Source organism: Gossypium raimondii, chromosome 11 (assembly GCF_025698545.1).
Source record: "Gossypium raimondii isolate GPD5lz chromosome 11, ASM2569854v1, whole genome shotgun sequence".
Lineage (NCBI taxonomy): Eukaryota > Viridiplantae > Streptophyta > Magnoliopsida > Malvales > Malvaceae > Gossypium > Gossypium raimondii.
This window is the reverse complement of record NC_068575.1, coordinates 6,406,494-6,468,955: the sequence shown is the minus strand read 5'-3', so window position 1 is coordinate 6,468,955 and position 62,462 is coordinate 6,406,494. Positions and strand designations below refer to the sequence as shown.

The 62,462-nt window shown below is 32.9% G+C and overlaps 9 protein-coding genes across 20 annotated transcripts; 3 read left to right on the top strand and 6 right to left on the bottom strand.

Annotated features, from left to right (window-relative positions):
- Positions 1 to 14,294: 14,294 nt before the first annotated feature.
- On the top strand, positions 14,295 to 15,166 carry LOC105761181 (homeobox-leucine zipper protein ATHB-8). Its single transcript, XM_052623555.1, has 4 exons — positions 14,295 to 14,300; positions 14,392 to 14,498; positions 14,588 to 14,780; positions 14,994 to 15,166. The coding sequence occupies exons 1-4, from the start codon at positions 14,295 to 14,297 to the stop codon at positions 15,150 to 15,152; spliced, it is 465 nt and encodes a 154-aa protein (XP_052479515.1). The 3' UTR covers positions 15,153 to 15,166.
- Positions 15,167 to 15,354: 188 nt separating this feature from the next.
- On the bottom strand, positions 15,355 to 16,336 carry LOC128034723 (uncharacterized). Its single transcript, XM_052623554.1, has 3 exons — positions 16,051 to 16,336; positions 15,755 to 15,967; positions 15,355 to 15,398 (listed from the first exon to the last, which is right to left on the bottom strand). Exons 1-3 carry the CDS (start codon positions 16,334 to 16,336, stop codon positions 15,355 to 15,357), a joined length of 543 nt encoding a protein of 180 aa, XP_052479514.1.
- A 682-nt stretch (positions 16,337 to 17,018) lies between these two features.
- LOC105801278 (uncharacterized) lies at positions 17,019 to 18,621 on the bottom strand. The gene is made up of 2 exons (XM_052623553.1): positions 18,612 to 18,621; positions 17,019 to 18,154 (listed from the first exon to the last, which is right to left on the bottom strand). Exons 1-2 carry the CDS (start codon positions 18,619 to 18,621, stop codon positions 17,019 to 17,021), a joined length of 1,146 nt encoding a protein of 381 aa, XP_052479513.1.
- An 8,539-nt stretch (positions 18,622 to 27,160) lies between these two features.
- LOC105761179 (transcription factor MYB97) lies at positions 27,161 to 30,052 on the top strand. The gene is made up of 2 exons (XM_012578915.2): positions 27,161 to 27,538; positions 28,657 to 30,052. The coding sequence occupies exons 1-2, from the start codon at positions 27,161 to 27,163 to the stop codon at positions 29,725 to 29,727; spliced, it is 1,449 nt and encodes a 482-aa protein (XP_012434369.1). The 3' UTR covers positions 29,728 to 30,052.
- A 4,647-nt stretch (positions 30,053 to 34,699) lies between these two features.
- LOC105801279 (G-type lectin S-receptor-like serine/threonine-protein kinase LECRK1) lies at positions 34,700 to 37,445 on the bottom strand. The gene is made up of 3 exons (XM_052623552.1): positions 37,418 to 37,445; positions 36,337 to 36,616; positions 34,700 to 36,265 (listed from the first exon to the last, which is right to left on the bottom strand). Exons 1-3 carry the CDS (start codon positions 37,443 to 37,445, stop codon positions 35,053 to 35,055), a joined length of 1,521 nt encoding a protein of 506 aa, XP_052479512.1. The 3' UTR covers positions 34,700 to 35,052.
- A 2,847-nt stretch (positions 37,446 to 40,292) lies between these two features.
- LOC105761191 (lysophospholipid acyltransferase LPEAT2) lies at positions 40,293 to 47,523 on the top strand. 11 transcript variants are annotated; one of them, XM_012578936.2, is made up of 11 exons: positions 40,293 to 40,467; positions 41,816 to 41,872; positions 43,325 to 43,504; positions 44,747 to 44,863; positions 45,255 to 45,316; positions 45,485 to 45,586; positions 46,189 to 46,284; positions 46,435 to 46,464; positions 46,621 to 46,691; positions 46,828 to 46,891; positions 47,175 to 47,523. In XM_012578936.2, exons 7-11 carry the CDS (start codon positions 46,201 to 46,203, stop codon positions 47,319 to 47,321), a joined length of 396 nt encoding a protein of 131 aa, XP_012434390.1. In that variant the 5' UTR covers positions 40,293 to 40,467; positions 41,816 to 41,872; positions 43,325 to 43,504; positions 44,747 to 44,863; positions 45,255 to 45,316; positions 45,485 to 45,586; positions 46,189 to 46,200; the 3' UTR covers positions 47,322 to 47,523. The 11 variants fall into 11 exon arrangements, 8 of the variants coding, with proteins under 8 accessions (XP_012434390.1, XP_052480150.1, XP_052480149.1 ...); XR_001123644.2 differs by having other exon boundaries at positions 45,255 to 45,586; positions 46,435 to 46,527; XM_052624190.1 differs by having other exon boundaries at positions 43,373 to 43,475; positions 45,255 to 45,586.
- A 173-nt stretch (positions 47,524 to 47,696) lies between these two features.
- On the bottom strand, positions 47,697 to 50,708 carry LOC105761182 (G-type lectin S-receptor-like serine/threonine-protein kinase RLK1). The gene is made up of 2 exons (XM_052623551.1): positions 50,620 to 50,708; positions 47,697 to 48,874 (listed from the first exon to the last, which is right to left on the bottom strand). The coding sequence occupies exons 1-2, from the start codon at positions 50,706 to 50,708 to the stop codon at positions 47,929 to 47,931; spliced, it is 1,035 nt and encodes a 344-aa protein (XP_052479511.1). The 3' UTR covers positions 47,697 to 47,928.
- Positions 50,709 to 51,367: 659 nt separating this feature from the next.
- On the bottom strand, positions 51,368 to 54,216 carry LOC128031951 (G-type lectin S-receptor-like serine/threonine-protein kinase LECRK3). Its single transcript, XM_052623344.1, has one exon. It carries the CDS (start codon positions 54,161 to 54,163, stop codon positions 51,689 to 51,691), a length of 2,475 nt encoding a protein of 824 aa, XP_052479304.1. The 5' UTR covers positions 54,164 to 54,216; the 3' UTR covers positions 51,368 to 51,688.
- Positions 54,217 to 58,382: 4,166 nt separating this feature from the next.
- LOC105761183 (G-type lectin S-receptor-like serine/threonine-protein kinase LECRK1) lies at positions 58,383 to 61,421 on the bottom strand. Of its 2 annotated transcripts, XM_052623321.1 has the most exons (2): positions 61,214 to 61,421; positions 58,383 to 60,766 (listed from the first exon to the last, which is right to left on the bottom strand). In XM_052623321.1, the coding sequence occupies exon 2, from the start codon at positions 60,762 to 60,764 to the stop codon at positions 58,689 to 58,691; it is 2,076 nt and encodes a 691-aa protein (XP_052479281.1). In that variant the 5' UTR covers positions 60,765 to 60,766; positions 61,214 to 61,421; the 3' UTR covers positions 58,383 to 58,688. The 2 variants fall into 2 exon arrangements, with proteins under 2 accessions (XP_052479281.1, XP_012434376.1); XM_012578922.2 differs by having other exon boundaries at positions 58,383 to 61,421.
- Between the last annotated feature and the right edge of the window lie 1,041 nt (positions 61,422 to 62,462).

Below are 62,462 nucleotides of genomic sequence, written 5' to 3'. Positions count from 1 at the left end.
TCAAACAAGCAAAGCAACAAGCAAAAAAGGAGAAAATAAAAACAGCAACTGAAAACAAAAAAAAGAGAAAAGAAGAGAAGAAGAAAGAAGAAGAGAAGAGGAGACGCCGGATACCGTCGCATCGGGCGGAGGAAGCGGAGACGGCGAGGAAGAGCAAGGTCGAAGGGAAGAAGGAAGAAGAAGGAAAGGAAAAAGAGAGGAAAAAAGGAAAGAAGAAAGAAAGAAGAAAGGGAAAGAAAAAAAAATTACAACAGCTGGGCCAACCCGACCCGACGACCCGGGTCCGACCCGAATAGTAGACCCGACCCGTGCTGCCAGCAGGCCACACCACCAGCAACAGCAGGCCTGCTCCAAGAAAAAAACCAAAAAAGAAACAGCAAAAAAAACAATAGGCCAGCAACTAGAAAAACAAAGCAGGCCCAAACCAAGACCAGTGCAGCCCAATCCAGCAGCAGATTCAACCCAACAAGAATCAGGCCACCCCAAGCCAGCACCAGCAGCCCAGGCCCGCGCGCCAGCCCAGCAGAGAGGAAAAAAGAAAAAAGAAAGAAAGAAGAAAAAAAAAAAGAAAAAGAGAGAAAAAGAAAAAAAAGAAAAAACAAGAAAAAAGGGGTTCAATTTTGTGTTACCCGTTCGGCGAAGCTCGTGTCTCGAGATTTTTCGGTAATTTCGTTTTTTAATTTTAATTTAATGCTCGTATTTTTTCTGTTTTAATATTATTAGTATTTTATGCATTTTTATATTTTGGCATTTATATCTTTAATTTCATTTAATTTAATTTAATTTTTATTTTATTTTATTTTATTTTAAATACTTTTAATAAATAAGGCAACGAATCGATTTAACATGAACTCGTTGATTTCATCGCTATGTTGGGTGAATATCACCGGTTCGCGTTAAAATCGATACGCCCTTTTAAAAATCGAAAATATTCAAAAAATTAGTATTTAAAAAAAATCCTCGCGTTTCGAAATTTTCGTGTCTTCAAAAAAAATTCTCGTGTTTTCAAAAATAAGGTAACGAATCGATTTGACACTAATTCGTTGGTTTCATTGCTATATTGAGTGAATATCACCGATTAGTGTTAAATGCGATACGTGCTTAATGAAAAATCAGAAAATTTTTCGTGTTTTAAAAAATTCTCGTGTTTTCAAAAAATTCCATTTTTCAAAATTTTTCGTCTTTTCTAAAAATTTCCATATTTCTAAAATTTTCGTGTTTAAAAAAATTTCGTATTTTCAAAATTTTTATTTTTATTTTTTTCAACAATTCTCGAGTTTCACAAATTCTCGTGTTTTAAAATTTTTTATGTTTTAAAAAATAAATTTCTCGTGTTTCAAAAAAATTGTCGTGTTTTAAAAATTTTCATGTTTCTAAAATGTTCGTATTTCAAAAAATCCTCGTGTTTTCAAAAATTCTTATGTTTCAAAAATCTTCGTGTTTTCAAAATTCTAGTGTTTCAAAAATTTTCATGTTTTCAAAAATTTCCCCTGTTTTCAAAAATTCTCGTATTTTGAAAATTTTCTTGTTTTCAAAAAAAAAAACTTTCGTGTTTTATAAATCTCCGTGTTTTCAAAAAATTCTCGTCTTTCAAAAATTTTCGTGTTTTCAAAAAATTGACCTTGTTTCATAAATTTCCGTGTTTCAAAAAAAATCCTCGTGTTTCATAATTTATCAAAATTTTTGTGTTTTCAAAATAAAATTTTGTGTTTTAAAAAAGTCTCATGTTTCAAAACTGTCGTGTTTTCAAAAATTCCCGTGTTAAAAAAATTTTGTGTTTTCGTGTTTTCAAAAAATTTTCGTGTTTCAAAAATCTTCGTGTTTTCAAAAATTATTATTTTGTTTCAAAGTTCTCGTGTTTAAAAACAAAAAAAAAATGTTTTCTCAAGTTTCAATCGAATCACAATTAAATATTAAATTGAACTTGTATTTTTGAAAATTAAGACAACGCCCGTTTTACGAGATACCAATTTTGGGCGTCGCGAGGGTGCTAATACCTTCCTCGCGCGTAACCGACTCCCGGACCCTAATTTTCTCTGGATTTTTACGTGGACCTAAAATTGCCTCTTTTTTAGAAAAGTTTAAAAACAAATTTTTCTTCTGAAAAGAGAATTTTGTAGGTGTCCGATCACACCTGGAAAAAAGATCGGTGGCGACTCCTTTTCAAATAAAGTCGAGATTCAATTTTCAAATTTTCAATAATCACTTCAATTAGCGCCCGTACTCAAAATTTTTAGGTCGCTACAAAAGTATTTAAGCTTGTACGGGTTCTCTTGATTTTCATTGTGCGGGTTTTGTATAAGTTTTGTTTAGGTGTTAAAACTTTAAGTGTTCTAAAATTTTCAAGTCAAATGAACTCGCCTCTAAATTGTGTTAATAAGTAATACAACTTTTTCTACTTTGATAATCACTTCTTTAGTGGTTCTTAAACTCTTCCTTTCATGGAACAAAGTTTAGATCCTCCTGAATCAAAAAGCCCTTTTAAACACTAATAAGTACGGTTATTTTATGATACTGATTCTTTTTAACGGTTGGTACTTATTGTATTTGATTCTTTTCTAATCACAATTTAGTATTTAGGTAAAACTTGACTCCTTTCCATTGTCAAGTTGTACTATTTTAAAGACAAATTTAAAAGAAAATCAAGTAAGCTAATAGTGAACTTTAATTTTTTTTCTCAGTTTTCTAGACCAAATAAAATAATGAATCTGAGACTGTAATAAATTATTATCATTATTATTGCAGCTATTATTTCATATTTAGTAACTTTCTGTTTCAATTCTTTCTGTCATAATTAAAGACTCATCCGTTACATTCGCGATATCACGGTGGCCATTTACAAAGAGATTGCAAAAACCCTTCATTAAACCCTTTTCTTTTTAAACATAAAATTCAACGAAAAATGATGATGATGGGAAGGAAAAACCAATTTATTGCACAAAATGAGTGTGGTGGGTCCTTAGGTAGCAATGGGATGAACAACTGTAGTGTTGGCATAGGAAGAGAAGGCGAGATAGTGTTGAAAAAGGGGTCGTGGACGGCAGCGGAGGATGCGGTGTTGGTGGAGTATGTGTGGAGTCATGGTAAAGGGAATTGAAATGCTGTGCAAAAGAACACAGGGTTGGCATGTTGTGGGAAGAGTTGTAGGCTTAGATGGGCTAACCATTTAAGACCAGACTTGCAGAAGAGATTTTTTCTCCTGAAGAAGTGATTATTATTGAGTTGCATGCTAAGATGGAAAATAAATGGGTTCGTATGGCAAGTCAAGTAATCATTATTGTTTTTCTAAAAATGGGTTAGCATTTTTTACATTTAATATTTAATATTTGATCTTGTTTTTTTCTATTCTTTACTCATTTTTTATTTTCTTTATTGGTGATGAACACAGGCTTCTTGTATTAAGCTAGTGATTTTGTTAATAATTTAGTACTTTGCATCCACTAGTATGATACTGACTACTTGATCTATGATACTGAATACTTGATCTAGAGAAGTTGGTAAAAGAAAAAGTATTAAAGTTTTGAGCAAGAGAAGGGAAGTTGAGGAGACACCAAAAGTCACCTGATCATGTTAAGAGGTAATCCGATAATCTTGCTTGTGTACAACATTCGATTGAACATGTATTAGAAAGGTTTATGGCGTTATTTCGATATCATGGTAATGTTATAAACGTTTTTATTTTGGAAAAGAAAAGTAAGAATGGGAAGAGGTTTGGATTCGTGAGGTTTTAAAAAATATTGGATGCTAAAAGGGCAATATCAAGGATTAATGGGTTTGTGATTATCGGAAGTGAGATTTGGGTGAAAATGGCTAGATTCAGTGGTAAAAAGAAGATCTGGGAAAAATTTTAGGCACAGACGTCTTCAAATCAAAGGAAAGAGATACACCCGAAAGGGAAGGAGAGAGAGGAAGTTGAAAGGGGAGAAATATCTAGAAAAAAATATAAACATTCAGTTAAAGTCCGATGAATTGGAAAGAAAATAGATGAACCAACTTAAAATCGTTAAAGGACACGTGGATGATGAACAACTTTGGAAACTACAACGTTGCCTGTGGGGGAGTCGACGTTTTTCTGCGATACAAAAAGTTTGAATGAAAGAATAGTAAGAATCAGCCTTGGGAAATATCAACCAGGAGAATTCAGGGAAGATTCTTCCTAACAGAAGTACTTGATGAAGAATTGATGGAAATACTGAAGCAGAACGACTTGGCAAACCTGAAAGAATTTTTAATTAATATTGGACCTTGGTCGGAGAAGAATATCGTGTCAGAAAGGGTGGCTTATATTGATACATCAGGGGTTCCCCTGCACTGTTGGAATTATGAGACATTCAAACGTGTGGCAGGGCTATGGGGAGAGTTGGTATCAATGGGAGAAAACTTGCTAAGGTAAACAATTTTAAGACAATGGAACTTTTGATTTCAATTAAGCACCGATATCAGCTAGAAGAAATAATATTGTTGGAGGTAAGGGATGGAATATTTCCGATTAGGATAAAAGAAAAAGGGTTGACGAAAGCGATAAATGATAAAACAAGGAAATAAAGGGTGCAACAGGAGAAAGAGGAAGAAGAATCATCGGAAGTCGGATTAACAGTCAGATCGAAATCGGAGCTATCTTCGGAGGGCAGACAAAACAACTAGGAAGAGAAAGTTAATGCACCTTGCATCGAGAAAGATGGAAATGGGAAAAGAAGTCAAAGAATGTCAGCGGATGCAATAAATGAAGAGAATTTTTTAAGCCATTACGGGAGTATACCAGCTGTGGGAGATGCATCAAACATCTTAATGGATCGGGCTAATGAAGATATATCTAACATAGGTCTGTCGATGGAAATGGACCAGAATAAAGGGCTGGAAACGCAAATTGAAGAGGGCATGGGAGTGGGCTTATCAGAGCAAGTAAGGAAGATTTTGGACAATAAGCAGAGCCCAAGTTCAAAATAAAAATAATAAAAATAATACAAAAGCAAAGGGATCAAAGGATCGGTAGCAAGTTTTGAAGTTGAAGAACTTCTTCAAACAACACAAAGTAGAAGAAAAAAGAAAGTGTTGAACAAGAGGATTCAGTTTATGCGTGAAATCTAGGATAGAGTCCTAACAACAAAGAAAAAATTGAAGAAGGATCGAGGGACGAGCAAGGAGAAAGGAAATGAGGTTTTTAGGAACGATGAAAGCATTGCAAATCTATCGTTGTCGGACTCGGATATTAGCAATAGAAGAAAAGTTATTCTAAAGGAAGCACAGAAGACCTGGGAAGTGGGGGAAATTTGGGTTTTAGTGTGCGAGGCGATGAGGAGGTTGTAATTGATGAAATAATGAGGCTTGAGGGGCAATAATAAAAGGCTATTGGAGGCAACTGAAGTAGTAAAATCTAGAAATCTGGTGAGTCGTTTGTTTGCTGGTTTTTGTCTGTTAATTAACTTGATAGGGACAATATGAAAATAGTCTCTTGGAATGTTAGAGGTTTAGGTTCGGAAGCCAAAATAGAGTCTGTCGAAAGGATAATTCGAATGACAAGGGCGAATGTCTGCTTCCTTTAGGAAACTAAGTTAGAGATGGTGTTCGTGGATTTAGTTAGGAAAATTTGGGGCGATGATAATTTTGAATTTAGATTTGTTGTAGCAATTGGGAGGTCGGGTGGGATGGTAATTGTGAGGGATAAGGATTACTTTAAGGCTAATAAAGAGTATCCACTTGGGACACAATTGTAAAGAGATTTAGGAAGAAATTATCGGGATGAGAATGTTGTACGCCTTCATGGGTCGCAAGGATTGTGTTGATTAATTTTGTTTTATTTACCTTGTCGAATTATTTCATTTATATATTCCAAGCTCCAGTGACAAAGTATAGATGGCAAAAGGAAGATGGCGAAGGTAAGTTGGAATCAGATATGCAAGCTTGTACGGGTTCTCTTGATTTTCATTGTGTGGATTTTGTCTAAGTTTTGTTTAGGTGTTAAAACTTTGAGTGTTCTAAAATTTTCAAGTCTAATTAACCCGCCTCTAAATTGTGTTAAGAAGTAATACAACTTTTGCTACTTTGATAATCACTTCTTTAGACGGAACAAATTTTAGATCCTCCTTAATCAAAAAGCCCTTTTAAACACTAATAAGTACCGTTATTTTATGATATTGATTCTTTTTAATAGTTGGTATGTGGGTAAAACTTGTCTTCTTTCCATTTTCAAGTTGTACTTTACTGTTTTAAAGATAGATTTAAAAGAAAATCAAGTAAGCTGACAATGAACTTTAATTTTTCTCAGTTTTTTAGACTAAATAAAATAATGAATCTGTGACTGTAATAAATTATTATCATTATTATTGCAGTTATTATTTCATATTTAGTAACTTTCTATTTCGATTCTTCCTGTCATAATTAAAGACTCACCCGTTACATTCACGATATCGCGGTGGCCATTTACAAAGAGATTGCAAAAACCCTTCATTAAACCTTTTTTTTTTTAGGTATAAATATTAGTACATAACATTCAACGAAAAATGATGATGATGAGAGGAAAAAATAACAATTTACTGCACAAAACGAGTGTGGTGGGTCCTTAGGTAGCAATGGGATGAACAACTGCGGTGTTGGCATTAGGGGTGAGCATTCGATCGAATCGAATCGAATCGAATCAAAAATTTTCGAGTTAATCGAGTTTTCGAATCTCATTTTATCATCCTAACTTTATTTGAAGTTTTCTCGAATCGAGTCGAGTGAGATGGAATTCGAATCGAATCGAATCGAATATATTTGTTCGAGTTAAATTTTAAAAAATAATTTTGGGTTCTTGTAACCATTGTCACCCATCGTAATAAAATTTGTCCACCTTAATCAAATTTTTTATTAACTTTCATCACCTCATAATTTATTTATTAATTTTTTTTATATACTGGTTAGCTTCTTTGCTTGCTTAGTTGTTTCAATTATCTTCAAATTCTTGTCACTATGTATTTTGGAATTAAAAAATATATTAAATGTAAACATATGATTTTTTAATAAAATTATTTTAAAAATAAAATGTGAAATTGATACCAATATAAAATTTTAACACGAATATTTTGTGGCATAATTAATAATTCAATTTTAATATAAATATTCAATATGACTAAACAATTCAATAATATAAATAATATAAAATGTGAAATTTAATTTAATAATATAAATAGTAGATATAAATAAAATTATTATTATTTATGTTTAGTGATTTTTTTGGATAATTTTGATTTTTTATTTGAGAGTAAAGGGTGAGAAGTAAAAGTTTAGGGGAAAAATAAAAAGTTTTGGGAATAAAAGTTTGAGGGAAAGTAAATGGGGGGAATAAAATTTTAGAGGAAAAATATTAAAAAAAAATTGAAGGGTGGAGGGTTTGGGGTAAATGAGAGGTGGGATGGGAAGGGAATAAAAGTTTTAGGGAAAAAATGAGAGGGAGTAAAAATTTTGGGAGAAAATAAAAGGTTTTGAGGGTTTTTAGGAGTAAAATTTTGAGAAAAAGTAAATGGGAGAGTAAATTTTTGGTGGGAAATAGATTTTGGGTAGATTGGGGGGTTGGGAGGGGAGGGGAGGGGAGTAAAAGTTTTGGGGAAAAAGTGGGAAGGAGTAAAAGTTTTGAGAGAAAAGTAAAAAGGTTTGGGAGTTTAGGGTAAAAATGTAAATTATTATAGTTTGATATTCGAATTATTCGAGTTATTCGAATTCGAAATCTCAACTCGATTCGAACTCGAAATTCGAAAAAAAAATTCGAGTTGATTCGAATAATTCGATTAACTCGAATAACTCGATTCGTTTAACTCGAAATTCGAATTTTTTTTCGATTTTTTCGAGTCGAATCGAGTTTTGCTCACCCCTAGTTGGCATAGGAAGAGAAGGCAAGATAGTGTTGAAAAAGGGGCCATGGACCGCGGCGGAGGATTCGGTGTTGGTGGAGTATGTGAGGAGTCGTGGTGAAGGGAATTGGAATGCTGTGCGAAAGATCACAGGGTTGGCACGTTGTGGGAAGAGCTGCAGGCTTAGATGGGCTAACCATTTAAGACTAGACTTGAAGAAGGAATCTTTTTCTCCTAAAGAAAAAAGGATTATTATTGAGTTGCATGCTAAAATAGGAAATAAATGGACTCGTATGTCTAGTCTAGTAGTCATTATTATTTTTCTAAAAATGGGTTAGCATTTTTTATATTTAATATTTCATATTTGATCTCGTTTTTGCTATTCTTTGCTCATTTTTATTTTCTTTGTTGGTGATGAACACTGGCTTCTTGTATTAAGGTAGTGATTTTGTTAATAATTTGGGCAGGATGAATGTGGCAAATCCCCCAAAATTCTTGAAAAAATTCAAAACTTTTTTGAAAGTTTTAGTTAGCCTTTAAATTTTGAAAATTTTATAATGCTTTATTATTATTATTTTTCAAAAATTTAGAAATATTTTGAATTTTTCTTTAATCTTACAAAATTTTCAAAAGCTGTAACTTGATTTTTTCATTTTTTGAAAATCCCATTCAACTCTTAAAGTTTTGAATATTTTAGTTAGGCTTCCAAAATTTTATGGCAAAAAACCGCAATTGGATTTGGAAAATTCATTTTCTTTCAAATTTGTTCATTTACTCTTTGGAACACAAGGGTGAAGAGGTGGCAACGCCATGGCCTCCCACTTTACCCACCCGACGTCCAACCCCTCTATCCCCAGCACCGCCAGCTCCACTCACATCCGCCGTCACCTATGCTCTTCACTCTCTCCACATCCCTCACAGACCACCACCTGAAAACTTCCTTTACAATCCTCATTCAGCCTTAACAACGCTGCCTCCTCTCCCTAGCCCTTCCGCTTCAACACCACCCCATATCTCCCCACTTCACTCTCCCATTAACCCACCTTCTTTCCCAACTCTCCCTCCCTTCGATTATCCCAACATCACCACCGACGACGACTTCTTCCATAGCAACAAGCGGTTCAAGCATGACGGACTTCAGAGCAACAATTACAATAACAATCATCTTGATGCTACCAACTCGAGCTTTACGTGGCCAATGCAGCAATATTCGAATCGAATGACACTCGACCTTCCTTCATCGTCGAGGACAGCATTTAACCATCATCCTCATCAGGATTCTGGGTGTTTTTACCCGTTGAAAACGGAGCTCCGTTCGAAGCAAATCAAGGACGATGGGTTGTTGGAGAATATGCCGCAGGAAGCTCAGGCGCTGGCCGCCAATCACCGTGGTGGCAACAAAGAAATGCCGAAAGAGATGATGAACGCTGCACAAAATGAAGAAGAAGACTATTCGAGGCTAATCAACATTGATGGTCCTTTTTCCTTGGGCATGGTGATCCCCGAATGGCTCAACGACAGTGGCGAAAGCTCCGAGCGGCAACCCTCGGTTATAACAGATAATGAAAATCATTTAGCCCTTGATATGCATCAGATAGCTTCACTGTACCCTGCTGATATTTCGCCCAACCATGCTGCCAGGTCTTCCAGCGTCCGATCTTGGGACAACTTTCCGGTACTACAACAATAAACTTTCCGGTATTTTTTATATTGGTGTTTTAGATTGTAAGTTGTTCTCTTTATAAATATCATAAATTAATAATAAAATTAGGAAAGATGGTTATAGCATATGATGTTTGGTATAATTGCAATACATTGTGTTGAGTTCAGAGTATGCATTTTCTTTTATAATATTCTTGTATGCATCAGGTCAATATGCTTTGATTTTATTTTATTATTTTGTTTTCCTTTAACAAAACTCTTCCTTTCATGGCATAGAATAGAGTTTATACCTCCTCAATCAAAAACCCTTTTAACATTAATAAGTATTGTCATCTTATGATTTTAATTCTTTGGAATAGTTGGTATTTACCTTTTATTAGGGTAAAACGTGTCTCTTTTATTATCAAGTTGTACTTTACTATTTTAAAGATAAATTTAAAAGAAAAAAAGTAATCTGACATTTTCTATCTGTCTTTCAGGCCAAATAAAATAATTAATGTGTGACTTTCATAAATTACTATCATTATTATTGCATTTTTATTTCATATTTGTTAACTTTTTTTGTTTCGATTCTTTCTATCATAATTAAAGACGTATCTGTTACATTCGCAATATCGCAGTGACCATTCACAAAAAACTTTCAAAAACTCTTCATTAAACCCTTTTCTTTTGACGTATAGATGTTAGTACATAACATTCAAAGGGAAATGATGATGATGGGAAGGAACAACCAATTTACTGCACAAAATGAGCGCGGCAGGTTTTTAGGTAGCAATTGGATGAACAACTGTGGTGTTGGCATCGAAAGAGAAGGCGAGGGCCGTGGAATGTATGTTGTATGTCTGGTTGTAGAAAACTTAATGTACAATTATAACACAATAATTTTAAGATATACCAAAAAAATGTTGTAATGAACATAATATAACACTTAATTTAATCATGCATGACATGTTTAATATTTGTCAAAATTTTGATATGTATAACAATTTATGTTGCGAATAGTTTTGGTAGGTGTTATAGGACTTTGAGTGTTCATTTTCACCAAAAGTATGTAAGCTTGAATGGGTTCTCTAGATTTCCATTGTGTGTGGCTTTTGGCTAAGTTTTGTTAAGGTGTTAGAACTTTGAATGTTCTAAAATCTTTGAAAATTCTCATTAATCTTACCAAAATAAACTTATCTTTCCAAATCAAATTAAACCGACTATTAAGGTCTAACATTGAATTTCACATCTAAAAGTAATACACAATTTTCTACTTTGTTGATGTCTTCTTGTTTTAGACCTTCCTTATAAATAAAAAAAACCCTTTTAAACAGTAATAAATATTGTTATTTTATGATTTTATTCTTTTAATAGTTGGTACTTATTGTATTTGATTTGTTTCTAATTGCAATTCAGTATTTGGGGAAAACCTGTCCTCATTTCATTGTAAGTAATCTGATAGTGAACTTTAATTTTTCTCTCTGTCTTCTAGACCAAATAAAATAATTAATCTGCGGCTGTCATAAATGATTATCATTATTATTGCATTTATTATTTTATATTTAGTAACTTTTTGTTTCGATTCTTTTTGTCATAATTAAAGTCACATCCATTGTATTCGCAATATCGCGACGACCATTTACAAAGACCTTGCAAAAACCCTGTTCTTTTTAGGTATAGATATTAGCACATAACGTTTAAAGGAAAATGATGATGATGGGAGGGAACAACCAATTTACTACACAGAACGAGGGTGGTGGGTCCTTAGGTAGCAATGGGATGAATAATGGCGGTGTTGGCATTGGAAGAGAAGGTGAGATAGTGTTGGAAAAGGGGTCGTGGACGGTGGGGGAGTATGCAATGTTGGCGGAGTATGTGAGGAGTCATGGTGAAGGGAACTTGAATGTTGTGCAAAAGAACACGGGGTTGACACATTGCGGGAAGAGTTGTAGGCTTAGATGGACCAACCATTTATTGTTTGTTAAAGATTCACTCTTTCAAATGTTAGTTTTTAAAATAGATTCATAAATTTTGTTTTAAATGTCCCTGGGATGCTGTAGACTTGTAGAATTTTCCATCAAAGTTTTATTTTCCTTGAGAATATTATTGATTAAGATAAATTATGGTAAACTTTGATAACCAATTCATACTTCTTTTAGTGCATAGGTAATGGTGTTTAAGGAAAATGATAATGAAGCATGGTGGCTTGAGGTGTTTGACGAGACCGAGAGTGAGGATTAGCTTTGATTTATGCTAATTTCTGGCCTCCGTTTCTTATTTTTGCAGGTACAATTTTATAGATTGAGGATGGTGGCAAGGGTGCTAGTTTATACGAGCAAACTACTAGGGTACTGTGTTGGCACCCTTTGCGTGGCTAAGGATAGCAACTTGCCCCCAACACAGTTAAGGAATCCTAAAATTTAGTAAAATGGACCATTTTGTAACATTTAAAAAACTATAGGTCACTGTTTGTAATTTCTTTTGTATTTTTGTACTTTTTAAAAAAATTATTCGTAGAAAATATATGAAATAGTTGTTTTGATATATACAAAGTTAAAACTCAATAGGCCGAAGCACAAAATTCATTAAAAATAAAAAAATTATCCGAATAAAAAAGAAGTACAAATAGACCCAAATCAAATTTAGCTAACTCCAATTAAGTCGAAGTTAAGTCCAATTAGAATTTATTATGCACATTCAAAAATTCAACTTGAATAAGCATTAATCAAAATTAACTCAAAATTATTTCTTAAATGAGAATTAAAACTGTGTCAATTTAGATTCATACAAAATATTAATTTAAATTGGATAAAATTTAGTGTCTACATTGTCATAAAAAAAGTTATTGTAACAATTTTTTCGTCACAATTTTACTTTTAGAGTCAAAATATGTGTCACAATAGAAAGAACTATTATGATAATTTAATTGTCATAGTTGCTTATGTTATTAATGTCGAAAATCTAGTCACAAACAAATTAAATAATTGTGACCATTTATTTCTTTATTTTACAATTGCTTATAGTTTTGGTGCCGGCAATTTGTTCAAAAAAGATTGAATACTTATTATCATTTATTTTTGTCACAATTACTAATAAATTTAGTGCGGACAATTTGGTTAAAAAATTAAAACCTATGCTTATTTATTTTTTGGGTAATCTACAAAAATAGTCATTTTGTTTGCCTTAAGTTACATTTTAGTCACTTATGTTTGAAATGTTACGTTTTAGTCACTTATGTTATTATTTTGTTACGAAGTGATCACTCTACCGTTAAGTTCCGTATTCTCTCTAACGGCAATCCTGTGTGGTAGTCCAACTAGATTTTAAGTGCCAACTTGGATTAATTCTAAATGGGATGAAAATAGATTTTAACCAAAATTAGAGATATTGGGTGTAATTTAACCAAAATTAGAGAGGCTCTGTTTTCTTTGTTTCCTTCATTCATTCATTCCCTCCCTTTCTGTTTTTAGCAGTCAAAAATTTCAAAGGAAAAATTAACATCATTTGGTATTGATCTAACCTTCAAAAAAAGAAAAATAGAAAATGCCTTCAACACCCAAAAAGCGTCCAAAATCCAAGCATAATTCATATTCAAAAAATTCTTCACTGAACTCCATACTCGAACCACCCCAAAGCTTATTCCCTTCAAAAGGCGAGTTCTTGCGTCTCATTAACGTACTTGCAATCGCATCCGCTGTAGCTCTCTCCTGTAATTACTTCCTTACCTTCTTTACCTCCACCTCTAAACCCTTTTGTGATAGTAACTTAGACCCCATCGATTCATTCTCAGGTATAATTCTTTTATCCCTCCTTCTTTTCTGGGTGTTTCTTTGTTTTTGTTTAACTTTTCTTTCTGGGCATCTTTTATTATGATTTTGAATTCATTCTGTTTGTTTAATTTGAGTTTTGTTTGTAGTTTTAGCTATGGGAGCTTTTTATCCGGTTTATTGGTTGATATGAATTTGTGGGTAACTTGAGATTTTCAAGTTTTTTTGCTCATAACGTGTCAATCAATGTTTGGGTATCTCATGATATTCAATTTCATATAATATCACATGTACAATACAGGATATTATGTATCCTAGAAACTGTACATTACTGATGTCTATTGTTCTAAATATGTATATGTTTCAGGTTCGAGAAAATGATATTTGGAATGATTTAGACAGACACAACTTGATGCAAAATGTTGGTTCAGATATACCACATATGTGTATATGAAAAGAAGGGCAATGGAGACAAGAACAAATCTACATGGGTATGCTTATCAACGTCTATTTTTATGTTTCGGTATTTCAAGATATTTAATTTACATTTCTCTTGTTTTCTTTTTACAGGTTACAGGAATTCAAGTGTCCAGTTGCTCTGGCAGAGCATTACAAAACTTTGACCTGTCGTTTTCGTGAATTGGTCTCCCAGCAGTCTATTTTTATCATGCCTATTTGTGCCGGGGTAGTCCCTTCTAAGAGCTATTATTTGAATGCTTTAGTTATAGTATCAAAATTTTGAAAGTTGTTAAAGATATTTAGCTTTATAGCTTATAGGGTGTGCAGTATTGTTCTTGAAAGTCCGTCAAAGAATGTATATTTCGGCTAGAGCAGAGGAGCTTTACAATCAGGTGCACAAATTTTTTTATGTACAGTTATAGTCAATTAACGGTTTATTTTCTGTACATGCTGCATGTCAGACTATTTTGAAATTGTTTGTGAAGATGTATTTTATTTTGCGTCGGTAGACATCCCATAAAATGCAGCCAGAAACATGTAGAGCTATACTTTGAATCTATACTTTGCTTGCTCAACTTTGCTTGCTCAGAAGACAACAATGGCGGTAAGACTATTCCTTGCATCTATTCTTTGAATGTAGAGCTAGGAGCTAAACCAAGACACTAAATGTCTCATGGTATAACCTTGGCGTTAAGCGAGCTTTGCATCATTTGAGGCGATTTCTCGGAAATATCTCGGTAGAATGTTACTTGTTTGGGGAGAAGACTGCAGCTCTGCGTGCACTTAGTCACAAATTGAGCAAGTATGTTCATTCTTCTTTTCAGTAATTCACCATCTATGTCAGTGTAGGTAGATTCTTGACCGATGGCAGTAACATATTCTATTCTCCAGGGGATTTAATGAGGCTGTTAATGGGTTTACTGATGAAGGATGGTCGATGCTGCAAAATGACGACGTTGATGATGTTACCCTTCTTGTGAACTCGTCTCTTGGAAAGATGATGGACATAAATTTTTCTTATAGTAATGGATTTCCTTCAATGGGAAATGCGGTTCTATGTGCCAAAGCATCCATGTTATTGCAGGTCAGTTTCTAGATGTGTTACAAGCATATGAATTACATCAGAAGATTTACAAATACTAAACAATGAAAAACTATTTTTTCTTCCCAATGTTGTGACGATGGCCTCGATATTAAATTTGTGGTATAATGAACCATCATATAGCTTTCTCAGCTTTTATTCGTGTGTCAAACAAAATTTTATTTTTATAAACCGATGCTTCTATTCTTTTTATAGAATGTGCCGCCAGCAATACTTCTCAGATTCTTACAGAAACATCGATCAGAGTGGGCAGATAGTGGTATTGATGCTTACTCTGCTGCTATTAAAGCTGAACCGTGTAGCTTGCCAGTGCCTCGAGGGGGAAGTTTTGGGGGTCAAGTCATTTTTCCATAAAATGTATCCTAGGTCGTGTCTCTAATGATTTGCTGCTTTGGAATGTGATTTTGATACAAAAGTCTTTCCATGACTTAAGTTGTTATACACTTGCATACTAATATACTTTTTATCAAATGATTATTATTTTAATAATAATGCCCCTGCAACTATCTTGTAAATGCCAAATACACGCACAAATTCAGGTTCTATGTTTCAACAATTAAAACTCCACATGGTTGCGAGGGCAAGTAAACGGATGCTTACCTGCAATCCAGTAACTAAAACAACAGGCTTCAAAGTAATTGTCTAATAGGTGAATATATAATATGTCCAATAGCCATTTCTCAAGTAATTGTTCAATAGTTTAACATTTCAAAAAAAAAATTGTTTCAAACCCTCAATTAAGATAAAATGTATTGTTAACATGATTCAACAACCCTTCTAAAAGGATATATTCTTTGTTCACAAAATAGATTTCCTTTTGAAAGGTAATTTGGCCCTAAAATTTGCTCTCAGGTTTGAGCTTTGTTGGGTTAAGGGTGGTTGGCTTGATGTGTTATCCATTGAAGTGGCTTGGTTCAAATTTTGCAGGCTCGTTGATTGGCTTGCCATTTGGTTACCCCCAACAATCCCTTTGCAAGTCCTTGTATTATGGCCTAGTTTGCCACTTTTGCTGCAATTAGCTTTCTGTCCTGTCTTGCTTAATTTTGATCCACTCTTTATTACTTCATCTATTTCCTTCCTCCTTGTTTGTTTGGGTCTTTCTGGGGGCCTTCTAATTATGGGAGGAAGAATGGGTTCCATGTCCCTTACATGTTCCCATTGCATAGGACCTATACACAAAAATTTAAAGATGTTAAACACATTTTATAAATAAGTAATATTTCATAAAGTTTTAGGTTTTTAGGGCTATTACCTTTTACAGGGTTAATCAAGTGGCTGTAAATATTCAACTGGGTAGTGACAGTATAACATGTATTTACATAAGTTTCAGGGCTCACAGCAAGTAATTGCATGCAAGAAACAACATGCTTACATGGGATTCCTGACAAATCCCATTTTCTACATGAACAGGAGTAGTTGAGGAGGTCAACCACATACTTGTTGCCTAATCCACAGTCTACCTCGTACTTCTCATTTCCAGCATATATCAGCCATATACTATAAACAAAGTAACATTTTAAAGTTAAAAATTTTTCCATCCAAGCAAAAAAATTCAAGCTAAGTAAAAAAGAGTTAGCAAAACTTACTTATTGGACTGACTAACAATTTCAGACAACTTCTTCTGTATCCTTGGACATAAAGGTCTAGGATACTTCTCAGTAGCCTCTCTCATAGAAACCAAACTAGTCATGACTTTTCTTCTAATTATTTCTAACATCGTTAGGATAGGTTTATCTCTAGCTTCTAAAATGATCTGCAAGGAGAGTAAGTCTTTAAATAACTCAAACAACAATTATACAACATGAAGTGATAAATAGTCAGATTTAAAAAATAATTTTTAACCTTGTTGAAACATTCACTGTTGTTGTTCAGTAGTAGATCAGATTTGCATCTGGTTGAGAAGTGGGCTCTTGACCAAGTTCTTGGATCCTTGTCACGCAGCCAAGCCTCAGCAGATTCTGACAGTGACCTCATTTCAAACATTGTTTCTTCAAATTGTCTTGGAAAAGTTGCTTTAGCAGCTTTCCAGTAAGTAAGGCGCATAACTTGGCCTCTAAATCCTTCTATATTTTTAAAATTATTGTAAAGATGTCTGGCACAATTTCTTGCTTTAGCATTAGGGAACAACAAAGAAATCGCTTCTATTAAGCCCTGTAAAACAATTAAAACAACATGCTAAGCAATCATTTTTATATAAACAATTTAGCATATACCATGACTTTATAGTACCTTTTGTTTGTCAAACATGAAACATATATTGTAGGAGTTGTCGATCTCTAAATCTCTCTGTAACAACTCGAGGAACCAAAACCATGATTGTTTGTTTTCACTCTCAACTACAGCAAAAGCCACTGGATATATACAATCATTGGCATTAACCCCAACAGCAGCAAGCAAATGTCCACCATAATATCCCTTCAGCCAACACCCATCTAACCCTAAAATTCTCCTACAACCAGTTAACCAACCTGATTTGCATGCTTCAAGGCATACATAAAGCCTCTGAAATAGCCTACAGTCTAATTTACAGATGGTTGTTGTACCAGGGTTGCTTCTCCTTAACTCAAGTAAATAATCATATATATTGGCATATTGAGCTTTGTGATTCCCTTGAACTAGTTCTAGAGCCCTAATCTTAGCCCTCATACATTTAGTCCGAGACACTATTGTTCCAAAATCCACCCTAATATCATTTTGTAAGGATGTTAAGGAATAATTGGGATCAACTTGAAATTTGTGTAAATAATGTCTAGCCATCCACTTTGAAGTAATATTCTTATTTTTCATTACCTTGCTACACTTATGGTGGTTGACTAAGGTCTTAATTTGCCAACTCCCATCCATTGGATCCTTGGGATTTAACTTGGATGCCCATAACGTCCATGGACAACTAGGTGCACAGACTGCTTTCACCCTAAGCTTGTCATTCCTAGTTAGTTTGGTTACTACCCTATTTATCCTCCCATACTGTTTAACTGCATCTTTTAAAATGTCTCTACTAGGGAAAACCAAACCCTTTATCAATATAGGGTTCCTCATATCAGTTTGAGGATTGAATAGAGGGTACTTTTTATTCCCATATTTATCATAATCCATGTCATTATTCAAATCATGATCACTGCTACTATCAAAATCATCTTCTAAACTCCAAAAACTTGAATCTAGTAAGTGGTCTAACTCCTTCTGTATCATTTCACCTACTAGTTCAACCTCTGGTTCATCTACCCTATCACCATCAGACTCAAAAGAATCAGAATAAGAAGTACCTGACTCATAAGCTTTATATGAACTATCATCTAAGTCAGACGCTTCTCCTTCAAAATCTCCCCCTAAAGTATTTTGTTCAACTTCAAACCCTAAACCAAAAAAGAAAAATAAAACATTATATTAGTATCAACAAATTGCACAATTCAAACCTGAAAAAAATTATCTCAAATTCAGTTCAATTTCAAACAACATCAGTAATGAATTTATGAACATTTTAGGACATTCGGACAGCAGTCAATATTCAAATTTGGACAACATTAAAATACATAATCTAAAACATGAAAACAGTAATCATTATTCACATATTGACACCTGAGTTAAAATGAAAAATTGAACATATACATTTGCATCAAACTACACCTGAGTTAAAATTAAAGTATATGTTTTGGGAGACAGCAACATAATTATTTTTTGTTCTTATTTGATAGATTTACAATTGTTTTTGGTTTATTAAGTGAAATTTTGCTTCATTCTTATTTGATAGATTTACAATTATTTTTGGTTTTGTTCAGTAGACAGGTCGAAGAAACAAAAATACTCCCTTACTGTTTACCATTTCTTATTTCCACTAAAAATATATTGAGAGTATATGTTCATGCTTGGGCTATCTAAGTTATTTAGTGGTTGCCAGTTAGGGCAAATAATAGATGTTAGCATGTAAATGTTGCAGTTCTCAGTTATGCCCCACATTCGGTGTTGCTGATCGGAGTTGTTACGTTGGCTGAACGTATAGGTTTCATGCCTCTTCCCAAACTGAAATGTCTTACCACTAGCCCTGTAAGCCCAATTGAACTCCTCAAATTCTCATATCCTTCACATTCCATAACCTATAACTCAAATTTGTTTCAGCCGCTCTACTTGGTTTTGGTGAATGAATAGGTATTCTACACTCCATTTTTGAGGCATATGTGGACATGGTTGGGTGCCTCACCAGCCACAAGAAAGAACTTTTGTTCCCTGCTGGAAGCTGGTTATAGTTGTATCGTAGTGTCTGGTGGAGTGCAAGAGACATTTCTCATGCAGCATGATTCTGAGGTTTCATTCTTCTACCACTCCTGTATTCTTATTTTTCTTCTTTGCTAATTAGGTTGTGTGAAGCCCTTCTGACATAACCTGTTTATCATACCCTATTTTCTCTAACGCCCAAAACTTACAATGGGTTTTATTATTGGATCTTGATCATCTTCTTTATCTCTTTATGTTGGCAACTAAAAAATTCTGGGTTTATTTCTGGACTTACAGGTTGCATTCCTTAAGTTACGAAGAGGATTTATTCGTATAGCAAGGTAATTCAGCTCAAAATTAGCAGTAAGAAAGAATAATATGGAATACCCACAAAGAGATTGTGAACATACAAGTTGATTCAGATTAGAAAAATTTGATTGAGCAACCAATTTTTCAAGAACTGTGAAAAAAAACTAGAAAATATAATGATTAGGAACAAGAAAAATTTCAAAAATTTGAAGAAAATATCAAGAATTTTAATTTAGGGTTTTTATTAAACAATAAAAAATTCAATCTTTTGTTTTTCAGTATTGAATAAAAGAGACAGAGGAATGCAAAGAATACATACCTGGAGTCTCCATTGAATCCATCTTTATGAAGTAGTCAATTTGATTTCAACTATTTTGATCTTAATAATAGTTTTTCTAGTCAAATGAAAAAAGAAAACCTAAAAAAAGAAGAGACGAAGAAAAATTAAAAAGAGGAGATGAACAGTTTTTGCAATTAAGGTTTAGGTTTAAAAATTTTAATTAATTAAATTTATTTAATTTATAATCTATTTTCATCCCATTTAGAAATCCAAGTTGGCACTTAAAATCTAGTTGGACTGCCACATAGGATTGCTGTTAGAGAGATAACAGAACTTAACGGTAGAGTGATCACTTCGTAACAAAATAATAACATAAGTGACTAAAATGTAACATTTCAAACATAAGTGACTAAAATGTAACTTAAGGCAAACAAAAGTGACTATTTTTGTAGATTACCCTTATTTTTTTGTCACAATTACTTACAAGTTTAGTGCGGAAACTTTTGTCACAAAAAATTGAATAACTGTGACAGTTTTGTAAAAGTTGTTGCAAATACAATAGTGTTGAAGGTATTTGTATTGACAAGTGACAGCTTTAAATCTAGTCACTATAAATTATAATGGCTAAATTTAGTTTTAGTTACCTTTTTTGTCTCCTCTAAAATGTTATTTATTGTAAGACTTAAATCATTGATTGTACTCTGATAAAGATAGTGGATCATTGATCTAGGCAATGCCCCATAGATGTAGACTGAGGTCAAATTATATAAATAATCTTGGTGTTCATCTTTAAAGCTTTCACACTTTTGATTTCATGATCGAAACTATGGCCACAGTTCCAAGTACTATTTTAGCCACAATTTCCTTTTTGCAAAGCAAGTATCCCTATCATTTCTACAACATGTACTAAAATTGGTAAATTTTATTATCATAGATAACACAAAAAGGACATGGTTTTAGGAAATTTTAAAACTCCATCATGCAAACAAAATAGTTTTCTAAACCAATTTTCCAACACTACGAGAAGAGGGAGAGGAAGCACTTGTTTTTCTAGAGAAGCAACTTCTTAACAATGCCCATATTTGAGTCTCCAATCTATACTCTCCAAAACATCTCAAAAGTGGGGCAAACCTAAGAATCCTACCAACCTTCCTAGGCTTAGCCTATTCCTAATATGGAATTTGTTCCCAAAATTACCTCCAAACTTTCCAAATACGAAGGTTGTTTCCAAATTAGCCTTAGAATGTTGTGCTTAAGAAACCCTTCTGCTAGAAATGCAACTATCTTGTCGTACTTTAGCTAGGATAATTTGTAACAAAAAACAAGTTTCTATATTTTCTCTTCAATTGTTTTGATTTTTGTTAATTATTTTATTTAGTCTTGTGCTTATATAATCTGCTTATTTGATAAACACATTATATTTATTTGATGACCTTAATTTTTTTTTGAAGAGAAGGTTAGAGTTGAGATCTAGACTGAATAGACTAGGATTAACTCTAATAGAGCTAACGAATGAGTTAATTTGTGGTTAGGATAGTAATTTACTTGATGCCTTAATCACCTACTCACCTTTGAAAAATGTTACTTTAATCATTCTAGCCTTTATGCTCAATTCAATATTTATCAGTTCCACAACTACTTCTTCTTCTGCTCCAACTACTTAAGTTAGTGTATCCTTAACAATTGGTGTTTATCTTATATGTATCATTAACAATTGGTGCTTATTTAGTTACGTTGGAAATTACAGTCCAAGTATGCTTCTAAAGTTTATAATGATTTACTTCTTAAGTTGACATAATTTCTTTTGTAATTGTAACACTATTAATTCGGTCCGATCACCGGACTTAAGTTACAAGGTGCTACAACAACTATCGAAACTTATACACATGCATACACAGTTTCAAATAAAAGCAATAGGTACCACTATCAACTTTTAGAGATGTAATCATGACTAATTAAACATTTAAATAAATATTAGAAATAGAATTATTCAAGAAATAAGGACCCTTTAGAAAATAAATCTACTGTGAGTATCGATACTTTTACCTAGAATGCTAAAATTTCACAAGTTAAAATGCTTTCCATGCTCAAAACATATTCCTACTCAACATACGATTAGTGTCTAACTCAACTAAACCTACTAACATCGTTTAACCATTTGTCATGCCATATTAATACATTTTCATTGAGAATACCTAACATGCATTATCAACCTCAATCTCAAACATAAAAATGTCCATAAGCGAAGTCCAATATCAAAATAATAATAAAATAATGATAATAACTATAACTATAACTCTAACCCACATTGCATGTATTCAAAGTGTCCAAAAATTATAAATACACCTACTCGAAGGTTATTGCCTTGCTTAGATCACTTTCTTTTTCATTCCATTCACACCAAAAGAACTACTTATCTGCAAGATTTTAATGTGGAGTGTGTAAGCTTAAATAAGCTCAGTGAATGTCCAGAATTACAACAAAGTATACACAATATCATAAGTTAAGCAAGAGCATACTAAGGCATATTCACAACCATATTTTCAACAAGTTAAAATAACATAGTCATGCTTCATTATCTCACATGTCTAGCTTATGTACTCACATGCATTTACATGCAACATATTTCATAAATAAATCATTTAATGATAATTTGGCAACATGAGATCATGTAACATAAAAGTGTACTCTATTATCACACATTGGATAAACGGACCTCCATTACACCAATGACTCAAAGAGTCTAACATGGCCCATAAGTGTAGCATAATGCTAAACACTCTCCAACACACCAACATGTCTTGATGAATGGGGCTTAGCTCGACATTCCCTTATCTCTCAACTTGTCTTGGGGCCTCAATGCCCAAATCACAAAACACAAAGGAGAGTACTCACAATCCTATGGCATGCTAACTATATCCAAAGGTTTCAAGAGATCACAAGGCCAAAATATCCATAATTACACATATTTAATTACTTTTTTAATGCACATAATCTATGTTCATATTCATTAATTCACATCACAAACTTATACACAATGCATGCTTATTAGATTCACATTTAATTGCACTTCAAGTAGCACAATAATGCTCATTGAGCTATCATTTATCAGACCACATATGTGTGCATTAAAATCAATATATCATATATCATATTCAAGTAATTTCATATATTACTTGTTGCAATAGCATCACATATCACAACTTATCTTACTTAGACATAATTTCACAACAAGGCAAAAAGTTAGAAAAGGATTACACTCGGAACTTAGGATAGGGGCTTATACTAATCCAAAGCTCCTGGTTAACACTACAAATCACACATACCAGCAGCGACTCTAGACACTCACCAATCATTCTTCCGCTTACTAGCCAAAAGCTCAAACAGGCTTTTCCTTACATTTAAACTTTCTTGTAGTGACTTGAATTGTGTTTTCCTTACATTTACACATAACAAACACATTTCAAACTCATCAAAAATAGCCTTGAACACAACTAAACAACAAGAAAAACACAATTCAAGCCTCTTCTTTCCCACTACCGAAAACTAGCTAGTTTTGCCGAAATTGAAGTTTTGACATTCTAATCTCATTTTTAATCCTTGATTTTGATTTCAAACATCTCAAATATCATTTAATTTCATATCTAAACCATTAATTTCATCTAAATCTATGGTTCTAAAATTTCTGAAAAATTCAAGCTTTCAAGAACATGTAAAAGGAAAAAATGTTTGATTCTTAAATTTTGGTTATGAACTATCAATTGAAGTGAAATACCTTCTAAATAGGTTAGGATGAATCAAAAAATCACTTTAAAAACACGGGTTTACTCAAGATTACGAGTTTTGTCATTTTTGAATCCAAACTTGCTTTAAAGAAATCAAATATAAATAAATCTTCATACAATCATTTAGAAATCAAATTGAATTAACAACACTCTTTTTTAACCCTAAAAATTCAGAATATTACCTTAACTTGATGAAAACGACAATCTACAACTCTAATTTGAGATTTGGACTCAAGAAGAACAATGACGAAATTGGGGAAGAAAATGTTATTTTCCTTTAAAATTGAGGGCTATTTTGGTGTTTGGGAGGTTAATAAACCCAAAAGAATGAGTTAATTTTGAAAGAACTCTCTGATTTTAGGTTTTGGGAAATTTCTTAATGATTTGGGGTTTAAGAGAGGGAAGAAGACGTTGGTATACTCCATGTAGAAGACTAAATTAAAAAATTGGGCAATTTTCTCTTTTGATCACTCCCTGTTTCTTTCCTTTTTCGATTAGGTCCTAACTCAATTAAAATCCATTTTTTCAAGTTAGACCTGAAAATTAAATTTTGTTTTTAGCTAGTTAATTAAAAAAAAACCCCAATTATTTTACTTTAATACTTCAATTACTTACTTACGACTCTAATTTTTTATGTTTAACATAAACCCTTGATTTAATAACCCGATTCTACTAACCCCGAAACTATTAGGCCAAATTTCGGGATGTGACATGTACCTAAAGTTTGAAGTCAATTTTTTACCAAATGGTCATTTTAAATTCTAAATTGGCAATGTAGTTTGAATCTAATTCATAACTTAATGAATGCATATATGAGAATGGCATAAGTAGTTGAAATGGTTAAATGGTTAGAAATCTGGAAATTGTCATATGTATTAAAGTTGAGATGATGATTTTATGTAATGTATATGTATATAAGATACTAAATGTTAGAAATAAGCATATGAGACTGGTATCTTTGCCGAAATGGCTGAATTAAGGTAATGGATTGTTTGTTTAAGTGTTATGAATTGGCACCATTTGGAACTTTTAAAAATAGACGGTCACGTCGCGATGAGGAAATCGATAGTGAATTGCGTCGAGACCTAGAACCCCCCAAAGTCGCGACGTCAATCCGATAGTTTAAAATTTTTACATTTTAGTCCTAATTCTACCTCAGGCTACCAAAACGACTATCGTGAGCTCGTATAAGACCTAGATATGATTGAAAAACATGTCGTGATTATTTAATGTATTTAATAGCATGTGTAAATGTTTAAATTGAATCGTAGTTGGTCGTAGTTGCTTTGGCAACAAATGTAGCATATTGTAACTCGGATTCGGCAATCGAGTCGAGTATGAGGTGTTACAGAATTAATCTCAAACATCATTTAAAGTACATGAGATAAATCCGTATTAAAATCACATTTTATTATTACCATTAGACCTATAGTTTGTTGGCAATTCTTTACTTTTCTCTTCATAAGGAAAGGAAATAATAGTTGATTCTACTACATTTTCAAACTTTAGATTTAGCATGGATTTGAAAATCTGAAATTCAGGCTTAAAAGGAAAGGATAATACCATATTAGGTAGGACGATTATTTCTTTTCCACTTGTTTTGTCACGAGCTAACTATAAACTAATAAAAAGTAATAATTTTTAACCACTTATATGACTTGTTTGCGGCAAATCTAATTTCAATTATAAATTTGTATTAATTATTTTTATTTAAAGTTTGTAGAGGATATGATAATATATATTTTATCATGTTTTTATTATTTTAAATTATTATATATTTCAATACTTCAATAATTTATATTAATTTTTAAGGTAAAATTCATTTAAATTAGAGGAGCAAACAAAGACCAAAAAGAAAAGGGATACTAATCCCAAGTCGATAGGCTTATCTTATACATCGATCTTGTATCCTAATAATTTATGTTAATTCAAATTTCAAAAGTCCATATATTGATTGGTTATTTTTCTATATCATCATATAGGGATGAGTAACATTCGACTCGACTCGGCAAAATAAAAAATAAGTTCAAATTTCAAACTATTCAAATTAAATTAATCGAGTTAATTGAATCAACTCGAATATTTTTTTAAATTTCAAATTTGAATCGAGTTGAATTTTCGAACTCGAATAACTCAAATAATTCGAATAAGCTAAATATCAAATCCTTTTACTTCCCTTCCCTCCAAACCCCACCCCCCTCTCCAAACCCTTTTACTTTTCCCAAAAAAATTTACTTTCCCTCAAACCCTCAAAACATTTTTCCTATTACTTTTCCTTAAAACTTTTACTTCTTCCAAACCCTAAAAACATTTTTTCTTTTGCTTTTCCTCAAAACTTTTACTTCTCCAAACCTCAAAAACTTTTTTTTGAATTTATATATATTATTTATATTATTAAATTAAATTTCACATTTTGTACTGTTTATATTATTGAATGGTTTAATCATGTTGAACCTTTATAAATTTTATTAAAATTGAAATATCAATGATGCCATAAAATATTCGTGTTAAAATTTTCTATTGGTATTAATTTCACATTTTATCTTTAAAATAAATTTTATTAAAAAAATCACATTTTTACATTTAACATATTTTTAATTTCAAAATACACAGTGACAAGAATCAGAAGATAATTGAAACTAAGCAAGCAAGTAAGCTAACCCATATATAAAAGATTAACAAATAAATTACAAGAGGATGAAAGTTAATAACAAATTTGATTACAGTGGGTGGCAGCGGCTACAAGGAACCAAAGTCATTTTTTTAAATTTAACTCAAACAAATATATTCGATTTGAATTCCATCTCACTCGACTCGATTCGAGAAAATTTTAAATTGAGTTAGGATAATAAAATATGATTCGTCAACTTGATTAACTCGAAATATTTTCATTCGATTCGATCGAACACTCACCCCAAACATCCTATACATTTTTGATTATTTTTAATTATGTCAGAAATTATTAAATCTAAATTTAAGACTAAAGATGGGGTATAAAATATAAATCTAACTGGCCTTACCTAACTTATGTAGTTTAATAATTTTAGTGTTGGATGCTGTAATTTCAGGTACGCTAATAGTGTAATACTGTCATCATTTACCCAACCAGCAAATGAAGCAATAAGAACCAAGCTTTGCAAACAAAAAACAATAATAACAAAATCATAGAAAAATAAATAACCCAAATGGACAATAATTCAACAAATTAAATTAAATCCGCCTATTAGGGTCTACCATTGAATTTCACCTCTAAATTGTGTTAATAAGTAATACAACTTTCGCTACTTTGTCGATCTCTTCTTTAGTGGGTCTTAAACTCTTCCTTTCATGGTATAGAGTTTAGACCCTTCTAAATCAAAAACCCCTTTTAAATACTATTAAGTATCGTTACCTTACAATCTTGATTCTTTGTAATAGTTGGTATTTATCGTATTTCATTCGTTTCTTCTTTTCCATTGTCAAGTTATATTTTACCATTTTAAAGACAACTTTAAAAGAAAATCAAGTCATCTGATAGTGAATTTCGATTTTTCTCACTGCCTTCTAGACCAAATAAAATAATTAATCCGCTATTGTATAAATGAATTATTATCATTACAATTGTATTTAATATTTCATATTTGGTAATTTTTGTTTTCATTCTCTCTGTCGTATTAAAGGCGCAGCCGTTACATTCGTAATATCGCGACGGCCATTTATAAAGAGCTTGCAGAAACCCCTTCATTAAACCCTTTTCTTTTTAGGTATATATATTAGCACATAACATTCGAAGGAAAATGATGATGATGATGATGATGAGAGAGAACAACCAATTTGCTGCACAAAATGAGGGTGGTGGGTCCTTAGGTAACAATGGGAGGAACAACGGCGGTGTTGGTGTTGGAAGAGAAGGCGAGATAGTGTTGAAAAAGGGGCCATGGACAGCGACGGAGGATGCGGTGTTGGCGGGGTACGTGAGGAGGCATGGTGAAGGGAATTGGAATGCTGTGCGAAAGAACACAGGGTTGGCACGTTGTGGGAAGAGTTGTAGGCTTAGATGGGCTAACCATTTAAGACCAAACTTGAAGAAGGGATCTTTTTCTCCTGAAGAAGAAAGGATTATTATTGAGTTGCATGCTAAGATGGGGAATAGATGGGCTCGTATGGCTACTCAGGTAATCATTATTAATTTTCTAAAAATTAGCTAGAAATTTTTACATTTAGTATTTAATATTTGATTTAGTTTTTCCTATTCTTTGCCTCTTTTTAATTTCTTTCTTGGTGATGAGTTCTTGTATTGAATTGGAGATTTTGTTAATAATCTGGGTGGGGTGGTAAAGCCTTCAAATTTTTGAAAAATTCATTTTCTTTTGAAATTTTTGAAAGCTTTAGTTAGACTTTAAATTTTGAAAAATCTTATTATGCTTTTCAATTTTTTTTAAAAAATAGTTAAATTATTCTAAAATTTTGGAAATTCTCATTAATTTTACAAAATTTTAATTAGACTTTTCATTTTTTAAAATCCCATTAAACTCTTAAAATTTTTAATTGGACTTCCAAAATTCCAAAACTTTTCATTTTATGTTTTTCTAAGCTAGCTAGCTGTTTTAGAACACATAATTTTGATACAATAATTTTGATACATACAAAAACCATTGTAATCGACATAATATAACACTTAATTTAATCAAGGCATGCTTAATATTTGTCAATTTTTTTATATGTATAATAACTTAGTTGCAAATAGCTTTGCTCAAGTCTTAAGACTTTGAGTGTTCAAGTTCATTTTCATTAGAAGTATTTAAACATGTATGGGTCATCTTAATTTTCATTGTGTGTAGCTTTTGTCTAGTTTTTTAGTCTACGTCCGAATGTATTATGATTATCAGTCAATTTATTTGTGCTTTATGATAGTTTGATTCAGGTAGCCAAGGGTGAAAGCCTTACCGAAAGTCATGCTTTTAGCACTTGAAATTTATAAAATTTTAAGTTAATAAATAGAAAAAATTATAATTTAGCTCTCGAATAATAAAATTTTGTTTTAAGAATATATAACTTGATTTTGGTCTCTTAAAAAAAATTTAAAACACCCCTACTAGTTGTAACTATATAAATGTATTGATTGTAATTACTGTTGATTGTAGTTATACAAATATATTACTTGTAATTATACCTTCAAATAAATAATTGATGTTAATTTATAGTCAAACAACATGTTAAGTATCTCTATTAGAGCTTGGTTTTCAATTACCTGTGATTGATAACTCTATTTTTGCCTACATTGAGAATGTAGCTTCCAGGAAGAACAGACAATGAAATCAAGAACTATTGGAACACAAGGGTGAAGAGAAGGCAACGCCAAGGCCTCCCACTTTACCCACCCGACGTCCAACCCCATTATTCCGAGCACCAGCACCGCCAGCGCCACTCACATCCGTCGTCACCCATCCCTTCTCCTCCGCCAACCACCGAACCCAACTCCTGTTTCTCCTTCCAAACTCCCATAGTGTCTCCCCACACCTCAAACCCCATGCCTCTTCACCCTCTCCACATCCCTCACAGACCACCACCTCAAAACTTCCTTTACAATCCTCATTCAGCCTTAACAACGCCGCCTCCGCCACTCCAAAGCCCGAATTCAGCCTCAACGCCGGCGCCTCTCCCTAGCCCGAACGCTTCAACACCACCCCATATCTCCCCACTCTACTCTCCCCATAACCCACCTCCTTTCCCAACTCTCCCTCTCTTCGATTATCCCAACATCACCACTGACGACGACTTCTTCCATAGCAACAAGCGGTTCAAGCATGACGGACTTCAAAGCAACAACTACTATAACAATCATCTTGATGCTACCAGCTCGAGCTTTACGTTGCCGTTTTCACCAATGCAGCACTATTCGAATGGAATGACACTCGATCTTCCTTCATCATCGAGGACAGCATTTAACCAGGATTCTGGGTGTTTTTACCCGCTGAAAACGGATCTCCGTTCGAACCAAATCAATTACGATGGGATGTTGGAGAATATACTGCAGGAAGCTCGGGAGCTGGCCGCCAATGGCCGCGGTGGCAACAAAGAAATGCCGAAAGAGATGATGAACTCTGCACAAAATGAAGAAGAAGACTATTCGAGGCTAATCAACATTGATGGTCTTTCTTCCTTGGGCATGGCGATCCCCGAATGGTGCAACGACAGTGGCGAAAGCTCCGAGCGGCAACCCTCCGTAATAACAGATAATGAAAATCATTTAGCCCTTGATATGCATCAGATAGCTTCATTGTACCCTGCTGATATTTCGCCCAACCATGCTGCCAGGTCTTCGAGCGTTCGATCTTGGGACAAGTTTCCGGGATTGTGCTAATCCATTTTCTCGGGAAAATTTAAGTTTTCGGGTCTGATGTTGATCATTCGGGTCAATGTCGGTTAAATAAAAAAACATTATAATAATATGTTATTGTTAAGTGAGGTTTCCATTGTTTTGGGGGTTGGATGAGTCAACCCGGCATAAGTTTCGGGTCTCAATGAATGGATCCGATTGTCAGACGTTTCTGGTCCGTTGAACTACCTATAGATTCAATGTTGTTGTTGCTTGTTGGAGTTATGCTTGTTTGATATTTGCTAGTGACTTACTGTTGAATTTGATTGCTTTGATTAGAGTTGTAATTGTTATCTCTTTATTTTGCGTTTGTTTTTACCCCTTTGCTTATATTAGTATAAAATAGAGTTATTATTTAAGGCTTTCTTTGTTAAAGAGGAAAAAATTTGGAAACTCGAAAGTTGGAGGGACGAAGAATATAATTTTTCTTTTTATAGGTGTGTTTTGTAGGAGAGATGAAAACCCTCCATTACTTGATAGAGGTGAAAAATGAAAATAAAATATTTTAAAAATACATAATTTTAAACTAACATGCACATCTCTCTTATTTTCTCTCCCATCATTTTAGTTTGGAATGATAGATTTTTACGTTGGGATAGAAAATTATTGTCTCTCCTATTTTCTTTACTCTCACTTTTCTTCCTAACCAAACACACACTATTTTTTTTATACTTTTCCTTTCCTTCCTCCTATCCCTCCACTTTTTCACTCAATCAAGCACTCATGATTAGAGGTGTTTATGGATCGGGCCGGGTTTGGGTTGGGCCCAACAAAAAGTTATATCTGAGTCCAGTTCGGCCCAAAAAACGGGCCTAAAATTTTGGACAAACACGACTCGGATAAAAATGCTAAAACCTGAGTCCGGCGTAGCCCGCCCATATTAATTTCTTTTATATTACTTTTTTATATATTTTTTAAAAAATATATAATATAAAAATACTAAAAATATTAAAATAAATATTCCCATGAAAATAAATTTAAAAATATATATGTATACTTCAATAACACTAAGATAAACATAATTTAATAAGCAAATGTGAAAAATAGTAACAAAATTAACAATAAAACAAAAATTATACAATATCCAAATAATAACAATAAAATAGTAGCAACGTAATTACGAAATGGTAGCAAAATAATGAAAAAAAAAACAATAAGAAAATGAGGGAAAAGCAATAAAAAATAGCAACAAAAAAAATAGAAGGTTTTTTTTTCATATTCGGGCTAGGCTCGGGCCAAAAAAAATATTTTTACCCAAACCCTCCCATTTTTTAGACGGGCCCACCCGACCCGGCTCATGCGGTGGTTATATAGATAAAATAGATTCACTACACCAAAACAGGGTTTTAGTGGCGTTTGGATAAAAAACGCTGCTTAAGATCAAGCATTAGCGGCGCTTTACGGAAAACACCGCTAAAGATCGAGAATTAGCGGCGCTTTCCTGAAATCGCCGCTAAAAATGAGAATTAGCGGCGTTTGTTTAAAAAGCGCCGCAAAAATCCTAAATCCAACGGCATCGTTTTGTTATCTTTCGTGGATTTAGCGGCGTTTTTGAATAAGCGCTGCTAATGCTCAGAGCTTTAGCGGCATTTTTTGAATAAGCACCGCTAATGCTCAGAGCTTTAACGGCTTTTTTGAAGAAGCGCCGCTAATGCTCAGAGGTTTAGCGGCGAATGTGAAGAAGCGCCGCTAATGCTCGGTTTTTTTAGCGGCTTTTTTCAGAAAACGCCGCTAATAGTCGGGGTTATAGCGGCGTTTCTAGAAAAGCGCAGCAAAAAATTAAGCACAACGCAGCCATTTTATGTTGAGCTGCGTTAGCGGCGCTTTTTTAAAAACGCCGCAAATAAATTAAAAACTTTTATTTATATTAATTAAAATACAATTTATTTTTAATTGAATATTTAAATTCTTCAGTAAAAAATAATGACACGTAGAAAAAATATGAAAGTAAAAACATAGAAAGTATTTGTTAAAAATAAAAAAAATTTAAGAGACTATTATTTAAAATAATTTTAAAGTTTATTGGGTACAGGATGGTAATTGTTTTTTAATTAATATATTAAATAGTTTGTTATATAATCGTAAAATAGATAGCTTTAATTTTAAAATATTGAATTAATTTCCATTATAGTTTTAGGTTTATGCATGGTTTAGGGTATATGATTTAGGTGTTAGGATTTAAGGTATAGGGATTATGCATGGTTTATGGTTTATGGTTTAAGATTTAGGAGTTACTATTTAAGGCCGTTTATGGATTATGGGTTTAGTGATTATGTTTTACGGTTTAGGTTTTAAGTGTTGGGGTTTAAGGTCTAGGGGTAATTGGGGTTTAGGGTTTAAGATTTAGAAATTATGGTTTTGGGGTTTAGGATTTAGAAATTATGATTTTGGGGTTTTAGAGTTTAGGGTTTAAGGGTTTTTAATGAAGCGTTTTTCACCCTTAGTAATTGTAGGGTTCTTATAATGTCATATGTTTGTTCTATTCTATCGTAACATCATAAGCTTTGCGTTCTTTAATACAAAAAAAAACTACATATTCTTCAGCAGGAAGACATATATATCCAGCTCGAGTTTTCATATTAATTAAAATTATTTTCATGTACACAATTATAAAATTTTACAAATTAAATATATAGCGTAGAACAGAACAAATTTAATTTAAATGAATTTAAGAAATAATTAAACCTTTCAAATGTAGAAACAAATTTAATTTAAAGGAATTTTGTTTTCATAAAAACGGTGCCGTTCAATAGAATCTGTTAGTGGCGTTTTTGGAGAAACGCCGCAATATGTCGACCTGTAGTGGCGCTACATTAAAAATGTCACAGAAAGTCAAGCTATTTTTTTGAAAACGGCGCCGTGTTATTATCTTCTTTAGCGGCGTTTATGGTAAAACGCCGCAAAAAGTCAGGAATTAGCGCCGAGAAATTAAAAGCGCCGCAGAAGGTTATTTTGTGTTAATGAAAACGGCTCCGTTTTGTATGTTTTTTAGTGGCATTTTTAGTTAAACGCCGCAAAATGTAGGAATTTAGCGGCGCTTCTTCATAAATGCCGCAAAGGTTTATTTCTTTTAGTAAAACGTTGTCGTTTTGCTCTCCTCTGTTTTCACCCTTTTTCTTATTCTAATTTTATCAAAACGGTGTTTATGGGAAAATGGCCGCTAAAGGTCATGATCTTTAGCGGTGTTTATTTCTAAAAACGCTGCAAATGTTAGCGACGTTGAGCGCCGCTAAAAACCTGCTTTGGTGTAGTGATTAAACGTTAGTTTGTTCTTAATTTCAACCATTAAATTAAACAAATTTATATAATTATGCTTCCAGTCCTATTACTTTTTAAACTTTTAAATGTTAGAGATTTAATCTCTTTACTTATCTTATTTAAACATTAACATCTAATTAGTAACATAATTAATTGTTTTCCATTGAATACTAGAATACCACATATTTAAATTTAACGAAAGTCCATTAGCAGTATAATGAACTATAAACTTTAATTATCTAAATAGTTGAAATGATGTCTTGGTTGACATTAGATTTTAGGTTCTATTCTTGGATGTTAAGGATGGCAATTCAAATTGTAGATTCGAATATTCGGGAATATTCGATTTGGATATTTTCTAAATTCAGATTTTTAAATTTCTATTTTGCAGTTGATGCGAAAGGATATCCTAAATATCCATTATCTCAATCCGCATTACTTATTCGAATAAGGACGACAAATTCAAGTTTTAATGTTTAATACCATTGGTTACAAAATACTTATACTTTTGATTTTATATATATAAGAGTTTTTGTGGATTCAAATCCGGATTTTGTGTATTTGAATATTCAAAAATAAATAGAAATTTCAATTTGTTTTTCAAAATTTATATATCAGACAAATCTAAAAATATTTTTAAATAGGATTAAATATGATTTATATTATAAAGTAAATAACATATACAAATTTTACTTTAGTAAAATATTATTCAAGTCTAGTTCTTTCATTAAATAATTTATATTTATTATATTGAATATAATTTTAGACAATTAATATTAAAAATTAATTCTTAAATGCTTATAATTATTATATTGATAATGATATATTAATATAATTGTAAAAATATTTTAATTAATTATATCTTGAAATAGTTGATAATAGTTTTATGTTTTATTGAGTATTTTAGTCAATATAATTAAAGAAATTTTGAACAATCTTCTAATTATATATGCTCTTTTTAACACAAGACTTAGAAATACCTAAAACCCCTCCTCAACCCATAAATAGAAGGATAATGCGCTTTAGCGCACTTGAACCCAAGTCCTCCAACATTAGAAACAATGTCCATGTCAATTGAACTAAAAATCAATCGACACAATTAAAAATATTTTTTTTCTAAAAATAAAGTTATCAGTTTAAGTCTATTACTTATGTATTCCATGATTCATTTTTCTTAACAAAAAAACTTTATACCATCATTATTATATTCCATTCAATCAATCAAACATGCATGGTAATATTTTTATCTCTTTATTCCATTCTTACCAAATAAGCTATTCGATTCTTATCTTATTTCGTTCTGGTTAACTGAACGTGCTTTAAGTTAAGAAGCGTTTATAAGTCGAGTCGAGATATATCTAAGTATGATATTATCATACTTTATACTTGTCCAAACTTGGACCGACTTGAAATATGGGTTTAAAATTTTGCTCAAATACGTCAATATTATTTTTTAATTTTTTAAAGGAAATATTTATACTATATTATTTTAATATTTAATAATTTTATTTTTTTATTTATTAAAATTTTTTTATATAATCAAACATTATTTTAATGTTTACATCAGAGTAGTATTATATATTTAATATTATATATAAAAATGACATAATATAAACTATTATAAACTTAAAAATAGGTCAAGTTTTGAATGTTTAAGTTTGAGCCCGGTCCCTAATATTCTTATCCAAATCCTCTCAAATTTCAAATAAACCTTTTAAGTTTGGACGAGTAACCCAACCCGTAAACAAGACGTGTCGAAAATTACACACAGAGGGTGACAGCGTTGGCGACTACTATGATTGGAGAATTGCAGCAGGAGAGTGCTGGAAATGGGATAGCTAAAGACAGTTTTTGTTACCAAAAAGAAAAATCTGTCTTCTAAAAGATCCCAATCCATCGGTACATTAACTACAAGATTCAACAAATAATTATATGCACGATGTTACACTCCCTATACATACCCCAGACAAAAAGAAAAACAACTATCAACTTTAAACAGAGCACAACAAAATAAATAAACTATAACACATCTCAAAATCTGTATAGCATAAACTAGTCCATTTTAGTAGATGTTGAAATGGAGTTGAGTGAGAAAGGGCATGGTGGATCAGGAACTTGGATTGCTCCATCAAGCATCATTGTAACAATCCTCATGGAAGGCCTTAACATTGGCTCTTCTTGAACGCACCAAATCCCCACTTTTAATAACTTCTCCAATTTCCCAACATCATTTCTAGCTTCTTCATCGTCTTCAACTAGTTTTTCAATCATCCCTTCGCTGTAACACTGAAAAGCCCAATCTGTTAATATTGCTGCTTCCTCAATTTCAACTTCCACACATCTTCTGCAACATATGATCTCTAATAACATTACCCCGAAGCTGTAGACATCGACCTTGACCGTAACCGGGATTTTTCGAAACCATTCTGGTGCTACATAGCCTTTTGTCCCTCGTATGCCGGTTTTCGTTCGTGTTTTGTCGTTCATAAGAAGCTTTGCCAACCCGAAATCGGATATTTTCGCGGTGAGGGATTCGTCTAATAGTATGTTTTGTGGCTTTATGTCGCAATGGATGATTTGTTTGCTGCATTCTTCGTGTAAGTATGTGAGGCCTTTTGCAATCCCTGATGCAATTTGCAGTCTTTGTTGCCAACTAGGCCTTAAAATTCCGAAAAGGAAGCTTGACAATGATCCGTTTTCCATGAACTCGTAGACCAAAAGTCTATGTTCGGCTTCATCACAATAGCCAATTAGTCTGACCAAGTTCTTGTGGTGAGTTTGGCCGATGACCTTCACTTCAGTTTTGAATTCCCTTTCGCCGTCTTGAGCAAACTTGTCGAGTTTCTTGACTGCAATACGATCTCCATAGCTTGATGGCAATTCTCCTTTATAAACCGTGCCGAAAGCTCCCCTTCCAAGTTCTTCTTTGAATCCGTTCGTGGCATGTTCAAGGTCTTTGTATGTGAAAAACTGCAGATTAGTCTCTAAATCTCTTCTGCTATGAGCACCTTTCAATTCCCCAAGCCTTCTTCGGAATAAGCAGAAGAAGATCAGAGAAATTGCAGCTAAAGAAAAGAAGTTGAAAATTGCAGAGGTGCCTAACAGAACTCCAAGGATCAATACAACTTCATTTTGATTTTCGTCACTCTGGTTCGACTTGGTCGGGATTTTCCCCGAGGCATCCGACTTTAGTACCTTAAATAGAGCTGTTCGATCAACAGCCTCTCTGTCAAACAATCCGTTGGAAAGTGGTAATTTCCAGTGTCAATAACGAAATTCCCAGTGTCAAGCATGGCTGCATGGGACAATTGAAAATCATCAGTAGCCCTCTCAGACCTCCACAACTCTTTTCCTTTAGAGTCGTTAAGAACAAGAAAACCGGTCTCGGTGAGTTCCACCGTCGATCCTCTATCGGTTTCGGGGTTATCTCGATTAGCATACCAGACTATAGTTATTTCTGGTATATTAGCATACCAGATTGCAAGAAGAAACCGATCTTTTTTACTAGTAATGGGGTGAAAACCAAAGGCAAAAACACCTGATGGCGATTGCCAGGTGGTGTTTGTATCATCTGCAGCAAGCGACTTGCCTACAGTTACATTTGCTTGAGCCTCAACTGTTGCAATAATCCAAAGGATGCTTGCAAGGATAAACAGGCAAAGATGGCTATGAAAAAGTGGTGAAATCATTGAGTCTCTCCCACTAGGTGTTCAACAAAATGAAAGAACTATAAAGTGTGAACCTTGAGATCATTGAATCTAACGCAGTGATTAAAAAGGGAAATGGAATTTTCAGGTGCTGGTTTTGTGAGGAAACTTCCTGGAAAGTGGAAAATGGAAAAATTCAGCTGATGAAACTTGAACAATGACTTGGCTCTGCACATGCTATGACCTTTCTAAATTCTTGCGTTGCACTGTCATGATCGGCACCTTGCTGGTTGAGGGTGTTGTTTTAAAGATGTTTGACTATTATTACAACAAAAATGGTTTACAGTCACGTCAGTTTTGGGGACCGAGTGAACGGATCTGTAACAAAATGTTTAAAGTCGTGCACACATTAAACCTATTCCAACATAAGTATAAAAAATATGGCGGCGGAGAACTTTTCAAAAAAGTTAAGTATAAATCTTATAAAAATCTGAGCTATTACATATATATAAAATATTTATCAAATATTTTATTAACTTTAAACAAAAGATATGAACCCAATCCAATTTAGAATTTTTATAATGAAAGTAAAAAAAATATTATCAACTTTGGAATCAAAATTAATGTTTTTGAATTATAGATTTATCACAATTTTTATAGTCATATCATATTTGGTATAACAAAATGGTCAAAGTCGTCGGTCATTGGGTATACTATTTCTTAAATATTTTTAAAATAATAAAATAAATAGTGGAGGAGAGTGTCAATACCTTCATGACTGGCATCCCAGTCAGTCATTCTCCCATCATTGATTGTTGAATGCTGGGAGTTTAAAAAATTATTTTTTTTTCTTTTTGGACTGGAGAATATTTATATTTTATAAAATATGGGAGAAAAATAAAAAAAAAAGTTTTTAAACCTCCTAACAATCAGCAGTCAGCGATGGGGAATGATTGACTTGAGTGTCGACCATGAGGTGCCGATACCGTTCTTCACTGTTCATTTTAAGTTATTTCCATCATTATTTTTAAAGTTGGATCATTCTTATAAAAAAATTGGATTAATTGAGTAAATATAAATAACATGGCCGTGGAGAACTTTTGAAAAATTTAAGTATAAATCTTATAAAAATCTGAGCTATTACATATATATAAAATATTTATTAACTTTAAACAAAAGATATGAACCCAATCCAATTTAGAATTTTTAAAATAAAATAAAATATTATCAACTTTGAAATCAAAATTAATGTTTTTGAATTATAGATTTATCACGATTAAAATAAAATGTATAACACCCTATTTATGTTTATATTTATTTTTCTTTTTCATTTTATTGTTTAAATAAGGACATAAAACAAATAGAATTATAATTTTCAACCCAATTTGCATCAATAAATCCATTTGGCATAAAATTATTGCACTTCTTGTATAGAAGATCATAACCAAGAGGTCCTTTGGTATAATGCAAAATCTTTTTTGTTGCATCCAAATGAGAAGTTATTGGATTCTGCATAAATTGAAAAACCAACATCAATAGAGTATGAAATTTCTAGTCTTATAACATTGACTTTCTTGCATCCTCCAATCGATTCCCTTCATCCTTTTTCAACTTGAGATTTGGCTTTATTGGAGTAACCTTTTCTTAATTTCAACTCTCTCATGCTAAAGCACTCCAAGAGACTTTTTGCATAGTCTTTTTTTAGAAACGAAATTACCTTTGTTTGATTTTTCAAATTTTAGACCAAAAAAATATCTAATCTCCCTCCAAATTTTCATCCCAAAACAGATATACAAATCATTCCTCAAATTGGATAATGCCATAATATATTCATTTGATTCTAATTAGAATGCGAGTCAGAAACTCTAAAACCACAAAAGATGAGATATTGAGCAAGTTTACCATACCATGCTCTTGATGCTTGCATTAAGCCTTAGAATGCTTTCTTCGAACAATAGACATCACTTGAAATTTGCTTAGAGCCAAAGATAAAGGTTGCTCTATAAATACGTCATGATCCAATTCTTTTTACCTCAAGTTGTCATAGTTTTCAACCTTTAAAAGCAGCAAATGAAATAATTGATTGCACCGTCACCATTTTAACTACTGGCTAAATGTTTCCTTATAGTCCAATTCATAGTTTTGAGAAAACTCACGAGGTTTCAACTTGTCTATGGAGCAATAATTTGACCTTTTCTTCAAGCGAAAGATCCATTTGCAAGTGACTGGCCTACACTTTTTTGGTTTAGGTAAGAAGTCTCATGTCTTATTTTTGTCTAAAGCCTCAATCTCTTCTTTCATTGCTATTTCCCAAATTTACCACCTGATCCTCCACTTCCTTCATGACTCGGCATTCTCAAGAATATTTGAAGGATTTGTTTCATTGGTGCTAGTAGTCCTGACCTTGAACATTCATACACATCCTCCAACACTTTAGTTATTGCTGACAAGTTTCTTCATACCATTCTAAGTTGTTCCTACATTTGAGAGTTCCATTGCAACCAACCACTACACCAAAACAGGCTTTTAGCGGCGCTTTTAGTGGCGTTTGCATAAAAAATGCCGCTAAAAATAAGCATTAGCGGCGCTTTTTAAAAAACGCAGCTAAAAATCGAGTATTAGGAGCGCTTTTTGCAAAATGCCGCTAAAAATGAGCATTAGCGGCGTTTTCCAAAAAGCGCCGCAAAAAACCTAAGCCCAACGACGTGTTCGGGGCTTTAGCAGCGTTTTTGAAGTAGCGCCGCTATTGCTCTATTTGTAGTGTCGTTTTTGAAAAAGCGCCGCTAATGCTCTATTTTTAGCGGCGTTTTTGAAAAGGCGCTGCAAAAAATATTTTATCTGTCTATTTATTATTTAATTTGTTTATTTATATTAATTCAAATTCAAATTATTTTTAATTGAATATTCAAAAATTAAAATACTATTATTTAAAATAATTTTAAAGTTTTTTAGGTACATGACTGATTGTTTTTTAATTTATATATTATATAATTTCTTATATAATCATAAAAAAGATAGTATTAATTTTAAAATACTGAATTAATTATCATTATTGTTTAGGGTTTATGGTTAAGGGTATATGGTTTAGGGTTTAAAGTTTTGGAGTTACTATTTTAAGGTTTATAGATTATGGGTTTAAGGATTATGATTTACGGTTTATGCGTTTAAGGTTTAAGGGTTACGGTTTATGGTTTATAGATTAATGGTTGGGGTTTAAGGTTTAGGGATTAGGGGTTGAGGGTTAAGAGTTAGGGGTTTTAAAATATTGAATTAATTATCATAAAAGAGGTAGTATTAATTTTAAAATATTGAATTAATTATCATTATAGTTTAAGTTGTATACTTTTGGGTTTAGGGTTTAAGAGTTACTATTTTAAGGTTTATGAATTATGAGTTTAGAGATTATGGTTTATGGTTTAAGGTAGAGGTGCTCATGGGTTGGGCGGCCCGGTCCGGCCCGACGGCCCGCCTGAAATTTGGGAGGGTTCGGGTAAAAATATAGGCCCGAAATATGGGTTCGGGTAAAAAAGAGGCCCGTTTAGAAAACGGGTCGGGCAATGGGCAAAAAATTTTAGGCCGGGCCCGGCCTGGCCTGGATATAATTAATATTTTTTTTATTTTTAAAATTTATTATTACATTTCCCATTTCCCATTTCCCATTTCCCATTTCCCGTGTATCTGATAAATCCCTAACCCATCCCCTCCTCCATTTTTTTCCCCAAATCGAAAAACCACCTCCACCGATCCACCATTCCACCTCCGGTGTCCGGTCCTCCACGACTATTAAAGTCCTTGCTTGTAATAATCTGGCTATTGAGAGGTAAGATTGTTCATTCTTCCATTTTTTCTTTCTGGGGTTAATGTTCCTGTGTTTGCAATCTTTGTGCTTTCATCCAACAAAGATTAAATTAGTGGACCTTTCTTCATTTCATGCGATTTGAGTGGTTTTTATTCTTGGGTGTTTTTATAAATGGTTGGTCTTGAATGTTCTTTTGTGTTTCTGAGATAATTCTGTTTGTTTTTTGTGCTATATATGGGATCTTTGTTGTTTTGAATCTCCTACCTGTTTTTTTTTTCTGGGTTCATGTTTGTTTAGAATGAGGGCTAACAATGATGAGATTATGTTGTATTGATTTTCTTTGGATTGGTTTTCACTTTCAGTGGCATATTCCTTTTAAAACTGAAGGTAGCTGATTGGGCTTGCGTTCTTATGTTCCATATGAAATCTAATTATTATCTCTTTGTTGTTTGACCATTGGTTGATTGGTGTTCTCCTTCATAGCTTGATTCATTCATATCTCTTTTTTGTATCTGAAGATTTGATATGGATTTATAATTTGATGTTTTTGAGGATGTTTGATTGCCTTGAATGAATATATTGAATAAAATAAAAGTGAAATCTTGTTGAAGTCTCATTAGATAGGTATTTACAACGTGCCCTAATAACAAGAATTGGAAGTTTGATTATATGCAGTGGAAATGACTTCATTCGTACTTCGATTTCCATTTTTAATGAAGTTAGTACTTCAAGAAAAAAATCAGATTTTAGATAAATTGTTTAATTTCAAATTAAAAGAAAAACTGTTTAAAGTTTAAATAAAAATTATTAAGTATATATTTTAAAATGATATGGAACGGTTGAGTAAGCCTAAATTGTCCATTTAACTTTACAAAGACAAATTTTATATTTAAATTACATCCAACTTTGTTTATTTGGGGTCTTGTTGAGGAAAAGTCAATCTATAAAGGATTGTACTGTCACAGTAAAAATACATTTTTGTAAGCTAATGGGATCAATATCTATAATTACTATTATGTATAATATTGATATTTCTTGTGAATTTACAGATCATATCTCTATTGGTCGAGGTATTCCTTAAATTTAGTGAACCTGATGAGCTCTCGAACACTGTTTTAAATTCTCTTAGTACAACACTGTTTTAAATTCTCTTGTATGACAATCCCAGTACCAGCTCTTTGAAAAATCGAGTCTTTGCTCATTCCATTATTACTTCACTTCTTGCAGTCTAGTGGCGTAGATGCTGCAACTCTTTGCTCATTCCATTATTACTTCACTTCTTGCAGTAGTAACATTTCCCATTGTATTTTGTACATGTTATTCTTAATTTTAATCTCATCTTTTTTGTTTTTGCTTTGTTTTATTGCAGAAACAAGCTATTGAGGCAGAAAAACAGCAGGCCCAGTCAGGTTGCTATCACTTAGAGGTTGCTATCACACCCTTTCCTTCGAAACAATCAAACCCAGATCTTTTCATAAATGATGTGTGTTTTTTTAGTATTACTTAAACATGTGACAAGTTTGATCTTGTATCACAAGGCTAGCATAGATAAATAACCAGTTTATATCCTTTTACCAAAACTCAGATCTTTGCTCATTCCATTATGCTTACAAGTTACAACTAAACTTTAATCTTTATATCCTTTTACCAAAATGATTAAATTTTAGTTTCTATACTTTATTTTTTAACATAAAATGGTGCTTATATTTTTATAATGTTATTAACTAAATAATTAATATTGTTAATTTTTTTATTAAAACAATAATTTTTAATGTAATATACTGTTTTAATATATTATAATCTTATTTTATTTTTTTGTTCATTATATACAAAAAAATTACAATTTGATATTTGATATAAATTCAATAACAATTAATTTTAATAACAATTAGTTTTAACTTTTAAGTCAAAAAAAGGGCCGGGCCAGGCCCGGGCTTCATATTTTTTTCATGGGCTGGGCCTGGGCAAACTATCAGGCCCATATTTCGGGCCGGGCCGAGCCCGGGCCTAGGTAACGGGCTGAAATTTTTTATAGGCCCGGCCCGGCCTGGCCCATGAGCACCTCTAGTTTAAGGGTTGGGGTTTAATGTTAGGGGTTAAGGGTTTAAGGTTTATGTTTTATGATTCAAGGTCTAGAGGATAAGGGTTAAGGGTTTAAAGTAATTGGTATTTTTTAATTTATATATTAAATTATTTAAATTATTTCTTATAGTTTAAATTATTTAAGAGATTTCTTATATGGTTTACTTGAGATTTGTTAAATGATGAAATTTTATACAATCAATTAATGCTTTTATATTTCAAAATATTTAATCTAAACCATTTGATATATTTAAATATTAGATTAAAAATATTGATAAATAAATAAATAAAAAGTAATGATTGATATGGATGGGTAACAATCTATTTTGCATAGGACTAAATTATAACAAATAAAATAAAAAATTATATAAAAGATTTAAAATTTATCTAATTCTTTTAAATATTACTTAAATTTTCAAAATTTATTTATTTAAAATTGATATGAATTATATAATAATTAAATATAAAATTATAAAAAAAGTCAATTATTAGTGGCGTTTGTGAGAAAAACGCCGTAAAAAATAAACAATAACGGCGTTTGAACAAAAAAACGTTGCAACCATGTATTAAAAATTTTCAAAACAGCCCGTTTTCACTACAAAAATTTAACAAAAAATTCAATTAGTGGCGCTTTTTATAAGCGCCGCAAATATTCTGACGCGTGGTTTTCATTTCAAATTCCCGCTAAAATATCCCTTCTGAAATTTCGCTCAAATGCTTTTTAAACTTTTTCATCTTCCTTTTAATTGTTTATTCCATCAACTCGTATCGAAGTCTCAAACCGATTCAATAGCAGTGAGTTGACTTAGCAGCTGCTTTTTTCCGTATGGGGATGGAAACGAAGGATGAGTTCATGACTTTCGAGCCAGAGCAGGCCCAAGTGGGATCTCGAGGACCGACGTTAGTAATTAACGAGATGGTGATGAGGAACGTCAAGTCTTATGCCGGTGAGCAGCGCGTCGGTCCCTTTCACAAGGTTATATTTTCTTTTATCGTTTAATTTTTATAGTTTTTATTTGGTTTCTAGTAAAGTTTGGAAATTGAGAAGGAAAATTGCAAAATTTATGTAATAATTTCGCGGACTCAACTTGGAAATTGAGAAGGAAAAAATGAAGAACTGAGAAGGAAATTAAAAATTGCATGACTTCAACTCGAATAGCTTTCTTTTTTTTTTTCTCCTTTTTGTTGTAATTTTAGCGGTTTCCTTTTGGTTACTGAGAAAGCACCGGAAACCGAGAAAGAAAATTGCAGATTGATGAACATTTCAAAAATTTATATTTTCGATTACTTTATTTTTTTCATAGTTAGATGTAGAAAGTAAGCTTTTAGTTTGTTTGTTAGTAGTCTAACTCCTGCTTGGTTGCCGAGAAAAAAAAATGTAAAATGAGAAAGAAAATAAAAATGATATGATAATTGCACGAATTGAATTTGAGATAATTTATTTTTTCTGTTATCAGTGTTTCCTTCTTTTGGTTGCGAGAAAGAGGTGGAAAATTGAGTGGGAAGTTGCTAGTCTATGTGACAAGTTCTAAAATTTAACTCAAATTAAAAGTGACAAGAAGTTTACATGACTTGTGTTAAGCATCCAACCTAAAACCAATTGACTATAAGTGGAAGGGCCTGATTTGAAAACAAGACAAACAGTAAAACCAAGACTTAACAGATGAGAGAGAATACCACTTAACACTCCCCCTTACATGTAGCCCCACAGGGTCATAGATATGTACAACCTCTCAAGGGCTAGTAAAACTTCACGTGGGGGGTAGGAGGATCAGGAAAAACCTGGGCTTTGTTATCATATTAAGATATTAAAGAATCTTAAAATATATATGTTACTCTTTTCACTAGTTGAGATTATAAGTTCTATTGTTTAAGCTCTTCCTGTTGTAGAACTTGCTTCTAAGATCATTTATGCAAATTTAACATCTTTTGAAACTTCTTCAGAAAAAAATGGAATGGAGCAAAATACCTTTATAATCTGTCTGTGTAAAGCTTTGTATCTGTTGGCATTAATGTATTTAATGGGTGCTCGAAGTCAAACAAAATTATTTAAGGTAGCTGAGATCCAACCAACTCCAGCCTTAAAAAACAGAAAGAAAAAAGAACAGAAGAGATTTTTTGACCCTGTTCTGGTTAGCTGTTATGATAATGTCAATTACCATTTAATTAAATTACTTTTCCATTTGTGCATTTTAACTTTTTGACCATATGATTGTAGATTCGCATGGAAACTCGATCTGGGGTTAAGCATTTTATTCCTGCTTGGATCAAGTTCTCTGTTCAAGCAGCTGGTGAAATCCCATACAGTGGAATATACTATGATCCACCAGAAGAGGTATATTTAGTGTGGTTTGCTTGGAAATATTAAATGACTTAATTCTTTTCAAACTATGAGCTGCTGAAATAATTGGAGCCTGGGAAAAATCAGGAGTACTAACTAATGTTTGTAATACTTTTAAAATGAATGCATGAGTGTGAAGATGCACCAGCATGCATGAAAAAAATGAGTTTAAAGAGAAATAATTATGCAAGGAGGTTATTTTTTATGAACGTAGTATTGGTGTTAAGAATCAACTCCCTTAAAAAAGTTTATAACTAACCGATTTTGGTTGGTTCACTTTCGTATGTGAAATCAGTTTTTAAGTTATTGCATGTTTGATAGATTGTGTCTTAAAAATTCTGCTTAAAAATCTAAAACATATGATTCTTAATCTTTGTTGTCACAGAGCAGCTACAGGGAGTACCTAAAACTAAAAGCTAGATATGAGGAACTGCAATGAACTCAGAGGTGTTTAGTCTGACAACCATACCATAGCTTTGGACTTCCATATTAGTTTGATAGGCTATTAGTCCATTTAGAAGTGTATACTCAACTTACTCCATGATTGTAATTACTAAAAGTATTTGAATAAGAGCAATTTTATGTGCAATCTGGTTTGGTCCTTTGATTCAACAGGAATCTTCGCGTTTATTAGACTTGGGTCTATAGAACTCCAAGAAGCTTGAGCAGCTTGAGCATCAACTAGAGTCATCCTTGAAACATGTCCGCTCCACCAAGGTAACATGTAATGAAGCTTATATACTTATAGGTTTTATCTTGTTTGGAGGGTAAGTTTTGATTACTGCTTACATCTATCTTTGATATGTTTGAGTTTATACAAGTGAGAATTTCATACAATTGTTCAGCATAGTATATTTATTTTTTATCATTTGTTGCACATCTGTTATATTCTGAATTTTTAAGATAGCTAGGAATAAATATGAAACTAGAATGTTATGGTAAATAAACTTTTTTCTGATTTAATCCCATCCAATTTAACCAGACCCAACTTGTCAGCAAATCTATCTTCTACAAAATTGTGTTCTTTTTAGAAGAGTTTTCTTCATCAGTAATTTATTTAAATTACAATTTATTATTATAAGCTTTGCTTAAAATCTAATGGAGGGGGTTAAAAATTGTCTATTGAAGCTCATTAACCACAAATAATACTAGAAGTGGCTAGAGGAATTAGGGAAACAATACTATATAATAACATCTTTATTAGAATAATTTCATTTCTACTTTAATAATACTGAAAAATTAATAATTTTATTAGACGATTTAAAATATGTAGTGTCGGGTTTTCTAGATTATTGATTAAGTCGTATGCTTGTCGGCAGACTGGTCAAGCTATGGCAAGTGCTCTCAATGTTGTACAAACATCTCATTCGTTTGGGGATTTAATGCTCCTAATGAAAGCTGCTGAACTGCAACAAGTGTGTGCTTCTCTTGGTGGTTTTTTTTACTACGTTTTTAAGTGATAAAACTAATGTTAACTTTGTGAGGAATTGGGTCTCGTAACACGTGATTCATCTGAATATCTATTTGTTTTAGTGTTAATAATTCTTTTAACATAAATTTTGCAGGAAAGGCCCTGGAGTTATATGGTTGAAATGGTCAGGATTGAATCTATGAGTCCAATTTGAAACTCTTATTCGTCTTTCCATAAAAATACATTTGTATTTGAACTTGAACTTGAACTTGATTTAACCTTGTCTAGATTGGCTTCTGTGAAGTTGCTCACTCGGTAAACATTTTATATCATTTTTCAGCTGTACCATATAAGCAGCTTGGAGGCGGTGGACTTTCTGGATAAGTTTCTTTCCATGAATTCGGACACTAGGTATAACGTATTTATGGTAGTCCTTTCTTGTTATCGGGCCAGCTCAACTCATAGAACTGCACCATCTCTAGTTCAGAAACACAAAGATATAACGTTCCATTCTCTTTTAATAGTTTTTAATGATCTCTTCGTGCAGTGGCTGTGTTAAACTTCATGATTTCCTTGATGTGGAGAAGAATGGATCAATTACATTCAAGCAGGTAAGCTGCAGTTTTACCTCCCTAGAATTTTCGTGCTTCTGTTTATTATATCTTAATTTTAGTTTTACGTACAGTGTGTTGCTAACCGGCCATGACCATGGTAACCTTGTCATGACTCATAATGCTGCTATTATATTGCCTTCAGTTGATCTCTACTAGCTTGCATAAACATCCAAATTCTCTCTGTTATGATAATTCACCTTAATTTTGGTCCAAAAGACAATTCAAGCAATTTTTTCATCCGTAGATGGCTCATTGTACCGTTTTATGTTCTTCCTGGCAGTTTTTATTCGGGATAGCTCATGTTATGAAGAAACCACTACTCATGCAAGCTTGTGAATTAGCATTTGCCGAATGTGATGTTACAAATGGAATGCAAGCCCCGTGGTTGGTGGAGTGGTTGGTGGAGATAGGTATCTGCAAGGCTTAGCACTTCTTCAAGTGGAGTGTTATTTAATGTTGCATTCCATGGTCGTTTATCTTAGTCGGAACTTGAATTCGGTGTTATTGAAACAGGGTTTTGTAGCTACCTTGTGTACTAGCTTCTTTAACCATGATTGTTAATTATTACATGTTTTGTAGCTTCTTTTATATTTGGCTGAGTTAATATAGATCAGATGAGCTTTGAGGTAGATTGTTCATTTATTTAAACATAATATTTTAATTCTAAATTTAAATTTATTAATTTTTATATTTAGCTTTAAAGTTAAAATTTTGATTGAAAATTTAATTTAATTAATATTTTTTATCCTTAAAAGTATATAGTTTAAAGTTTAAATTTCAAAAATAAAACATAATATTAATATTTATCATAGAAATAAATATTATTTAATTAAAATATTTTTTTAATAGTCATATTTTTAGTGGCGTTTGTGGTGGAAGTGCTGCTAAAGGCCATGAGCTTTAGCGGCGTTCATGGAGGAAGCGCCGCTAAAGGTCATAATCTTTAGCGACGTTTGTGGAAAGAAGTTAACGTTAGCTTCAAATTGTACTAATTTTTTAACCTATTCCCAGTCCAGTTTTAACAACATTCAAAACTAGATCATTTTCGTAGACACAGACATTGACATTGAATTGAGTGGAAAAAGACATGGTGGATTAGGAACTTGGACAACACCTTCAAGCATCTTTGCAACAATCCTCATGGAAGGCCTTAACAATGGATCTTCTTGCACACGCCAAATAGCCACTTTTAATAACATCTCCAATGTCTCAACATCATTTCTAGCTTCTTCATCATTTTCAACCAGTTTTCCAATCATCCCTTCGCTGTAACACTGGAAAGCCCAATCTGTTAATATTGCTGCTTCCTCCATTTCAACTTCCACACATCTTCTGCAACATATGATCAACAACATCACCCCAAAGCTGTAAACATCAACCTTGACAGTAACCGGGGTGTTTCGGAACCATTCTGGTGCTACATAGCCTTTAGTCCCTCGTATGCCGGTCTTGGTTCGGGTTTTGTCGTTCATCAGAAGCTTTGCCAACCCGAAATCGGATATTTTTGCTGTGAAGGACTCATCCAATAGTATATATTGTGGCTTTATGTCACAATGGATGATTTGTTTGCTGCATTCTTCATGCAAGTATGCAAGGCCTTTAGCAATCATTGACGCAATTTGCAATCTTTGTTGCCAACTAGGCCCTGGAACTCCGAAAAGGAAGCTTGACAATGAGCCATTTTGCATGAACTCATAGACCAGAAGTCTATGTTCAGCTTCATCACAGTAGCCAATTAACCTGACCAAGTTCTTGTGGTGAGTTTGGCCGATGACCTTCACTTCAGTTGTGAATTCCCTTTCACCATCTTGAGCAAACTTGTCTAGTTTTTTCACTGCAACACGATTTCCATAGATTGATGGCAATTCTCCTTTATAAACGGTGCCAAAAGCTCCTCTTCCAAGTTCTTCACTGAACCGGTTCGTGGCATGCTCGAGATCTTTGTATGTGAAAAACTGCAGATTAGTCTCTAAATTTCTTCTGCAGATTATTATCTCTCCTATTTTCTTTACTCTCACTTTTCTTCCTAACCAAAAACACAATTTTTTTTTATACTTTTCATTTCCTTCCTCCTATCCCTCCACTTTTTCACTCAATCAAGCACTCATGATTAGAGGTGTCTATGAATCGGGCCGGGTTTGGGTTGGGCACAACAAAAAGTTAGATTCGAGTCCAGTTTGGCCCAAAAAATGGGCCTAAAATTTTATACAAACTCGACTCGAATAAAAATGTTAAAACCCGGTCTGGCCTAACCCGCCCGTAGTAATTTCTTTTATATATATTTTTAAAAAATATATAATATATAAAAAATACTAAAAATATTAAAATAAATGTTTTCCATGAAAAAAAATTTAAAATATATATATGTATACTTAAATAACACTAAAATAAATGTAATTTAACAAGCAAATGTGAAAAATAGTAACAAAATTAACAGTAAAATAAGAATTATACAATATCCAAATAATAACAACAAAATAGTAGCAACGTAATTATGAAATGGTTGCAAAATAGTGAAAAAAATAAGAAAATGGGGGAAAAGCAGTTAAAAACAGCAAAAAAAAAAGGTTTTTTTGTTGTTTTCATATTCTGGCTAGGCTCGGGGCCAAAAAAACCTTACACAAGGCTTAATCCGTTCTCTAGATGGGCCATAATTTTTTGCTCAAGCCCATCTTTCGGGTTTATATTTTTACACAAACCCTTCCATTTTTCAGACGGGCCCACCCAACCCGGCTCATGCGGTGATTATATAGATAAAATATATTAGACGTTACTTTGTTCTTAATTTCAACCATTAAATTAAGCAAATTGATATAATTATGCTTCCAGTCCTTTTACTTTTTAAACTTTTAAACGTTAGAGATTTAATCTCTTTACTTATCTTATTTAAACATAGTTAATTGTTTTCCATTGAATATTAGAATACCACATATTTAAATTTAACGAAAGTCCATTAGCAGTATAATGAACTATAAACTTTAATTATCTAAATAGTTGAAATGATGTCTTGGTTGACATTAGATTTTAGGTTCTATTCTTGGATGTTAAGGATGGCAATTCAAATTGTAGATTCGAATATTCGGAATATTCGATTTAGATATTTTTAGATTCAGATTTTTAAATTTCTATTTTGCAGTTGATGCGAAAGGATATCCCAAATTAATATCCATTATCTCAATTTGCATTACTTATTCGAATAAGGACGACAAATTCAAGTTTTGATGTTTAATGCCATTGGTTACAAAATACTTATACTTTTGATTTTATATATATATAAGAATTTTTGTGGATTCAAATCCAATTTTGTGTATTTGAATATTCAAAAAATAGAAATTTTAATTTGTTTTTGCAAAATTTAGATATCAGACAAATCTAAAATATTTTTAAATAGGATTAAATATGATTTATATTATAAAGTAAATAACATATACAAATTTTACTTTAGTAAAATATTATTCACGTCTAGTATCTTTTATTAAATAATTTAAATTTATTATATTAGACAATTAATATTAAAAAATAATTTTAAATGCTTATAATTATTATATTGATAATGATATATTAATATAATTGTAAAAATACTTTAATTAATTATATCTTTAAATAGTTGATAATAGTTTTATGTTTTCTTGAGTATTTTAGTCAATATAATTAAAAAAAATTTGAACAATCTCATTATAAGTTCTAATTATATCTGTTTTTTTTAACGCAATACCTAGAACTACCCAAAACCCCTCCTCAACCCATAAATAGGAAGATAATGCGCTTCAGCGCACTTGAACCGACGTCCTCCTACATTAGAAACAATGCCCATGTCAATTAAGCTAAAAATCAATCGGCACAATTAAAAATAATTTTTGTCTAAAAATAAAGTTATCAGTTTAAGTCTATTACTTATATATTCCATAATCATTTTACTTAACAAAAAAACAACTTCATACTATCATTATTATATTCCATTCAATCAATCAAACATGCATGGCAATATTATTATCTCTTTATTCCATTCTTACCAAATAAGCTATTCGATTCCTATTTTATTTCATTCTGGTTAACTGAATGTGCTTTAAGTTACGAAACGTTTATAAGTCGAGTCGAGATATATCTAAGTATGATATTATCATATTTTATACTTGTCCAAATCGCCCGACTTGAAATATGCGTTTAAAATTTTGCTCAAATACGTCAATATTATTTTTTAATTTTTTAAAGGAAATATTTATACTATATTATTTTAATATTTAATAATTTTATTTTTATTTATTAAAATTTTTATATAATCAAATATTATTTTAATATTTACATCAAAGTAGTATTATATATTTAATATTATATATAAAATAACATAATATAAATTATTATAAACTTAAAAATGGGTCAAGTCTTGAATGTTTAAGTTTGAGCCCGGTCCCTAATATTTTTATCTAAATTTTCTCAAATTTCAAGTAAACCTTTTAAGTTTGGACGAGTAACTCAATCCATAAACAAGACTATATTGAGTGTCAAAAAGTACACACAGAGGGTGACAGCGTTGGCGACTACTATGATTGGAGAATTGCAGCAGGATAGTGCTGGGAATGGGATAGCTAAAGACAGTTTTTGTTACCAAAAAGAAAAATCTGTCTTCTAAAAGATCCCAATCCATCGGTACATCAACTACAAGATTCAACAAATAATTATATGCACGATGTTACACTCCCTATACATACCCCAAACCAAAAGAAAAACAACTATCAACTTTAAACAGAGCACAACAAAATAAATAAACACATCTCAAAATCTGTATAGCATAAACTAGTCCGTTTTAGTAGATGTTGAAATGGAGTTGAGTGAGAAAGGGCATGGTGGATCAGGAACTTGGATTGCTCCATCAAGCATCATTGTAACAATCCTCATGGAGGGCCTTAACATTGGCTCTTCTTGAACGCACCAAATCCCCACTTTTAATAACTTCTCCAATTTCCCAACATCATTTCTAGCTTCTTCATCGTCTTCAACTAGTTTTTCAATCATCCCTTCGCTGTAACACTGAAAAACCCAATCTGTTAATATTGCTGCTTCCTCCATTTCAACTTCCACACATCTTCTGCAACATATGATCTCTAATAACATTACCCCGAAGCTGTAAACATCGACCTTGACCGTAACCGGGATGTTTCGAAACCATTCTGGTGCTACATAGCCTTTTGTCCCTCGTATGCCGGTTTTCGTTCGTGTTTTGTCGTTCATAAGAAGCTTTGCCAACCCGAAATCGGATATTTTCGCGGTGAGGGATTCGTCTAATAGTATGTTTTGTGGCTTTATGTCGCAATGGATAATTTGTTTGCTGCATTCTTCGTGTAAGTATGTGAGGCCTTTTGCAATCCCTGATGCAATTTGCAGTCTTTGTTGCCAACTAGGCCTTAAAATTCCGAAAAGGAAGCTTGACAATGATCCGTTTTCCATGAACTCGTAGACCAAAAGTCTATGTTCGGCTTCATCACAGTAGCCAGTTAGTCTCACCAAGTTCTTGTGGTGAGTTTGGCCGATGACCTTCACTTCAGTTTTGAATTCCCTTTCGCCGTCTTGAGCAAACTTGTCGAGTTTCTTGACTGCAATACGATCTCCATAGCTTGATGGCAATTCTCCTTTATAAACCGTGCCGAAAGCTCCCCTTCCAAGTTCTTCTTTGAATCCGTTCGTGGCATGTTCGAGGTCTTTGTATGTGAAAAACTGCAGATTAGTCTCTAAATCTCTTCTGCTATGAGCACCTTTCAATTCCCCGAGCCTTCTTCGGAATAAGCAGAAGAAGATCATAGAAATTGCAGCTAAAGAAAAGAAGTTGAAAATTGCAGAGGTGCCTAACAGAACTGCAAGGATCAATACAACTTCATTTTGATTATCGTCACTCCGGTTTGACTTGGTCGGGCTTTTCGTCGAGGCATCCGACTTTAGTACCTTAAATAGAGCTGTTCGATCAACAGACTCTCTGTCGAACCATCCGTTGGAAAGTGGTATTTTCTTTTTCCAGCAAGTTCCATTGCCATCTTTGCTTAGAGTTGGATCCTGCAAAATGGCAACCGCACAAGAACAATCAAGAAGGCAAGATTGCTTACATTCCAACTCAGTTGCAGGTTTAATTACTCCATAGTCACCCAAAGGAAAATCCGCAAACGACATTGGCTTGAACTCGAACCGATCTTCCCCGATGGTGGATCCATCAGGGTTGCAATCTGCAGGGTAGCTTGCATAATCCTGTTTGCAACCTGCATATTGATTGTTGTCATCCAAGAAAGAAAATCCAGGGGGACATGTACAATTAGGCCTCCCCTGAATAGGTTCACAAATGCTGTTATAACCGCAAGGTCCAGTTCCGAACGTAGCCCTTCCGGATGTAATCGTTGAGTTGATAAAGCGACGACATATGTTCATCGGCCTAAACCACAACACGGACCAGCTTCCACCCCCACTGGGGTTCCTTGGATAATAATAGAGATTGAAAACACCATAAAAGTCAAGTGTCGCCCTGTAGTAGTACAAGTCCGGTTTCGGAACAGCATTTATCGGTGCAACCTCAACTAGAGTTCCGTTCAGATTCTGGATTCGGATATACCCTGACTCGGTGAAGACCAACCGAGAACCGTTCCCGAAATTAAAGTAAGCTTCGTAAGGTTTTCCTGTGAACATATCTATTTGATTCAGTATGAAAGATTCACTATTGAAACGAAGCTGATACTTCCCCTTACTGTAACTTGTTTCAACCAGAGTTGATAAAAGATGGTCACCCATATCAAGTTCTTGTGAAGGTAAGATGGTGTCAGTTGGATATTTGAAGCTCTCCCATATGTTGGTCGAGTTTTTGCTTGCGATCACGAAGTTGCCGGTGTCGAGCATGGCTGCATGGGACACTTGAGAACCATCAGTAAGGCGTTGAGACCTCCATAGCTCTTTGCCTTTAGGGTCTTTAAGCACGAGATGACCGCTGTTATCGAGCTCAATCGTGGAGTCTCGATCGGTTTCAGGGTTATCTCGATTAGCATACCAGACTATAGTTCTTTCTTGTATCTTAGCATACCAGATAGCAAGAAGAAACCGGTCTTGTTTAGTAGGAATGGATTGAAACCCGAAGGCAAAATCACCAGATGGTGATTGCCAAGCCATGGTTTTATCATTTGCAGATAAGGAATCACCTACACTTACATTTCTTTGAGCCTCAACTGTTGCAAGTATCCAAAGGATGCTTGCAAGGATAAGCAGGGAAAGATGGCTATAGAAAAGTGGTGAAACCATTGCCAGGTGTTCACCAAAATGGGAAAAACACAATGACCCACTGAGGTAAAGAGAGTGAATAAAAAGGGGTAGGATTTGTTGGCTGCTGGTGTGGGGAGGAAGAAGAGGAATTTTGATACGGCACATGCTTTGACAAATCTAAGTTCTTGCATTAACGTCAATGTGTTTTACAGGTGTTTCGATGATTACAGAAAATTATTGGAAATGGTGCAATCAGTGTGGACCCTCCTTACAAATTTTATAGTGATATTTGGTATCTGTTTAGGTTGAAACTTTGGAAAACGCAAGTGACCTTGACAATGGCGGTTTTCAACGTTGAATTTGGAGCTTTGCTTTTGAAATTTTGTTTTAGCTTAATTAGCTGCTCAAAGCAGCAAAGTATGTGTCCAAAAATTATTCCAACATAAATATAAAAAATATGATGCTCAGGAGAACTTTTCAAAAAAAATTGAAGTGTGTTTGAACAAAAATCTTAAAAATAGTCCTTTTAAACGAGTTCAACCCAACGGTGATAACTATAGTAAGAGTTTTTATAATGAAAATAAAGAAAATTCAAATATTATCAACCATCGTATTAAAATAATTTTTTAAATTATTGATTTATCATTTATCTCGATTTTTTCATTTTCATTTTATTGTTTAAATAAGGAGATAAATTTGTGCAGAATTCTAATTTTAATTAATTCTTTTTCAGCCTAATTTGCATCGTTAAATCTATCTGCATAAAATTATTACACCTCTTGTATAATTGATCATAACCAAGAGTTTCTTTCACAATGTAAAATCTTTTTCGTCACATATGATAATATCAGGATATATTCATTTGATTCTAATTTTATAAATAAACTAGAATCTGAGTCGGATACTCAGAAACCACAAAAGATAATATATCGAACAACTTTATCATACTATATTCTTTGTGCTTTCTTTAAGTCATAAAACGCTTTTATCAAATGATAAACATAATTTAAAAGTTCCAAAGTTAAAAGATTGCTCTATAAAAGCAACAAGTGATTAGATTGAATATCTTCATAATTTTGAGAAAATTCACATGCTTTCAACTTGTCGATGGTACTATTTGACAGATTCTTCAAACGAAAGACCCATTTTCAAGTGATTAGCCTGCACTTTTTTGGTTTAGGTACCAACTCTCGTGTCGTGTTTTTGTCTAAAGCCTCAATCTCTTCTTACCTTTTGCTTCGTCATAATTTTTTTGTTCTTACGCATTAAAAGCTTTCATAAAAAAAAAACATGAGGTTACCATGCAATTGTTAAGTTGTACATCATAATCTTAAAGATATTTAGGTTGCTTCGTCTCCCGTATAGACCTTCGTATTACTCGTTGCTCACCATTATGTCTATGAATATTCTACCTTGAGGTTAGACATTTATTTTACTTATCCTCATTAGTGGCTGCATGCAGTTTATCCAAGTTTTCACCATTGCATTCAACAATAATATTTTCTACATAACATGATAATTTATTAAACACCACGTTTTTAAAAGTAGTAAATTTTTTTTTTATTTATGGATCTATACACCTCTAAAAAAATTCATAGTTCACAAATACATATTTCTTTACTTTTGGGTCAAATTTAATTGTATTAAATTTTATTCAAAAATAACTCACATTTGACTTTTCATTGTATAAAGTCTCAAAAAGGGAGATTTCTATGTACCTAATCAAAGAAACGACCTATTTGTCACTTTCACATCCAACAACTCAACTCAAATTTCCCAAGGAAGATTCTTGTCATGCAACTAAGAAAAACAAATTGAAACAAGATAACAAGTTTTCTTCTTACAACTCTATTTTGTAGAAGAGTGCATGGACAAGTCATCTGACGAAGAATGCCATAATCTTCACAATATTGAAAAAATTCATCCTACAAGTATTCCCTATGTAACAATCATTTTTTAATAGTGTCGGAAACAGTGATTTTAATACCATAATCCCAACGAGTGAATTTATAAATATTATTATTTAATATTTACGAGTCAAATAATATAGTATAGTAGTGAATTTTGATTTGATAAAATTTACTAATTGACGGTTAATTAAAGTACAAGTGGTTTGAACTTTAAGTCAATGATTTTAGAAAATAAGGTATCGAGACATCGTTTCTATAAATCAAGCCCGTAAATATTTTTATTAAATATTTATGGATTTGTTATATAGGTGAATTAAATTTTGGTTCGATAATTAAGGTATAAGGACTAAATCGTGAAAATTTTAAAAATTAATCACTATTGATTTTACTAGATAAAAGGTTCAATTAAAAATTGTGCAGGGGTTTAAGTGGTAATTAAACTACATTTCTTTTAAGTGGACGGTTAGTGTTTAGCTTTTTGTTTAAATTATATGTTAAAAATTAAATTAAAAATAAAATCTAAATGATAATAAAACATAAAAACAAAGGAAAACATCATCATCATTTTAATTCACCACCCAATTTTCGAACCAAAAACACAAGACACCAGTTTTGAAGGCTTCACGTTCGGTCAAGTTTTCCTCTTTGCACGGAAGTTTAATTAAGGTATGTTTTTAGTAATTTTTATAGATTGAAGAGCGTTGTAGCTCAATCTAACTAGTCTGGGTATTAAATCATAAAACTTTCAAAGTTTTAAAAAGTTATCATTGTTGATTTTTGAGGTTTTGATGTTAAATGGTTGAGTTTGAAGCTTTATTATGAAATAAAACCATTTTGTAAAGTAAACTTTGTTAGTTTTGAATTAGGGATTAAAATGCAAATGTGTTGAAATTGTCATGAAATTTTTATAAATATAGATGATTGACGGTTGTATAAGGATGAGATTAAAGGTTTGGGGTTTGAACGTGTAAAATATGATTGTTACAGTTTTAAAGATTAAATTGAATAAAATAAAAGTTTAAGAAAATTGTGAAAAGTGCTTGGAATTGATAATTGAAAATAAAGTATTATAAAGATAAAAAACAGGTAAATAATCGAGAAAAAGAAAAGTACAGATTAGTTCTTAACATTTCTGCTTTTATTATTTACCTTGATAAGTTCATACAATATAATTATACATATTTTTATAATTAAAAATATTGAAAATGGAGTGAATGAGTGTGGACCCACTTTACAAATTTTATAGTCATATTTGGTATAACAACATGGTCAAAGTCGTCGGTCATTGGGTTTACTATTTCTAAAAGAACAAAAAAAGGCTTTTTCACCCAATTAATCCAAACCATTTTAAAATTCTAATAAGAATAGTCTAAAATAAATAGTCATTTATATTTTATAAAATACAGGAGAAAAAAAGAGTTTTTAAACCCCTAACAGTGAGCAGCCATTAGACAAAAAAAAAAATCCAATCTCCCTCAAAATTTTCATCCCAAAACAGATAGACAAATTATTCTTCAAATTGGAATTTTTTTATTCATTATCTCTGTATATTATCAACATTCGATAATACTATAATATATTCATTTGATTCTAATTTTATACATAAATTAAGATGGGAGTCAAAAACTCTAAAACCACGAAAGAGGAGATATTAAGCAAATTTACCCTACCATATGCTCTTGATGCTTGCATTAAGCCTTAGAATGCTTTCTTCCAACAATAGACGTAATTTGAAATTTGCTTAGAGCCAAAGTTAAAAGTTGCTCTATAAATACATCATGATCCAATTCTTTTTACTTCAAGTTGTCATAGTTTTCAACCTTTAAAAGCAGCAAATGAAATAATTGATTGCACCGTCACCATTTTAACTACTGGCTAAATGTTTCCTTATAGTCCCATTCATAGTTTTGAGAAAACTCACTCGGTTTCAACTTGTCTATGATACAATTTGACCTTTTCTTCAAACGAAAGATCCATTTGCAAGTGACTGGCTTACACATTTTTAGTTTAGGTAACAAGTCTCATGTCTTGTTTTTGTCTAAAGCCTCAATCTCTTCTTTCGTTGCTATTTCTTAATTTTACCACTTGATCCTCCACTTCCTTCATGACTCGCCATTCTCAAGAATATTTGAAGGATTTGTTTCATTGGTGCTAGTAGTCCTCACCTTGAACATTCATACACATCCTCCAACACTTTAGTTATTGCTTACAAGTTTCTTCATACCATTCTAAGTTGTTCCTATACATTTGAGAGTTCCATTGCAACCAACACAAAAGCTTTTTTCTCGCATTTTCGAGCTTCTCCAACAAAATAAAGTTGATAAATAAAAAGATTGAACAATCGGAGAACCTGACATTGTATTCCATAAAAAAAAAAAGCAAGCAAAAATAGCAATAAATAAACTTGTGAAAATAGATGTACTTAACTCTTTATTGAAAGAGCTAAATCCACTAAGCTACTTTCCGCGTATGTTTCCATGGAACACAACATATTCATCAACACTAAATCATTATCTAAAACGAAACAAATAAATGACTAAAACTAGATATGTTTACTACTACTAACCATTATCTAAAATTAACTAAAAATAAGCTGTTGGAAATTGTACTACTTTTTTAACCTATTCCCAGTCCAGCTTTAACAACATTCAAAACTAGATCATTTTCGTAGACACAGACATTGACATTGAATTGAGTGGAAAAAGGCATGGTGGATTAGGAACTTGGACAACACCTTCAAGCATCATTGCAACAATCCTCATGGAAGGCCTTAACAATGGATCTTCTTGCACGCACCAAATAGCCACTTTTAATAACATCTCCAATGTCTCAACATCATTTCTAGCTTCTTCATCATTTTCAACCAGTTTTCCAATCATCCCTTCGCTGTAACACTGGAAAGCCCAATCTGTTAATATTGCTGCTTCCTCCATTTCAACTTCCACACATCTTCTGCAACATATGATCTCCAACAACATCACCCCAAAGCTGTAAACATCAACCTTGACAGTAACCGGGGTGTTTCGGAACCATTCTGGTGCTACGTAGCCTTTAGTCCCTCGTATGCCGGTCTTGGTTCGGGTTTTGTCGGTCATCAGAAGCTTTGCCAACCCGAAATCGGATATTTTTGCGGTGAAGGACTCATCCAATAGTATATTTTGTGGCTTTATGTCACAATGGATGATTTGTTTGCTGCATTCTTCATGCAAGTATGCAAGGCCTTTTGCAATCATTGACGCAATTTGCAATCTTTGTTGCCAACTAGGCCTTGGAACTCCGAAAAGGAAGCTTGACAATGAGCCATTTTGCATGAACTCATAGACCAGAAGTCTATGTTCAGCTTCATCACAGTAGCCAATTAGCCTCACCAAGTTCTTGTGGTGAGTTTGGCCGATGACCTTCACTTCAGTTGTGAATTCCCTTTCACCATCTTGAGCAAACTTGTCTAGTTTTTTCACTGCAACACAATTTCCATAGATTGATGGCAATTCTCCTTTATAAACGGTGCCAAAAGCTCCTCTTCCAAGTTCTTCACTGAACCGGTTCGTGGCATGCTCGAGATCTTTGTATGTGAAAAACTGCAGATTAGTCTCTAAATCTCTTCTGCTAGGACTACGAACACCATTTAAGTCGTGAACTCTTCTTCGGAATAAGCAGAAGAAGATTAGAGAAATTGCAGCTAAAACTCCAAAGGTGCCTAAGAGAACCGAAAGGATCACAATAGCTTGATTACTCGGCGTGGCCGGTTTTTTCTTTGAGGCATCCGGTTGTTTCTTTGAGGCATCGGACTTAAGTACCTTAACTAGAACTGTACTATCAAGACCATCTTCTCTGTGCCCATTTGAAAGCGGAAGTTGCTTTTTAAAACAAGTTGCATTGCCATTATTCTTTGTAGTTGGATAAATGGCAACTGCACAAGAACAGTCACGAAGACAAGATTGCTGACATTCCAACTCAGTTGCAGGGTAAAATATTCCATAGTCACTCAATGGAAAATTAACAAATGAAATATTCTGGAATTCGAACCGGTCTTCCCCAATGGTGGATCCATCGGGGCTGCAATCTCCAGGGTCGCCTGCATAATCTTGTTTGCAGCCTGCATAGTGATTATTGTCATCCAAGAAAGAAAATCCAGGGAGACATGAACAATTTGGCCTCGCATCGATAAGTTCGCAGATGCCATTACAACCACAAGGGCCAATTCCATATCTATTCTGTCCACGTGAAAGTGCTGAACCGACAAACGCACGACATATGTTCGGTGGCCAAGCCTTGGACACAGACCAGCTTGCACCACCACTGGGGTTCCTTGGATAAGAATACAAAGTGAAAACTCCATAAAGGTCAAGTGTCGCCCTGTAGTAGTATAAGTCTGGTCTTGGCTCAACATCTTTTGTCACATTGTCGACTAGAGTTCCATTCGAATTCCAGATTAGAATATCCCCCGTGTCGTTGTCGAAGGCCAACCGAGAACCGTTTCCCGAGGGGAAACTAAAGTATTCTTCGTAAGGTTTGCCAGTGAACATATCTATTTGATTAAGCACAAGAGATCCATTAGTTTTGAAACGAAGTTGATATTTTCCCTTACCATAATTTGTTTGGGCTGATACAAGACTGCCATCAACACCCAATTCTTGAGACGGTAAGATGGTATGAGTTGGATAGTTGAAGCTCTCCCATATGTTGGTTGAGTTTTTGCTGACAATAACGAAATTCCCCGTGTCAAGCATGGCTGCATGGGACAATTGAAAATCATCAGTAGCCCTCTCAGACCTCCACAACTCTTTTCCTTTAGAGTCGTTAAGAACAAGAAAACCGGTCTCGGTGAGTTCCACCGTCGATCCTCTATCGGTTTCGGGGTTATCTCTATTAGCATACCAGACTATAGTTATTTCTGGTATATTAGCATACCAGATTGCAAGAAGAAACCGATCTTTTTTACTAGTAATGGGGTGAAAACCAAAGGCAAAAACACCTGATGGCGATTGCCAGGTGGTGTTTGTATCATCTGCAGCAAGCGACTTGCCTACAGTTACATTTGCTTGAGCCTCAACTGTTGCAATAATCCAAAGGATGCTTGCAAGGATAAACAGGCAAAGATGGCTATGAAAAAGTGGTGAAATCATTGAGTCTCTCCCACTAGGTGTTCAACAAAATGAAAGAACTATGAAGTATGAACCTTGAGATCATTGAATCTAACGCAGTGATTAAAAAGGGAAATGGAATTTTCAGGTGCTGGTTTTGTGAGGAAAGTAACTTCCTGGAAAGTGGAAAATGGAAAAATTCAGCTGATGAAACTTCAACAATGACTTGGCTTTGCACATGCTATGACCTTTCTAAATTCTTGCGTTGCACTGTCATGATCGGCACCTGGCTGGTTGAGGGTGTTGTTTTAAAGATGTATGACTATTATTACAACAAAAATGGTTTACAGTCACGTCAGTTTTGGAGACCGAAACAAAATGTTCAAAGTCGTGCACGCATTAAATGAAATCTTCATGGAGCAAAATAACCTATGAATTGACATTTCACTATATCTTTTCACTTAAGATTTTTATTTGAGGAAAATTCAAATACGAAATTTGTAGACGGTCATTTGATGTGATACTTGAATTTGTCCTTAGTATTTATGATTTTTCTTTCTCAATTCGAAATTTTTATTGTTTAAAAATCAACATACGCATTTGATTCAGTTTTAGCTCGATTGACATGAATATTATTATCAATACAAGAAGACGTGATTTCGAATGCGCTCAATCGCATTATCTTCTTATTTATCAAAATTTTATCAAGAAACCAACAAATTTTCTTCCCATTTTTTTTTTGTTTTTACTTCAAATTATTTGTAATAAAAAAATCTTATTAAATAAATTTACATGAGAGATATAGTTTTAAGGTTGGGTGGCTTGAACTTAAAATGAAAGGTGAAATGCAAAAGATGTAACAGCCCGTTTTCAGTGAAATTGGAACAGTAATTTCGAGACCACAAATCCGAGATCGTAAGAAAAAAATATTTTAATATTATTGTATGGTTTGCATAATGATAGAAATATCGTATGAAAATTTCGTAAAGAATTTTTTACCTATTACATGTTTAATTAGATAAAAAGGACCAAATTGCATAAAATGCAAAATTGGAGTTCTAGTAGCTATAGATATCAAATAGCTATGGAATTCAAAATTGGAGGTCCTTATATGGAAACTAGACCATTAAGAGGAGTTAGTAGATAATTATGATGATTCATCCTTGAAAAATTAAATACGAAAAGGATGAAATTGGAAAGTAAAAATAATAAAAGATGATAAATGATAAAATAATGAAAATATCATTATTTTCATCCTCTTTCCCAAAATTAAAACATGGAAACCCTAGACATGGAAACCTAAGCTCAAGCCAACTTATTTTGCTTAATTAGGTATGTTTATTT

Excerpts from the sequence above, each read along its gene's own strand:
- LOC105761181 (XM_052623555.1), top strand. Across the intron at positions 14,499-14,587 it reads CTTAGTCACAAATTGAGCAA|GGGATTTAATGAGGCTGTTA; the intron begins GTATGTTCATTC and ends TCTATTCTCCAG. Across the intron at positions 14,781-14,993 it reads AAGCATCCATGTTATTGCAG|AATGTGCCGCCAGCAATACT; the intron begins GTCAGTTTCTAG and ends TTCTTTTTATAG.
- LOC128034723 (XM_052623554.1), bottom strand. The coding sequence starts at position 16,336 with ATGGAAAAATTTTTAACTTTAAAATGTTACTTTGTTTATAGTATATGG. Across the intron at positions 15,968-16,050 it reads CTTGATTAACCCTGTAAAAG|GTCCTATGCAATGGGAACAT; the intron begins GTAATAGCCCTA and ends TTTTGTGTATAG. Across the intron at positions 15,399-15,754 it reads TTGCAAAGGGATTGTTGGGG|GTAAGCATCCGTTTACTTGC; the intron begins GTAACCAAATGG and ends ACTGGATTGCAG.
- LOC105761179 (XM_012578915.2), top strand. The coding sequence starts at position 27,161 with ATGATGATGATGATGATGATGAGAGAGAACAACCAATTTGCTGCACAA. Across the intron at positions 27,539-28,656 it reads GGGCTCGTATGGCTACTCAG|CTTCCAGGAAGAACAGACAA; the intron begins GTAATCATTATT and ends TTGAGAATGTAG.
- LOC105801279 (XM_052623552.1), bottom strand. The coding sequence starts at position 37,445 with ATGACTGACTGGGATGCCAGTCATGAAG. Across the intron at positions 36,617-37,417 it reads CTGGGATGCCAGTCATGAAG|TTGAGGCTCAAGCAAATGTA; the intron begins GTATTGACACTC and ends TTATTGCAACAG. Across the intron at positions 36,266-36,336 it reads AAAGGAAAAGAGTTGTGGAG|ACACTGGAAATTACCACTTT; the intron begins GTCTGAGAGGGC and ends ATTTCGTTATTG.
- LOC105761191 (XM_052624190.1), top strand. The coding sequence starts at position 46,201 with ATGGCAAGTGCTCTCAATGTTGTACAAACATCTCATTCGTTTGGGGAT. Across the intron at positions 46,465-46,620 it reads GGAGTTATATGGTTGAAATG|CTGTACCATATAAGCAGCTT; the intron begins GTCAGGATTGAA and ends ATCATTTTTCAG. Across the intron at positions 46,892-47,174 it reads GATCAATTACATTCAAGCAG|TTTTTATTCGGGATAGCTCA; the intron begins GTAAGCTGCAGT and ends TCTTCCTGGCAG.
- LOC105761182 (XM_052623551.1), bottom strand. The coding sequence starts at position 50,708 with ATGGGCATTGTTTCTAATGTAGGAGGACGTCGGTTCAAGTGCGCTGAA. Across the intron at positions 48,875-50,619 it reads GGGTTGAGGAGGGGTTTTGG|AAGAAATTTAGAGACTAATC; the intron begins GTAGTTCTAGGT and ends AATAATCTGCAG.
- LOC128031951 (XM_052623344.1), bottom strand. The coding sequence starts at position 54,163 with ATGGTTTCACCACTTTTCTATAGCCATCTTTCCCTGCTTATCCTTGCA.
- LOC105761183 (XM_012578922.2), bottom strand. The coding sequence starts at position 61,160 with ATGATTTCACCACTTTTTCATAGCCATCTTTGCCTGTTTATCCTTGCA.